Source organism: Lolium perenne, chromosome 1, assembly GCF_019359855.2.
Source record: "Lolium perenne isolate Kyuss_39 chromosome 1, Kyuss_2.0, whole genome shotgun sequence".
NCBI classification, from domain to species: domain Eukaryota; kingdom Viridiplantae; phylum Streptophyta; class Magnoliopsida; order Poales; family Poaceae; genus Lolium; species Lolium perenne.
In genome coordinates this window covers 145458237-145530325 of record NC_067244.2, presented here as the reverse complement: position 1 = coordinate 145530325, position 72089 = coordinate 145458237, and the positions used below count along the sequence as shown (strand labels likewise).

The 72089-nt window shown below is 44.8% G+C and overlaps 1 protein-coding gene and 1 pseudogene across 1 annotated transcript; both read right to left on the bottom strand.

Moving 5' to 3' along the window:
- Window positions 1-19507: 19507 nt before the first annotated feature.
- Window positions 19508-20089, bottom strand: LOC127334180 (ethylene-responsive transcription factor ERF026-like). The gene has a single exon (XM_051360603.2). It carries the CDS (start codon window positions 20087-20089, stop codon window positions 19508-19510), a length of 582 nt encoding a protein of 193 aa, XP_051216563.1.
- Window positions 20090-55072: 34983 nt separating this feature from the next.
- Window positions 55073-57540, bottom strand: LOC139833106 (ethylene-responsive transcription factor ERF024-like; annotated as a pseudogene).
- Window positions 57541-72089: the final 14549 nt, after the last annotated feature.

Here is a 72089-nt window from a genome sequence, read left to right as displayed (position 1 = left end):
AAAGTGGTATCTCGCTTGCCTGTATTTGGTTGGCAAAACATAAATGCCCGGGCACCTCTGGAGTTCATAGAAAGACTAGAAGTAGTGATTGTCAAAAGATAAATGCATCAAAGTTATACCACAATCAATCATATTTTGAGACAAGCATATTGTACTAAGAATGACAGTTGTGCTCTCAAGATAGTGCTCAAAGAAATAATGGAGACACAACATAAAAGTAAAAGATTGACCCTTCGCAGAGGGAAGCAGGGATTAACATGCGCTAGAGCTTTTCATTTTTATAAAGACAGGAGTAAAATTATTTTGAGAGGTGTTTGTTGTTGTCAACGAATGGTAATGGGTACACTAACTACCTCGCCAACCGGACTTTCAAGAGCGGCTCCCATGAATTATTGCATATTTATTTGGCACTCCTTCCAACCTTTCTTTCACAAACCATGGCTAACCGAATCCTCGGGTGCCTGCCAACAATCTCATACCATGAAGGAGTGCCTTTTTATTTTGGTTTTATTATGATGATGACACTCCCCCCAACCTTTGCTTACACAAGCCATTTCTAACCGAGTCCTTCGGGTGCCGTCCAACAATCACAAACCATGGAGGAGTGTCTATTTAAGTTAATTAATTCGGGACTGGGAATCCCATTGCCAGCTCTTTTTGCAAAATTATTGGATAAGCGGATGTGCCACTAGTCCATATGAGAGTCCATCAAAAGTAAATGACAAGGTTGAAAGCTAAACACCACATACTTCCTCATGAGCTATGAAACATAAACACAAATTGAGAAGCATTTTGAAGGTTTTAAAGGTAGCGCATGAGAATTTACTTGGAATGGTTTGAAATGCCATGCATAGGTATTTATGGTGGACACTCTGGAATAACTTGGTTTTCATGTGTTTGGAAGTACGAGCAGCGTTCCCGCTCAGTACAGGTGAAGGCTAGCAATAGACTAGGGAGCGACAAATCAAGAGAGCAGTAACTGTCATAATCATGCTTGCGGCAAAATAAATTAACGGAGGCATAAAAGTGATACAAGAACTCTGAAGCAATATAGATCATCGAGGCTTAATTGACTTTTTGTTCAGTCATATGCATGCGTGAGCATGTGCCAAGTCGATATAAATGAATTATTCAGAGGAGGATACCACAATGCCATACTTACTTATGAATAAAACAATGCAAACAAACATACATGACATGCTACTCATATTAATAAATTGGAGCTAAACATGAGAGATCATGAACTACTAGACTTTCTCAAATAACATATACCTCACATGAACCAACTAAGCATGCTCACATGGATGAGTATATGTACAAAAATGAAAACAAATAAAGTTCATACCAGCCTCTCACCACAATCAGATTGTCGTAGATCGTCATTATTGCCTTTTCACTTGTGCAGCTTGGATAATATGAAATGAAAACCACGCTCCAGCCACCGAAGACCATTGAACTCATAAAGAACTTTACAAACCAGAGAAGAACAGCAAATATTTTTGGTGTTTTCAAATTAGAAACAAGAACAAGAGGAAACAAACAAACAAAGCAAAATCTTTTTGGGTTTTCTCATAGCAAACTAGCAATAGCAAATAAAGTGAAACAAATGCAAGAAACCAAAGCAAACAAATGGTGAAGAGAAACAACAGAAATATTTTTGGTCTTTTTGTGTTTTGGGAAAGAAACAAAGCGAGAACAAGAAATAGCAAACTAAAAGAAACACAGAAAAGCGAGATGGCAGAAATCTGCCAAAATCTGACAGCAGTACAGAAATCGATTTTAACAAAAATCTTACGTTGCTCAGATCGAAAAGTGTTCAACTAATGAAAGTTAGATAACAACCTGGGGAACCTGCAAAAAAATTGGCAGCTCAAAATGACGTTCTGGCTATTTTTGAGAATTTTTACGGTAACGTTCCAGAATCTGTTTTCAGGCAGCACTTCCCCAAATATTATCTTTCTCTCATTAGAAAACCACTCAAACGAACAAAGCAAGTATGTGCAAGTATCCAGCAACCATAATATGCAAAGAATGAGTGATGCCGGTATACCTCCCCCCAAACTTAGGCTTTTGGCCTAAGTGGAGTTCAATCCCATCGATCCCATGAGGTAGTGTCTCCGTAATATGAAGATGGGTCGTATTCCGGGTATGTGCTAGAAGAAGCACCCGGATATGTGACGGTGTGGTCGTAGGAGGTCCCGACGTCCTCGGAGTCATGTTGCTGGTGGAAGTCTCTTATCTTCAAATGTTCATCCACCTCCTCCTTAGTGCACGACCATGACTGCCTGTCAATACTCAACAAACTAGGTTGGGGAAGAGGGATTTCCTTCTCCTCCCCGTCAGAAAACAACATTCTATACACCATACTATCTAAAGTAGAGTCAGTAGTAACAAAATGATGACTCTTCATAGCAGTAATATCAAGTCTCCTAGGGGCCAATGGCACATCATTAGGATCAATAGGAAGATTAAGATATGTTAAAACGCGCAGTGCAATGGTTCCTCCAAAAATAGGCCCCCTGGTAGTCAGGCGGCGAGCAATAAGAGCACCAAGGTGATAGGAGGTTTGACCAGTAAGTGCAATATTCAGGAAAGCAAGATGGTAGCTAGAGATATTACTAGTGTTCTCCCTACCAAGAATGCTAGTAGCAATGTAGTATGCAAAATATTTAATGGCGGGGAGTTGAATGTTCCTTATCTTGCCCCGCTGAATGGTGCGACAATCATCGTCGGTGATCCCACGGTAGAGCTCCAGCAAGTCCCGGGGGTTGTCATCAATCCTACTTGCTGTACCTACAGGGGCAATATCCAAGGCACAACAAAAATCCTTCAATGGCATAGTCACAGTATTACCATAAATCCTGAACGCAACTGTTGGCTCATAGTGTTTGTTGTTGAACTGGAAACTCTCGACGAAGATTTTGGTGAGCAAGTAGTATTGCTCCCTTTCATCGCCCATATAAGTGGTTAACCCTGCCCTGTTGACAAGGGTTAAGAAATCCTCCAGTATCCCTGCATTCCTTAGAAAATCATAACATGGAAAAGTAGAAGCATTAGGAGGACCGTTGTCCTCTTCAGGCGCGAAGCTAGGCGCGAGGATGTCTTCATTATATGATTGCCTAATCCGGGTGGCGGCCCTAGAAGGCCTCCCGGTGCTGGTTGTCCCCTTCTTGAACAACTCTCCAAAGCTAAACTTCTTCATAGCTTCTCTGAAATTTTCAACAAATGACATAAGAATTTTGATTTGGTGACATATAATTGAGGGAAACTACCATAGGAACTTGCTAGAGTACTAATCATGCATCAAAACTAGTTTCTACCACTTAGAACAAGCATGCAAGCTCACTAAACATGTTACCTACAGCAGCAAAATATTCAAGATATACTCAACCAAACGAAATTCTACTTGGATGGGTGGAGGAGTCACATACCGAAGAGCAAATGTGCCAAATTTCAGACAGAAATCTGGGCTGAGCAAAGAGATCGAAAAATCCGGAGCTCTGGAGCAAAAACGCGAGTGAGAGGAACTTGGTACGAGTTTTTCGGGAGAGAGACTGTTCAGGCGAAAGAGATGACAAAGTGGGGCAGAGGGGGACCCACACCACATGGTGGCGCGGCCACCTCCTTGGCCGCGCCGGCCTGTGGTCTGGCGCCCTCTGGTGCCCCACAGGTCATCCTCTGGTGTTCCCAGGTGCCTCGTCGAAAAATAGGACCAACGGTATAATTTTTGTGAATTTTTGAAAACTTTGAAAAACGCACATTTCTGGGTATTTAGTTTATTATTACTGGCTAGGAAAAATTTCGAAATCTTCAAATAACTAAAGAACTTTGCAAATTAAAAGTGCTACAGCAACTAGAGCAAGTGGAGGAAGAAAGATATGTTGTTTACCTCCTCTATGCATATAAAAAGTATTCGTTAACAAGGTTGATCAAGTCTTGCCACCAAATAAATTTTACATAGCATAAGAAGAAATAAACCTCAAATCAATCATGTTACCTTGAATTGTATTGATATGGATCCAATCACGAGAGTTTGATATTCTTCCTTAGGCTCATATATAGGACAATCAATGGTTCCCACTTTGATAGTTCTCACATTAGAAATAGTATTGACTCCACATACTTTATCAATCTTCTTGGGGAAATAAACGGTATGCTCCCTATCATCAACATTGAAAGTAACCTTTCCTTTATTGCAATCAATAACAGCCCCTGCGGTGTTAAGAAAAGGTCTCCCAAGAATAATAGACATATTATCATCTTCAGGCATTTCCAATACAACAAAATCAGTTAATATTAAGCAGCTAGTAGTAACTTGAACAGGAACATTCTCACATATACCAACAGGAATAGCAGTAGATTTATCAGCCATTTGCAAAGATATATCAGTAGGTATCAACTTATCTAAGTAAAGTCTCTTATAAAGAGAAAAAGGCATAACACTAACACCGGCTCCCAAGTCACATAGAGCAGTTTTAACATAATTATTCTTGATAGAACAAGGAATAGTAGGTATACCTGGGTCGCCCAACTTCTTCGGAACTTTGCCATTGAAAGAGTAATTAGCAAGCATAGTGGAAATTTCCTCATTGGGGATTTTCCTTTTGTTAGTAACAATATCTTTTATATACTTTGAATAAGGAGGCAATTTAATAGCATCAGTCAAAGGGATTTGCAAGAATAAAGGTTTCATCCAATCGCAAAATTTATTATAGTGTTCTTCTTCCTTTGATTTTAATTTCTTAGCAGGAAAAGGCATTTGCTTTTGCACCCAAGGTTCTCTTTCATTACCATGTTTCTCAGCAATAAAATCTTCTTTAGTGTACTTTTTATTTTTAGCATGCTTTTCAGGTTCTTCTTCAACCTCTTCTTTATCAGGAGTATCATTCTTATCATTATCATTATCATTATCATGTTCATTACCACTTTCAGTTTCAACATCAGAAATAGAAATACTATTAGGATCATTAACAGGTTCAGAGGATTCTACAACATTTTTATGTTTCTTCTTCTTTTTTTCCTAGAATGAGCACTAGGTTCAATGTGTTGAGAATCTTGTTCAACTCTTTTGGGATGCCCTTCAGGATATAGAGGATCCTGGGTAGAGACACCACCTCTAGTTGTTACTTCATAAGCATGTTTCTCTTTAGAATTATTCCCTAACAAGTCATTTTGCACTTTAGTGAGTTGATCAATTTGAGTTTGGATCATTTGAAAATGTTTAACAAGCATCTTAACATCATTGGAGGTTCTCTCCACAATATCATGCAATTCACTAATAGCTTGAGAATTTTCCATTAAATGATTCTCTACTCTCATATTAAAATTTTCTTGCTTAACAATATAATTATCAAACTCATCTAAGCATTGTGCAGGAGGTTTCGAATACGGAATATCTTCCCTAGTAAAGCGTTGAAGGGAGTTTACCTCAATCATGGATGAAGGGGGAATTATCTCACATATATCTTCAATAGGAGGTAGATTCTTCACATCTTCAGATTTAATACCTTTCTCCTTGAGAGACTTCTTGGCTTCCCTCATATCTTCATCATTCAATTTAATTAAACCCCGCTTCTTCAATATTGGAGTTGGAGTCGGTTCAGGCGTAGTCCAATCATCATTATTACGGCTTATTTTAGCCAATAATTCTTCAAATATTGCCCTGGAGTTCTTTTCTGAAAACACAACCAGCACAACTATCCGGGTATGCCCTAGACTCAATGGTTAGTCCACTATAAAATATATCAAGTAAATCATGCTTTTCCAAATCATGCTCAAGGTCGAGCTCTAATAAGAGAGCAGAATCTCGACCAAGCCTCGTGCAATTTCTCTTCATCTCCTGATTAAAATTATAAATTCTCTGCAAAGCAATATGTTGAGCACTAGCAGGAAAGTATTTGCGGAAGAAAACATCAAGCAATTCTTTCGGACTTTTAATAGAATTAGGTGGCAAATTATTATACCAAGTTTTAGCGTCATCCTTTAATGAGAATGGAAATATTTTAGCAACAAAGTAAGTACGCATCTTAACATCATCGAGAAAACAAGCTACTAAGAGTAGATAGCTCAGTCATGTGTTCAACAAAGACTTTCTTTTTCAGTACCACAAAAGGGTGTTTTCTCAACAATAGCTATATGAGATAGATCAAGAGAAAAATCATAATCTTTATCCCTAATGTTTATAGGAGATGTGGCAAACTTAGGATCAGGAGACAGTTTATATCTAACGCGCATGTTCTGCAAGCAACTTTTTAATTTTTCTTGCATCAGTAGTAGCATTGCATTTTTCAATAAAATCATCATTAAGCTCCACATAATCTTCCTCGGGATCATCACTAAAATAATCAAGTTCAGGTGAACTAACGGGTGTAGTAGCATTAGGAGTTTCAGTATTTTCAATTTGTCTAGACCTAGCAATTGTAGCATCTAGAAAAGATCCCAATGAACCACTATCATCAAGCACAGCAGAAACATTATCAATATTATGAGAGTGTTCAGATTCAGCGAGATGTACCCGCATGCGAAGCATGTGGCGGTGAAACAAGTTTATCAATCACAGATGGTGAATCAAGAGCAGCAGAGGTATTCAGAATTGTACCTTTTCTTGTAGTGGATGGTAATATGGCGATCTTAGTATCGCGAGGTTTACCCATGATGGAGAATTTGCAGCGAACAATATTAATCCAAGTGAACTTCCAAATAAAGCTATGCTCCCCGGCAACGGCGCCGAGAAAATAGTCTTGATGACCCACAAGTATAGGGGATCGCAATGTCTTCGAGGGAAGTAAAACCCAATTTATTGATTCGACACAAGGGGAGACAAAGAACACTTGGAAGCCTTAACAGTGAGTTGTCAATTCAGCTGCACTGAAACAGACTTGCTCGCAAGGGTTTATCGATAATGCAGTTTTATAGCAAGATAGTGAAATAACGACGAGTAACAGAGACAGCGGTAGTGATTTTAGTAAACAGCAGGATTAAAATACTGTAGGCACGGGGACGGATGACGGGCGTTGCATGGATGAGAGAAACTCATGTAACAATCATAGCAGGGCATTTGCAGATAATAATAAAACGGTGTCCAAGTACAAAGCAATCAATAGGCATGTGTTCCATATATAGTCGTGCGTGCTCGCAATGAGAAACTTGCACAACATCTTTTGTCCTACCAGCCGGTGGCAGCCGGGCCTCAAGGGAAACTACTGGATATTAAGGTACTCCTTTTAATAGAGTACCGGAGCAAAGCATTAACACTCCGTGAACACATGTGATCCTCACATCGCTACCATTCCCTCCGGTTGTCCCAATTCTTGTCACTTCGGGGCCATTGGTTCCGGACAGCGACATGTGTATACAACTTATAGGTAAGACCATAAACAATGAATATCATGATGAAACAATAACATGTTCAGATCTGAGATCATGGCACTCGGGCCCTAGTGACAAGCATTAAGCATAACAAGTTGCAACAATATCATCAAAGTACCAATTACGGACACTAGGCACTATGCCCTAACAATCTTATGCTATTACATGACCAATCTCATCCAATCCCTACCATCCCCTTCGGCCTACAGCGGGGAAATTACTCACACATGGATGGGGGAAACATGGCTGGTTGATGTAGAGGCGTTGGCGGTGATGGCGGCGATGATCTCCTCCAATTCCCCGTCCCGGCGGAGTGCCAGAACGGAGACTTCTGGCTCCCGCGACGGAGTTTCGCGATGTGGCGGCGTTCTGGAGGGTTTCTGGCGACTTCGACTTCTCCCCGTGCGTTTTTAGGTCGAGGCCGATAAATAGTCCGAAGGAGGGCGTCGGAGGCCGGCCGAGGGGGCCACACCACAGGGCCGCGCGGGCCCCCCCTGGGCCGCGCCGCCCTATGGTGTGGGGCCCTCGGGCCTCCACTTCAATTGCCCTTCTGGCTCCGTTAGTTTCCTGGGAAAATAGGGCCTTCTGCATAAATTCCGAGGTTTTTCCCGAAAGTTGGATTTCTGCACAAAAACGAGACACCAGAGCAGTTCTGCTGAAAACAGCGTTAGTCCGTGTTAGTTGCATCCAAAACACACAAATTAGAGGCAAAACAACAGCAAAAGTGTTCGGGAAAGTAGATACGTTTTGGACGTATCAAGGCGCTGCAAGGCGAGGCCGCCCCAAGCAGCAGGTCGGCCGGGACGAGCTCCTCGCGCACGGCCGCTGCGAGGCGCTGCAAGGCGAGGCCGCCCCAAGGCGCAGCTTCCTCCCAGGCGGAGCTCCTCATGCCGTGCTCCCGGCCGACGAGGTGTGTATGTAGTGGCGGCCGTCGCGGAGCTCGTTTCAGCGGCGGCGAACTCCGCCATGGATGAAAAAAAAGGTCTAGCAAAGGGCGGCGGAGGCCTCCATGTCGATGGTATACCTATGAAGTATATCCACAACAGTTGGTCCGATTCCGGCAAGCCCGGGTGGCCCACAGATGGTGGTGATGGCTTATGGCCCACCGGGCAGCCCAGTTGCTGTTGATCCTAAAGGATGAAGTCCAGCCCAGGATAGGGAAGCCGGATCCCAACCGACCATCGGAGGAAGTCGGATCCGTGAAGGTCCATGTGGAACCCGGATCCATGGAGGCCCAGGAGTAACCCGGATCCATGGAGGCCCAGGAGTAACCCGGATCCATGGAGGCCCAGGAGTAACCCGGATCCATGGAGGCCCAGGAGTAACCCGGATCCATGGAGGTCCAGGAGTAACCCGGATCCATGGATGCCCATGTGGAACCCGGATCCAGTACGACGTAGGGAGGAAGGCAGATCCTTGACGTACACGGCAAGACCTTGTACCGTAGTTAGGCAACCTGTAATCCGGCTAGGACTCTCCATGTAAACCCTAGATCCGTGCGCCTTTATAAGCCGGATCCTGGGAGCCCTAGAGGCACGTTCACGTTCACGTTCACGTGCACGTTCAGAACAACCACAACTCATTGTAACAACGCGAAAGCGCCCAGATAATTCCAGACAAGCAGCAGTAGGCCCTGTCATCGTGCAGGTGTTCCGAAGCTGGGTAAATCGCGTACCACCGTCCCGTGTGCACTCCGCCCTATGGCCCCTACTTCTTCTCCCCCTCGTGAGGATCCCTCCTCCGAGGTACCGTCGATTAGGCAACGACAGTTGGCGCCCACCGTGGGGCCAGCGGCGTCTGGAGGCCGGAACCGGGCGGGTTCCACATCTTCATCTGCGAGACCGTTGATTTCGACGGAAACGCACTGGTAAGTAATGTAGCTACGACCGCCGCCGAGCAGGACGCAGCTGCAAATATCCGATCCGAGTCGCTGGAGCTTTCCACGGAAGAATCCGCCTTAGACTCGGAAATTTCAAATTCTGGTTTTGGTAGCCGGATCCGCGCCTACGTTTTTGGTAGTCGGATCCGCACCTATGTTTTTGGTTGCCGGATCCGCACCTACGTTTTTTGGTAGTCGGATCCGCACCTATGTTTTTGGTTGCCGGATCCGCGCCTGCGTTTTTGGTACTCGGATCCGCACCTATGTTCTTGGTTGCCGGATCCGCGCCTACGTTTTTGGTAGTCGGATCCGCACCTATGTTTTTGTAGCCGGATCCATACCAAAATTTTGGTAGGTGGATCCGCACCTAAATTTTTGGAAGTCGGATCCACACCTAAATTTTGGTAGGTGGATCCGCACCGACAGGACCACTGCGACAATCAATCTCGCACCGGCTCGACGGAACGCCGAAGAAAAACCGCCACGACCGACATTGACTCCGCTCAAACAGCTAAGTCCCTATTTATATTTCATATTTTAATATTTTATGATCATGAGATTAAGATTGGTTCATTCATATCCTGAGTCTTTTACCGCTTTCGCTGTTGGTCATATCTTTCCCACGATTTGCCTTGCGCTCGTGAAAAACTTTGTACTGTTTTTGCCGCTTAAGGCTCCAGTACGCTGCAAAATTTCCGCCTTCGGGCGTTAGCTTGAGTTTTCTGGCCTACACGTTTTCTGTTGTTTTATGTGTGGATTCCTTAGTAGTGACATCTCGGTACTTAAAGCCGGCCTCTGTTTCTGAGGTTCTTGATTGTTTCGCTATTAAGCGCTATCGCCTCAGCAGATGTTCTGTGTTTAAAGTTTGCCGTCTCGCGAAAAGTCAAGCATATAAACCAGAAGAACGGATAAACCAGCACTTGCTTAAAACATATAAATTACATTAACTGTTCAAGATAGTCGAGTTGTTTCCGCCTTGACAGTTTTATGTTGTTCAACTGCTGCATAGTTTCAGCTTTAAAACATTTGTTCAAAGGCCGTTTTTGTTCCGCCTTACATTTGTTCGTTGAACATGATCAAAGAAACAATTTAATACAAATATGTTTTTATGTTTATGTATCAGGTACATGACACTTGGACGTACAACAATCTCCCGAGGTTAGGCGGATCCATGGCGTGCACAGCTGGAAAAGCAACTTGAGTCTTGATTCCGCTATGCTTAGCCGGAACCAACCCTCGGGGGCTGCGGTTTGATCTTAGGTGAAAAGTGTGTTTCCTTTCGGGTATCGGTCTTGGAAATTTCCGCCTAGATGCTTGGGATTTACGCTATTCCTAAGTCACATATAAAGATAAAGCTACTCTAAGAGCACCAAGCCGGATTTTCAAGTAAATTCACCTTGGCGCTCGGGGGCTACACCGATGAAGTTCTCTTTGGAGCAACAGGCTGGAAAATTTCCACCTTGACGCTTGGGGGCTAAGTTTCTGAGCATCGAGTCTCCTTGGAGCAAGCCGACTCAACGCTCGGGGGCTACATACATATGGTTATGTCAAGAAAAATTTCAAAGATGGCGAAAATCTGGCTAACTAGTCGGATCCGCACCTAATTTTTTGGTAGTCGGATCCGCACCTAATTTTTGGTAGTCGGATCCGCACCTCAATTTTTTGGTAGCCGGATCCGCACCTAATTTTTGGTAGTCGGATCCGCACCTCAATTTTCGGTAGCCGGATCCGCACCTAATCTTTTGTTAGTCGGATCCGCACCTATATTTTGGGTAGTCGGATCCACACCTATATTTTGGCTAGTCAGATCCGAACCTACATTTGGCTAGTCGGATCCATACCGAAGATTACGTTGGATGGTGTCTCCGAAGAATCTGACCATTGGATCATGAAGTTTCCGACCAATACTTGGTTGGAGATACGAAGTTTGGAGTCCTTCAAGATTCTCTATTATTCGTTCCAGCCAAAGGATGAAGATACATGCGCAAGCTGAGCTGGATGGAAGAACGGTGAATCTTGGAGAACTCCGGGGGCTACTGTTGTGGATATACTTCATAGGTATACCATCGACATGGTCCGATTCCGGCAAGCCCGGGTGGCCCACAGATGGTGGTGATGGCTTATGGCCCACCGGGCAGCCCGATTCTTGATGATCCTAAAGGATGAAGTCCAGCCCAGGATAGGGAAGCCGGATCCCAACCGACCATCGGAGGAAGTCGGATCCGTGAAGGTCCATGTGGAACCCGGATCCATGGAGGCCCAGGAGTAACCCGGATCCATGGAGGCCCAGGAGTAACCCGGATCCATGGAGGCCCAGGAGTAACCCGGATCCATGGAGGCCCAGGAGTAACCCGGATCCATGGAGGTCCAGGAGTAACCCGGATCCATGGAGGCCCATGTGGAACCCGGATCCAGTACGACGTAGGGAGGAAGGCAGATCCTTGACGTACACGGCAAGACCTTGTACCGTAGTTAGGCAACCTGTAATCCGGCTAGGACTCTCCATGTAAACCCTAGATCCGTGCGCCTTTATAAGCCGGATCCTGGGAGCCCTAGAGGCACGTTCACGTTCACGTTCACGTGCACGTTCAGAACAACCACAACTCATTGTAACAACGCGAAAGCGCCCAGATAATTCCAGACAAGCAGCAGTAGGCCCTGTCATCGTGCAGGTGTTCCGAAGCTGGGTAAATCGCGTACCACCGTCCCGTGTGCACTCCGCCCTATGGCCCCTACTTCTTCTCCCCCTCGTGAGGATCCCTCCTCCGAGGTACCGTCGATTAGGCAACGACACTCCATGCGTGGGCGACGGCGGCAGTGCGCCCGGCGAGCCTTCCCGTCGGCAGCCATGGGAGCATCCATGGGAGAAAAGAAGTCAGAAAGAGGGACAGAGGAGAGAGAGTGGTGGGTTGGTTTTGTCTCTCTGGCAACTGGGCCATACGTGGAAAGAAACGACCATCCGCGCATGTCCTCGCATGTCCGTGACGACGCAAAGTGTCCGCAAATTTAGTCGAGGTTTGGATCATCCCAGACCACGCGGACTGTCCATTTTGCATTTGGGTCCGCGCGTTGGGAGCAGGTTGTACCCAAACGGACCTATCTCACGTCCGTTTTTGGGTTTGGGTGCTCCCGTTGGAGATGCCCTCATCGAACGGAATTTGCACATCTACGAGGATGCGGTGCTGGTGTGGCTTGACCTTGCACTGCCGCGTCGCATTCGAGGGACCCAACCTCGGCCGCAGGATTTTGGCTTGCAACTACGAACACGAGCAATGCTTGTTTGGTCCTCTAGTACTTGCCGGACCCACCATTACTGCAACGCTGGTGGCAGCATGAGCTCCACAATGTGCTCCATGACCATGAATACTTCGGCAACCCAGAGGGAGCCAAGTATGAGCTCAAAATAAGAAAAGCATGAGCTCCACCGGATATACGCGGAGAAGCTAGATGCAATGTGGCAATAACTACATTCTTATATATGCTCGACAAACAGGAGTTTTTGGCTCTTGGTTGCATATGATCTCTTTATTTTGAAATACATCATTGATACATTTTCAAATATTAAAAAATTCAAATGAAAAATTCACATGTACATTTTCACATGCTAGTGTGCACAAAGTCTTTCTACGAAAAATCGACTTGTTGTTTCGGGCTGTGTAAAAAGGAAAAAAAAACTTGGTGATAAAAATAGGCCTTTTCATGAGACATGTTTTATCTTTTTTTACATCAACCATAAAAAATATCAAATTTTCGTGAAACTGTACAAGCGCACATTGATTATCTAGATGTACGTGTGAAATTTTTTGTTGGAACATTTTACAAATTAAAAATACGCTTTTTGGTGGAGGGACATATGCACCCAAGAACCGAATTAAATTTCTCAAGATGGCCTCCTTTTGAAGTTCGGGGTACCTCAAAACCTCGTAGAAAACATCAATAGTCTATAGATAGCATTTAGATCTTTCAAGTTTTTAAAAGGAGTTTACGCCGAACTATGTAAATATCTATGTTTTAGTATGATACCACAATTTTAAAAAGAAGCAACTGAAAATACTTTATGTGTCTTATTCATATTTTTTGAAAAACAAGAAAACATGTCAGACAATAAAAATTATAATAACCAATAGAGAACGAAGAAAATGAAAACAAAGATCAACGAAAGATAAAGATAGAAATGCAAAGGAGCAAGTGAAAGAATGAAAAAAAAATACAAAGGCTAAAACTCCAAAGAATAATGAAATACATTTGCATTTTTCATTTTCATTGAAAAAACATGTAAATAAAGTCCGTATAAATAAAAGTTAGTATAAGCCCGTAATAAAAAAAAGAATGGGAATAGAATGAGAGAAATAAGAACGTAACATGCAAAAGAAGCAAAAGAAGAACGAATAAAGAAGATTTTTTTATGTTTAACCTTTATTTAAAAATAAAAACATACTCCCTCCATTCACTAATGTAAGACCTTTTAACTTTTTTCGTTAATGCATGTATCTAAATGCGTTTAGGTGTTTTTATTACCTCATTCTAATATGTATCTAGTCAACTTTAAAATACCTAAGAAGTCTTACATAATGAATAGAGAAAGTACGAGATATAGCTAATAATTTTCACAAAGGAAAATAAAAAAATGCCACGATATTTCCGCCATTAAAGGAAAGGTGACATAGTCCTATTATTGGAGTGCAGACATTTAGGTCTCCGGCTATGGGTAGCCTGTTTTTCAAACAATTCAAAAATTGCGCTTTGAAGTTCAAGAAAATTCAGAGAAAAACTTCTAAGACCATCTCCACTCGTGACCTCCATACGGCATCTAGTGCCTGACCGTATGGGGGGTGCCGGCGGATAATGTCTAAATAGGGGGGCACCGGCTCCCTGCCGCATCCTCCAAACACCCACCTCAAATTTCAAACTTAAAACATAGGAATGAATCGTCGATCAAATAGTTTTGGCGCCCACAAAAGGATCAATGTCTCGATGAACACATCGTCGCAAATGGCAAGTCTCGACAAACACATCGTCGCGAATCGCAGCATAGCAATGTCTAACGAACCAAAAGGGGGGGGGGGGGGCACACTGGCTAGTAGGCATTACATACCGTGGTAATCAAGCGATTTCATCCACTGGTGATCACGGACAATGCACGGTGGGAGCAGCGACAGTACCCGATCATCAAAGTTGGTGCCACTAAAGTGGACGCGGCGAACCTCCTCCACAACGCCGTGCCACTTGTTGCAGGCGTGCTGGATCGTGTGCCAACGGAGAGACATGGCAGAGACGTTGTGATCGGTGGTCAGCGCCTTGAAATAGGGATCGAAGAGCCGACGCTCGTCGAACGCCGTCTTCACCCTTTTCCAGTAGAACTCCGCATTTTGGTTGGCGCCGGTGAAGGGATCGATACTCACCGTCTTCCATGCCTTTGCGAGCCACTCGTCCTCCCTTGAGATCCACTTTGGACCGCGCCCGCCGGCCTTCTTCGGGTGCGCCCGCCGCGATGACGCCCGACGCGGTGGCGGCCTTCTTTTTCTTGCCTTTGGGGTCGAGGACGGCTGACGCGATCTCGTCAGGGCCCCGACGAAGAAGCACACCTCTGTCTCCTGATACATCTCAAACGTTTCTATAATTTGTGAAGTTCCATGCTTGTTTTACACCAATTTCTATATGTTTTGTTTACACTTCATGACACTTTTATACATTTTCTGGAACTAACCTACTGACAAGATGTCACAGTGCCAGTTCCCTGTTTTCTGCTGTATTGTATTTCAGAAAAATTGTACATGAAATATTCTAGAAATTGGACGAAACGAAAGCCAAAGTTCCTATTTTTTCGGAGCGAAGATGGAGTCCAGAGCAGAGACGGAGGAGGGCCAGAGAGGGGCCACACCATGCCTTGGCGCGGCCCACCCCTGGTCGCGCCATGGAGTGGTGTGGGCCCCCTGACCTCCAGCGACCTTACTCTTCCGCCGATAAGAAGCCTCCCGACGCGAAAATCCTAAATCATCCACCCTCCATCCACGAAAAGTTCCGTAGCTCCGCCGCCATCGCAGACAAGTTTCGGGGGATAGAAGTCTCTGTTCTAGCACCCTGCCGGGACGGGAAATTGCCCCCGGAGCCATCTCCATCGACTCCACCGCCATCTTCATCGCCGTCGCTGACTTCCATGATGAGGAGTGAGTAGTTCTCCCCCGGGGCTGAGGGCTTTACCGGTAGCTATGTGGTCTATCTATCTCTGCATGTATGATCTTTATGTGATCATGAGCTTTGTAATCTAGTTGAATAATTAGATTTTATTCTTCAACTATTGTGCTACTCAAGTGGTTTTATTATGTGATCTCCGGGGAGACCTTGTCCCGCGGTGTGAAGGTGATAGTGTGCACACCGTGTTTGTCTCTTAAGCTTAATTTACAGAAATACTTATGAATTATGGTGTCTAGTTAGTACCATCTTTGTATGCTCAAAGTTATAGCGTGGGGCGTCCATAGATTGGGAGTGCGAACTTTAAGGAGTGTTTATGCATCCCTATGCAGTGAATTTGTGTTTGTTATCAAACCGGAGAGTGGTTCAGAGTAGCGTAGTGAAGATATAATATCTATGTTATCATTATTGAGAGTGTCCACTAGTGATAGTATGATCCCTAGTCTACATATTTGCTTGCTGCCATTTTTATTTCAGATTACAATTACCACTTACAGTTATCCATATTACTTGTATTTCACTATCTCTATACCGAACTAGTGCACCTATACACCTGACAAGTGTACTGGTGTGTTGGGGACACAAGTGTATCGTAATTGCAGGGTTGCTTGAGAGGGATAGTTTTGACCTCTACCTTCCTGAGTTCGATAAATCTTGGGTGATCCGCGTACGCCTCGGCTTCCTACTGCTTGGAGGATGGCTGCCTGTAGGTGCCGTCAATGATCATGTCCTCCAAGATGGTGTCGCCCGGCATCGCGCCGACTGGCGCTTGCGCGCTGCTGCTCGCGGCGAACTGCTGGTAGCCGGGTGAGGAGGAGGCCCACCTCCACTGTAGAGGGTGTGTCGGAGCTCAGGCGATCCGACCAGCATGTGTAGGTTGCCTGCGGTGAAGGTGTTTTGGGCGGCGAAGGTGTTGGGGTTGAACCCACCAAGTGGGTCAAAATCGTGGCAGCTCGCCGAGAAGTGGGACAGGTGCGGTGGGTTACCTTGGGCATCATGGAACAACGGCGATGCGATGGATGGTGACGAGGAGGAGGCGCTGCCTTGAGTGCCACTCCACGCGGCGGGGACGAACGGATGCGCAGGTGTATGGGGCGCCGCCATAGCAGCGCCCGCTCCATCAATGCCTCTTGCTTGGCCGCCGCAGCCGCAGCCCTCTTCGCCTTCAGCTTTGCCTCCCTCGAGCGGCGGTTGACGTTCTCCACCGAGCGCCGCTAGATGTCGAACGCCCACTCGGCATTGGTCATTCCCGCCAGCCGCTCCTTGGAGCTGGATGTCCGCACCACCCTCTTCATCGCTAGAGCAGGCATGGCGGCGAGGGCGTCCGATGCCGACGTGCGTGGAACGACGTACTTCCTCGTCTTCACTGCTTGACGGTTGAGCAAGGCGAAGGCTTGTGTAGGGGGAATGGCAGGAATTGGCGTCGAGGGAGAAGGGGGAATAGGGTGATATGGCGCCAATAATGGTGGGAAAGATAATTTTTTGGGGGAAACTAGCCCTGTCTCGCTGGCAGAGCTGGCCCGCGCTTGATTTTAGCACTATCCGGCGACCCCCAATAGCCTCTTGCCGGATTGGGTTCGGTCTGGGGAGCTGGATGAACCTACGCGACGCGCCGTCGCGAAAACAAATTTGGAGAATTTGGGACTCACGGCTGAGGAGGTATTTTGGCGCTTGCATCCACATTTTCGTTTTGGGGACTATAGAAAGGGCGACTGGATATGCGCTAAGATGTAAAAAATAATGTACTCTACAAACTTGAAAAAAAAAACTGCACTCGAAATCCCCAGTATTTTCGGCTGCACAAGAAGACAAATTCTGACATCTAAATGACAAAGTATGACATTTAAATTAGTAAATAGTGCAAACTTTCAAACCTCCAAATTTCAGATAGTTTCATTTTTGTTAATCCTAAAATATAAGGTACTTCGGGAACCAGATTTTGTATGTCCGTAGACTAAATCATTATCTACATCTATGATTTTTTTAGGACTTTATAAAACATTTAAATAATGCTTTCAAGGTTTGAAAAGAGGGCTACCTATTGCTCAGAGCTCTAAAGTGGGTTTTGCCTATCATTGATCTTTCCATCGTTGATGAATGAGCTATCTTTCCTGCAAGATATGCTGAGCCTGCAGGCGCGTGCATGGGATAAGCATCACATCCCTTGGTTTCTTATTCGCACCGTCTAAAACTTTGTATGATTACTTTCTTTAACAAAAATGAACAAATTTTATATTGCTAAAACGTTTCCGCCGTAGCCCCTTTTCACGTGACTGAAAAAATAAGTTATCAGGGTAGTTATGCTGTGGGCTCGATCTGGCAACTTTCACCTTTTTACCGAAAAACATCGCCGTTGCTGCCTTGGATGTGTGGTGGAGATTTCATCGCGTCAAGGATACAAATTTCGAACATTCATGCTCAAATCGGGTTTAAAATAAATACTCTCTTTGGCTGCGAGAGTCATCCGCCTCTTTGCTCAGCCATCATCCTGCAGCGGGTTGACCGCTGGGGCTGGTGGGTGCCATGGCTTCGCAGATGGCGGCCATGGTGGTGACGCGCTCCCCACCTGGGGAGCCGTCGTGACCGAGTGTTGAGCCTCTCTGTTTTGCCATCAGTGCCAGCGGACGCTGCTTCCGTCTGTTCTGATGTGCCCCGTGGTGATGCAGATGGCGGCCATGGGTGCGGTCTCTTCTCCGATGTGAGGTGAGCCGTGGCAGTGGTGGTGGTGGCTTCTTTTGCCGGTTGCTAGGCTCCGGTTTCGGGTTCTTGTCAGAGCTCTATGGCATGTTCGGCGCAGGTGGTCTATGTGTGTGCTCTCGGCTGGCCTACCCTTCGGGTATATCGGACCCAGTGGGGTTGGGGTTGCCCTCGGTGGTGCTATGTCTTTCGACTACGGCGGTGACCCCTGCGTGCGGTGTGGGTGCTCCATGCCCTTCGGCTCCATCCGGCGGCACACAGGTATCGTGGCGTCGTCTCGGCTGCGCGCGACCTTTTGGCCACACCCACGACACAGACATAGGCGGGCCCAGAACTTTGTAAATAGGTATTCAAACTAAATAAAAAATACAAAAAAAATTGGAAAAAATGGTGAGGAGGCCAGGATTCGAGCACAGGACGTGCATACGCAAGCCAACTACCTCTAGCAAGGAAAACAACATACTACTCCTGTCAATTCGTAGACTGGATTCTATACAGTGTCATGATAATTGATAGTTGTATCATATAATTTGAAACTTTTGACAAATATTTTGGGTATTCACCTGCATACCCATGAATACAAATAGGCCCGCACATGGACACAGATGGTGTCGGTGCGTAGTGTGGTCTCGGATGCGTGCTGCCCTTCGATTAAGTCGATGGTGCAGTGTCGTCGTTGGGTCCCTTCGCCGTGTCCGTCAGGCTCTTCCTTGCGACCGCCGAGCTTGGGTCGCGATGAGTCTTCTCTTCGATCAACCGTCCCCCAAGGTTTTGCGGGGTGGCCTTTCCTTCTCCCCGTTCTTGTGTTTTGTTGGGGTGTGTGTGTTTTCCTTTTTTCTTCTCCTCTCTGTAACCCCCGTGTATTCTGTTCATTTGAACCTATCTTGTAGAGGCTGAAAAGCCTCATAGGCAACTTTGAAATATATTCAGGTGGGGATTTATTCCCCCGGGTGAAAATTCAAAAAATAAAAATAAATACTCTCTCTCAAAATAATTTGATCATACGGAATTATTCTAGACATGGAAGTATAAGGTACATTTTAATTTATATATTTCCGAATCTAATTTTTTTTAGCAAGTTACTTTATAACGAGGGAGTAGTAAGTAGTAACCATGCAGGCATGCACTTACACTAATAACGTGATTTCAAGAAGAAAACGGCACTGAATTTGTACGTCCGTATATATGCGCGTTGTGTCTCTGACTCTCTGTCGTCCATTTCACACCCATGGTACGTACGAGGATCATTGGAGAACGTACATATACGTTTTGGCCAACACATATTTCTCCGTCCACATCACGGGCGATCCCACACAACTGCGCCATCCAGTCACACCCACCTCTACTACCTCCAGCTACGTGATCGATCAATCAAGAGTGATCCCACAAGCTCACGCCGTTCTCATCCTCAACCTCCGCGTAGTACGACGTCGCCGTGCCACCGTCCGCCGCCGCTGGACCCAGCGCCGGCGGGTTGATCATGAGCCCCTCCGCCATGCTCACCATCAGCCGCGGCATCTCGAACACGTCGTCCTCGTCCACGACGCCCAATTCGTCACGGCGCTGGTCCTCCTCGCCGCCGCGCAGCTGAACGTCGTGATGGCAGTAGTATCGGTCGCTCTGGTGAGTCGTCGTCCAGGACGAGGCGGCCGCTGCCGCGGCTGGCCGGACGTCGGCGGCGGATACGGAAGCCGGTGCCGGGAACGACCTGGCGGCGTAAAGGAAGTTGAGCGCCGTGCCCGCGCCGCGCAGCGCCAATGCGGCCGCGTCGTAGGCGGCGGCGGGCATCTCGGGCGTCGGGTAGGTGCCAAGCCAGATCCTGGTGGGCTTGCGCAGCTCCCGGATCTCTGACACCCACTTTCCCGCCCGGAACCGCACGCCGTGGTACACCGGGTGGCGCGTCTCCGCCCGCGGCCGCCTCCCGCACAAGCTCCCCATCATCCCGTGCTCCATTCACGTACTACCATCCAAATCACACCCGTGCAGGCGCAGCAGGTACAACACACACGCCCTACCAACACATGCAATGCTCTACTACGTACAACATTGCACTAACCAAGAAGTGCACACGATCGGGGTGCAAAGAAATGTGGCGAAGCAAACAATCAAGCTGGAGTAGACCATTAGACTAGCTAGCTTAGCTTGACTACCTTAATCGAGATGTGCCGGTTTCAGGAGGGTTTAAAAGGTCTGGGAACCGGCCAAAGTTGGTGAAAACATACGCGTCTGTTTTGCTTTTCCATGCTGCTGGCTCGATCGATGCCGAGCTAGGGATTAGCTGGGAGGCACAGGGAGTAAAAAGGAGTGGCTCTTTCAGGCTTTAACCAATGGAGACTCGCCACATAGGGGCAATCTAAGGTTCAGAAAGCCGCTTTTGTGTTAGTGCGCGGAGATGTTAGTACGACATCATTAGTTGGTTCATTACCGGGTTGCTACGAATAAAAAGTCCAGGTGGCGGTACGCCGGACTGCCGCAGTGGCCATCGGAGTTGACTGCTGGATACATCTTCCATCGCTTCACATCGCTTGTCCAACACCTGTGTTGACCCGTTCAAGTTCAAGGACAGTATTATGGGATATTTATGGAAAGGCGAAAGGGAGAGATGAGGAGACGATGATTATGATGCATCGTTCTTTTGTTCTTTCGCCACCTACCATATCCTGTGCTAGATTACGGAGTATGGACGGTCAGATATTTGTTTTGGCGTGTGACTTGTTCAGTGGCTGACGATGCTTGATCTTCCCGGTATGTTGCAGGGATTATACGGTCACTTTCAGAGGCTGTGGCATTATTTAAATAGATGTCATTTCGATACAAAATTCAACACAAACACAGTTGTCCAGCAGATTACTGAACAAGACACAACATGTACGTCCAACACATTTGCCCACTATTAAGACGACTTGCTAACCATTAGATGATTTACTACTCATAAAATTATTTTATACTAGTCTTTTTTGTTTACACCTATTCATGGACTAGAAGCAACTATTTAGATATTTCTTGAACCTTATGGTTCATAGTTATGCTCTGAGATATCAAATAATGTTAAATATACATAAATGCATACATATATACAATAGAATTAAAACAAACATCATAAATTAACTCGTGGTTGTGTGAGGTTCGAGTTTTTCTCGATTTAAAGGGATCATGCTTAATTGTTCTTAGTCACAATGCCTCACAAAAGGAAATAACTTACGGTACAAAAATAAATATAAATTTAGTGTGGGCAATTGTACTTTCAATTGTAGACGCTAGAAGTTTATAACAAAGAACCATGTAATTAATATCATTCAGTACTATTAAAAATATACTTTTTTACAAAATCAATTATGAAAGGTACAAAATTTTGGTATAAATATTAATTATCTAAACTTCCACTAGATCAAAAACAATATTCAGTAATTCTTCATTCAATGAACAACTAAAGTTTGTACAGTGTATGCCTGCCAATTAAGGATCAACTGTATATATTCTCGGAACAAACATAGATATGATGCATCCTAATCTTTAGAGGACTTTTACGGTACCCCTAAATTAACAACAACCGTCTATTTTCATTGATCTAATGGCTTGTGCGGTCTGGTACTCCACGACTGGGACATGGAGTACTCACTCAAAAGCTCAGCAAAAACACATGTAGTACCTTCAAACGGAGGGGTATTTTGGCATTTCCTCGTCATAGATTTCTGGGTCAAAGTGTTTCCAAATCGAAGCATCACATGTCATATCGATAGCAGAACTTAACGACATGTGAGAGGATCTGGCCGGATCACCAGACCTAGACGCCGCGCGACCTTGGCGGACAGTAGAGGCAATGGCTGCCGCCGCCGGCAGGGAATAGGAGGTGGAGCCCTGCACACTGTCCGTGAAGTCCAGCGAATCCCGTATTAATGATGTCTAATTTCTTGCTAAATCAATCGATGAATGCACAAGTGCCAAGAATTTATAGTCTACTACCTCCACGGTAGAAGTAAATCATTAGACAAAAAGAAGCATCTTAATATCTCACAATAACTCATGGATTGTAGTACTGAACACGTGATAAGTCCGCGGCCATAGGATGAGATTGATAAGTTCGTTGGTTGTGGCGAGCTGACCCAGCTCTTCCAAAGGGATTACGCGCGTTTATTTATCAGCGCCACCGACGCTGAGCATGTCGTTGCTCTTGTCCACATTGCCGGAGACAAGCAACGCCGGGCAACTCATGCACAGCTCGAGCTCGCAGTCTTGTGGGACGGCGGCGAAATCGGAGGCGCTAGTTGCGGTGGCCTGAAAAAAACAATACAGATCGTGAGATCTCCCGGCGTAGCGGGATGACAGGATAAAATGTCTAAATTACCCTCTACCATTGTACGGCGAGATTTAACTGGTACTCTAGCACATGGTTGTGGAGTATAGGGGTACTGTAAAAAATCCTCAATCTTTAATATCCTACATTCTGGAGTTGTGGACATTCAAATTTGCAAATTGATAAACCGATCAACTTGTACCTTCTTGAGTGTTGGAAGGAAATCTAAAAGCAGAAAAGTACATGTCGAGAGTCTTAAGACTGGTGATTTATGAAGATCTTTATAAAAATATATGATTGCTACTAGTTTTGATAAAAAAATTGCCATTTTCACCCTTTCTATTACCTGAATAAAAATCTCTAAGTACTGCAATATTTATGTCCGCTTCCCAATGTATGCTAGGATCAGGGACGAACACCCTACACGGGAATGATTGTTGGATTGGTAGTCTCAGCGCCTCAAAAATTCCCCAGACCTAATTCGATCAGTTCATAAGACGCAAAACGGCCCTTCAAAAATCTTTGAAAGACCCTCATCCTAACGATGCTTTGGTCCGAGGTATAACTAGAATTCTATATCTCCCGGCAATCGCCCAGTTCATTGGCTTGAAGGAACAAGAAAAAGTGATGCCCTTCTCTCTGACGAATCAGATAAGTGCTTGTGACAGGAATGCACACGTCCGTTGGAAACCCCAAGAGGAAGGTATGATGCGTACAACAGCGAGTTTTCCCTCAGTAAGAAACCAAGGTTATCGAACCCGTAGGAGATGAATGCCACGTGAAGGTTGTTGGTGAAAAAGTGTAGTGCGGCACAACACCAGGGATTTTGACGCCAACGTGGAACCTGCACAACACAATCAAAATACTTTGCCCCAACTTAACAGTGAGGTTGTCAATCTCACCGGCTTGCTGAAAACAAACGATTAAACGTATGGTGTGGAGAATGATGTTTGCTTGCAGAAAACAAAAGAGAACAATGATTGCAGTAGATTGTATTTCAGATGTAAAAGAATGGACCGGGGTCCACAGTTCACTATTGGTGTCTCTCCAATAAGATAAATAACATGTTGGGTGAATAAATTACAGTTGGGCAATTGACAAATAGAGAGAGCATAATAATGCACATACATATCATGATGACTACTATGAGATTTACTTAGGGCATTACGACAAAGAACATAGACCGCCATCCAGCATGCATCTATGCCTAAAAAGTCCACCTTCGGGTTAGCATCCGCACCCCTCCTAGTATTAAGTTGCAAACAACAGACAATTGCATTAAGTACTGTGCGTAATGTAAACAATACAAATATCCTTAGACAAAACATTGATGTTTTATCCCTAGTGGCAACAGCACATCCACAATCTTAGAACTTTCTGTCACTGTCCCAGATTCAATGGAGGCATGAACCCACTATCTAGCATAAATACCCCCTCTTGGAGTTACAAGTATCAACTTGGACAGAGCATCTACTAGCAACGGAGAGCATGCAAGATCATAAACAACATATATGATAGATCAATAATCAACTTGACATAGTATTCCATATTCATCGGATCCCAACAAACACAACATGTAGTATTACAAATAGATGATCTTGATCATGATAGGCAGCTCACAAGATCTAAACATGATGGCATAAGAGGAGAAGACAACCATCTAGCTACTGCTATGGAACCATAGTCCAAGGATGAACTACTCACGCATCAGTCCGGAGGCGGGCATGGTGATGTAGAGCCCTCCGGTGATGATTCCCCTCTCCGGCAGGGTGCCGGAGGTGATCTTCAGAACCCCCCGAGATGGGGTTGACGGCGGCGGCGTCTCTGGAACTTTTCTCGTATTTTGGCTCTCGGTACTAGAGTTTTCCGATACGAAGGAATATATAGGCAAAGAGGCATCGTCGGGGGAGTCCCGAGGTGTGCTCTCCACACCTCGGCGCGCCTGGAGGTGGGGCCGTGCCGCCCTATGGGGTGGCCCCCCTGCTGGCCGTCTCCGACTCTTCTTCGATGTTATGGAACACTCCGTGGAAAATAGGGCCGTGGGCTTTTGTTTCGTTCAATTCCGAGAATATTTCCTGTGTAGAATTTATGAAACCAAAAACAGCAGAAAACAGGAACCGGCGCTTCGGCATCTTGTTAATAGGTTAGTCCCGGAAAATGCATAAAAATGATATAAAGTATGAATAAAACATGTAGGTATTGGCATAAAACTAGCATGGAACATAAGAAATTATAGATACGTTGGAGACGTATCAAGCATCCCCAAGCTTAGTTCCTACTCGCCCTCGAGTAGGTAAACGATAAAAAGAATAATTTCTGAAGTGACATGCTACCAACATAATCTCGATCAATACTATTGTAAAGCATATGAGATGAATGAAGTGACTCAAAGCAATGGTCTATAGTTTGCTAACAAATAGATAATGACTAAACAACTGAATCATATAGCAAAGACTTTTCATGAATAGTACTTTCAAGACAAGCATCAAAAAGTCTTGCATAAGAGTTAACTCATAAAGCAATAGATTCTTAATAGAAGGTTTCGAAGCAACACAAAGGAAGATTTAAGTTTCAACAATTGCTTTCAACTTTCAACATGTATATCTCATGGATAATTGTCAACACAAAGTAATATGATGAGTGCAATAAGCAAGCATGTAAGAATCAATGCACACAGTTGACACAAGTGTTTGCTTCTAAGATAGAAAGAAGTAGGTAAACCGACTCAATATAAAGTAAAAGAAAGGCCCTTCGCAGAGGGAAACAGGGATTAAATCATGTGCTAGAGATTTTCAAGTTTTGAAATCACATAGAGAGCATAAAAGTAAAGTTTTGAGAGGTGTTTGTTGTTGTCAATGAATGGTAGTGGGTACTCTAACCCCCTTGTCAAACAGACTTTCAAAGAGCGGCTCCCATGAAGGACGTTGTTTCTACCAGCAAGGTAGATCATCATTGTTCTCTTTTGTTTACACATGTACTTTAGTTTTATTTAGAGATGACACTCCTTCCAACCTTTTTCTTTCACAAGCCATGGCTAACCGAATCCTCGGGTGCCTTCCAACATTTCACATACCATGGAGGAGTGTCTATTTGCAAAATTAAGTTGCTTACTGATGAATCAGGGCAAAACATGTGAACAGAATTAATGAAGTTAATTAATTGGGGCTGGGAACCCCGTTGTCAGCTCTTTTTGCAAAATTATTGGATAAGCGGATGTGCCACTAGTCCATTCGTGAAAATCCGCTCAACAAGATTGAAAGATAAAACACCACATACTTCCTCATGAGTTATAAAACATTGACACAAATAAGAGATAATAACTTTTGAATTGTTTAAAGGTAGCACATGAAGTATTTACTTGGAATGGCGGAAAAATACCACATAGTAGGTCGTTATGGTGGACACAAATGGCATAAGTTTTGGCTCAAGGTTGTGGATGCACGAGAAGTATTCCCTCTCAGTACAAGGCTTTGGCTAGCAAGGTTGTTTGAAGCAAACACAAGTATGAACCGGTACAACAAAACTTACATAAGAACATATTGCAAGCATTATAAGGCTCTACACTGTCTTCCTTGTTGCTCAAACACTTTTACCAGAAAATATCTAGACCTTAGAGAGACCAATCATGCAAACCAAATTTCAACAAGCTCTACGGTAGTTCTCCACTAATAGGTTTAAACTACATGATGCAAGAGCTTAAACATGATCTACTTGAGAGCTCAAAACAATTGCCAAGTATCAAATTATTCAAGATAGTATACCAACTACCACATGAAGCATTTTCTGTTTTCAGCCAAATAGCAATAAGTGCAGCGGCTTTCAGCTTTTGCCATGAACATTAAAAGTAAAACGAAGAACACCAGTGTTCAAATGAAAAAGCGGAACGCGTCTCTCTCCCACACAAGTCTGTTAGGATCCGATTTATTCAGAGAATGAAAATAACAAAACAAAAATAAAAACACAGAGACGCTCCAAGTAAAGTACATAAGATGTGACGGAATAAAAATATAGTTTCACTAGAGGTGACCTGATAAGTTGTTGATGAAGAAGGGGATGCCTTGGGCCTCCCCAAGCTTAAACGCTTGAGTCTTCTTGAAATATGCAGGGATGAACCACGGGGGCATCCCCAAGCTTAGACTTTTCACTCTTCTTGATCATATTATATCATCCTCCTCTCATGATCCTTGAAAACTTCCTTCACACTAGACTGAAAGCAATCTCATTAGAGGGTTAGTGCATAATCAAAAATTCACATGTTCAGCAAGGACACAGTCATTCCCAACACTTCTGGACATTCCCCAAGGTTACTGAAATTTAATGGACAAAAGAAACCCACTCAAACACAGTAAAAGAGGCAATGCGAAATAAAAGGCAGAATCTGTCAAAACAGAACAGTCCGTAAAGACGAATTTTTTCGAGGCACTTAACATGCTCAGATGAAAAAGCTCAAATTGAATGGAAGTTGCGTACATATCTGAGGATTACTCACGAATGTTTTTCAAGATTTTACGATTTTCCTACAGAGAGAACAGCTCAAATTCGTGACAGCTAAAAATCTTTTTCTGCGCAGAAATCCAAATCTAGTACCAACTTTCTATCAAAGACTTTACTTGGCACAACAATGCAATAAAGTAAAGATACAAAGGTATTGCTACAGTAGTAACAAGCACCTTGACTCAAATATAAAACAAAAATTGAAGAAATAAAATAATGGGTTGTCTCCCATAAGCGCTTTTCTTTAACGCCTTTCAGGTAGGCGCAGAAAGTGAAAATGAAGTAACATCAAGAGAAGAAGCATCAACAGAGGAGTTGGGAGTTTTCTCAACGATGCATTGTATATTATCTATGTAAGTTTCAGAAGCTCCTCTTTCATTACTTTTAGGCTCACTATCCTCCTCAAATAAATTTTCAGGAACAATCCAATCAAAATTCTTTTCTAGTGCCTCATGCATTTCTATGAGCTTATACGGTATTGGTACTTTAGTCTCCCCCTCACAATTGGCTTCATTAGTGTACTTTAGACTATCTTTTTCCATCCTTTCAAGGGTATTTGCAACATTGATATAAAAACCAAGCATCTTATGTTGAATAAAGACTTTTCTAGCTTCTCTAGCTACATCACCAAATTATTTAAGAAGGGTTTCTAAAACAAAAAATTTCTTCTCTCCTTCTTCCCTATCACGGAGTGTAAGAAATATATTTTGCATTATAGGATTAAGATTAACAAATCTAGCTTCCAACATGTGCACTAAAGAGGCAGTAGCAATTTCATAATCAGGAGCAAGTTCTACCAAGGATCTATCTTCAAAATCTTCAACCTTACTAACACGATTGAAAAATTCTTCTATATTATCTCTTCCAATGATAGACCCACTCCCTACCGATATATCTTTCAAAGTGAACTTAGGGAGAAGCATAATGAAATAAAAAGGGTAAACCGATAAAGTAAAAATGCGAGTAACTAATTTTTTTGTGTTTTTGATATAAAGAAAGCAAACAAGACAGAAAATAAAATAAAGCAGGATAATAAACAAAGTAAAGAGATTGGGTGTGAGAGACTCCCCTTGCAGCGTGTCTTGATCTCCCCAACAACGGCGCCAGAAAAGTAGCTGCTTGTGACGGTAAAGCACACGTCCGTTGGGAACCCCAAGAGGAAGGTATGATGTGTACAGCAGCGAGTTTTCCCTCAGTAAGAAACCAAGGTTATCGAACCAGTAGGAGATGAAGGCCACGTGAAGGTTGTTGGTGAAGGAGTGTAGTGCGGCGCAACACCAGGGATTCCGGCGCCAACGTGGAACCTGCACAACACAATCAAAATACTTTGCCCCAACTTAACAGTGAGGTTGTCAATCTCACCGGCTTGCTGAAAACAAAGGATTAAACGTATGGTGTGGAGAATGATGTTTGCTTGCAGAAAACAAAAGAGAACAATGATTGCAGTAGATTGTATTTCAGATGTAAAGAATGGACCGGGGTCCACAGTTCACTAGTGGTGTCTCTCCAATAAGATAAATAACATGTTGGGTGAACAAATTACAGTTGGGCAATTGACAAATAGAGAGAGCATAACAATGCACATACATATCATGATGACTACTATGAGATTTACTTAGGGCATTACGACAAAGAACATATACCGCCATCCAGCATGCATCTATGCCTTAAAAGTCCACCTTCGGGTTAGCATCTACACCCCTTCCAGTATTAAGTTGCAAACAACAGACAATTGCATTAAGTACTGTGCGTAATGTAAACAATACAAATATCCTTAGACAAAGCATTGATGTTTTATCCCTAGTGGCAACAACACATCCACAACCTTAGAACTTTCTGTCACTGTCCCAGATTCAATGGAGGCATGAACCCACTATCTAGCATAAATACCCCCTCTTGGAGTTACAAGTATCAACTTGGACAGAGCCTCTACTAGCAACGGAGAGCATGCAAGATCATAAACAACATATATGATAGATCAATAATCAACTTGACATAGTATTCCATATTCATCGGATCCCAACAAACACAACATGTAGCATTACATATAGATGATCTTGATCATGATAGGCAGCTCACAAGATCTTAACATGATGACATAAGATGAGAAGACAACCATCCAGCTACTGCTATGGACCCATAGTCCAAGGATGAACTACTCACGCATCAGTCCGGAGGCGGGCATGGTGATGTAGAGCCCTCCGGTGATGATTCCCCTCTCCGGCAGGGTGCCGGAGGTGATCTTCAGAACCCCCCGAGATGGGGTTGACGGCGGCGGCGTCTCTGGAACTTTTCTCGTATTTTGGCTCTCGGTACTAGGGTTTTCCGATACGAAGGAATATATAGGCGAAGAGGCAGCATCGGGGGAGTCCCGAGGTGGGCTCCCCACACCTCGGCGCTCCTGGAGGTTACTCCTATGCAGCTAGTGGTGTGGTTTGCAACGATACCACCCCAACAAAGACCATGCTCCATCTTGCTATCTCAATGGTGCAAGTTGTCGTAAGCTATGGCTCGAAAGAAACAACAGGGTCTTTGACCCGAAGAACGAACCTGAACTAGCAGTGATCAACTTAGTGTGGGTGCAGTTTTCCAGATGGCTGCATGCTAGGAGCACGACGGAACATAGGGATGACTGGAGGAGTAGTCATAAGCGAGTGTAGAGGCGGGTGTTGCTGCATTTTCGCATTTGTAATAATTACCCCTACTAATGCTTATGTGTTTTCATTATATCCGACCTTCAGTTACAATTATGTTCAAAATACTGTCAGGTACTACACCTAACCACACCTTACAACTCTTATTATCGCAGCCTTCCTTTGCCAAATATGTGTCGCTTCGTTTGCATTCCACCGCCCCGAGCGCACTCTGAAGAAGAGACTTCATTCCGCAGACTAACGGGCCGTAAACAGATTGGTCTAGCCCTTCTTTGTTCAGTTTCACCGCCACCTCAATATTGTCCATCTCCAAAACTACCTGACTCAAATGAGAATCCTTCGCAACTTGAAGGCCATCTTGATACGTCTCCGACGTATCGATAATTTCTTATGTTCCATGCCACATTATTGATGATATCTACATGTTTTATGCATACTTTATGTCATATTTATGCATTTTCCGGCACTAACCTATTAACGAGATGCCGAAGAGCCTGTTGCTGTTTTCTGCTGTTTTTGGTTTCAGAAATCCTAGTAAGGAAATATTCTCGGAATTGGACGAAATCAACGCCCAGGGGACTATTTTGCCACGAAGCTTCCAGAAGACCGAAGAGGAGACGAAGTGGGGCCACGGGGCGCCGCCACAGTAGGGCGGCGCGGCCCAAGGGGGGCCCGCGCGGCCCTGTTGTGTGGGGCCCCCGTGACGCCTCCTGACCTGCCCTTCCGCCTACATATAGTCTTCGTCGCGAAACCCCCAGTACCGAGAGCCACGATACGGAAAACCTTCCAGAGACGCCGCCGCCAATCCCATCTCGGGGGATTCAGGAGATCGCCTCCGGCACCCTGCCGGAGAGGGGAATCATCTCCCGGAGGACTCTTCACCGCCATGGTCGCCTCCGGAGTGATGAGTGAGTAGTTCACCCCTGGACTATGGGTCCATAGCAGTAGCTAGATGGTCGTCTTCTCCTTATGTGCTTCATTGTCGGGTCTTGTGAGCTGCCTAACATGATCAAGATCATCTATCTGTAATGCTATATGTTGTGTTTGTTGGGATCCGATGGATAGAGAATACTATGTTATGTTGATTATCAATTTATATCTATGTGTTGTTTATGATCTTGCATGCTCTCCGTTATTAGTAGAGGCTCTGGCCAAGTTTTTACTCTTAACTCCAAGAGGGAGTATTTATGCTCGATAGTGGGTTCATACCTCCATTAAATCTGGGACAGTGACAGAAAGTTCTAAGTTTGTGGATGTGTTGTTGCCAAGGGATAAAACATTGATGCTATGTCCGAGGATGTAGTTATTGATTACATTACGCACCATACTTAATGCAATTGTCTGTTGTTTGCAACTTAATACTGGAAGGGGTTCGGATGATAACCTGAAGGTGGACTTTTTAGGTATAGATGCATGCTGGATAGCGGTCTATGTACTTTGTCGTAATGCCCAATTAAATCTCACTATACTCATCATATCATGTATGTGCATGGTCATGCCCTCTCTATTTGTCAATTGCCCAACTGTAATTTGTTCACCCAACATGCTATTTATCTTATGGGAGAGACACCACTAGTGAACTGTGGACCCCGGTCCATTCTTTTACATCGAATTCAATCTACTGCAATACTTGTTCTACTGTTTTCTGCAAACAATCATCATCCACACTATACATCTAATCCTTTGTTACAGCAAGCCGGTGAGATTGACAACCTCACTGTTACGTTGGGACAAAGTATTTTGGTTGTGTTGTGCAGGTTCCACGTTGGCGCCGGAATCCCTGGTGTTGCGCCGCACTACATCTCGCCGCCATCAACCTTCAACGTGCTTCTTGGCTCCTACTGGTTCGATAAACCTTGGTTTCTTACTGAGGGAAAACTTGCCGCTGTACGCATCACACCTTCCTCTTGGGGTTCCCAATGTCGTGTCTTTGTACGCGTATCAAGACTGTTTTCTGGCGCCGTTGCCGGGGAGATCAAGACACGCTGCAAGGGGAGTCTCCACAATCCAATCTCTTTACTTTGTTTTTGTCTTGCTTTATTTTATTTACTACTTTGTTTGATGCATTAAACAAAAACACAAAAAAATTAGTTGCTAGTTTTACTTTATTTACTGTCTTGTTTGCACTCTATATCAAAAACACAAAAAAAAAATAGTTACTTGCATTTGATTTACTTATTTCATCATGTTTTATTTTAATTTTACTGTAAAAGATATACCGGTAGGACAAGGGTCTATAATTGGAAGAGATAATATAGAAGAATTTTTCACCCATGTTAGTATGCACGAAGATCTTAAAGATATACCCCTTGCAAAAGCTGTCCCTACCTATGAAGATGCATCCGTTTGTTTGGTACGCATGATGGAAGCTAGATTTATTAGTCTCAACCCCATGATACAACACATGTTCCTTACACTTTCTGATATGAAGAGGGGAGAGAAGAGAGATTTTGTTCTAAAAGTCCTAGTGCGAGAATTTGAGGATATAGCCAAAGAAGCTAGAAAAGTTTTTAGTAAGCATGAGAGGCTTGGTATGATCACCGATTTTAAAAGAACACTTGAAAAGATGGATATGGATATAATTAAGTACACTAATAATATTAATGATGGTGGGGAGATTAAAGCACCAATACCATGTAAGCTCCTAGCGATGCATGAAGCTCTAGATGATAATTATGCTTGGCTTGTCCCCCAAAATTTGTTTGATGAGAGTAGCAAGCCCAAGACTAATGAAAAGGTAGCCGCTGAAACCTATGTATCCAAAATACAATGCATGGTTGAGAAAACTCCAAACCTCGCTGTAGATGCATCGTCTCTTGATAACACTTGATATACACTTTCTGCGCCTAGCTGAAAGGCGTTAAAGAAAAGCGCTTATGGGAGACAACCCATGTTTTTACTACAGTAATTTTATTTTATATTTGAGTCTTGGAAGTTGTTACTACTGTAGAAACCTCTCCTTATCTTAGTTTTGTGCCTTGTTGTGCCAAGTAAAGTCGTTGATAGTAAGGTTCATACTAGATTTGGATTACTGCGGAGGAACATATTTCTTTGCTGTCACGAATCTGGGCCTAATTCTCTGTAGGTAACTCAGAAAATTATGCCAATTTACGTGAGTGATCCTCAGATATGTACGCAACTTTCATTCAATTTGAGAATTTTCATTTGAGCAAGTCTGGTGCCTCAATAAAATTCGTCTTTACGAACTGTTCTGTTTTGACAGATTCTGCCTTTTATTTCGCATTGCCTGTTTTGCTATGCTTGATGGATTTTTCGATTCCATTAACTTTCAGTAGCTTTTTGCAATGTCCAGAAGTGTTAAGAATGATTATGTCACCTCTGAACATGTAAATTTTAATTGTGCACTAACCCTCTAATGAGTTGTTTTGAGTTTGGTGTGGAGGAAGTTTTCAAGGATCAAGAGAGGAGGATGATACAATATGATCAAGGAGAGTGAAAGCTCTAAGCTTGGGGATGCCCCGGTGGTTCACCCCTGCATATTTCAAGAAGACTCAAGCGTCTAAGCTTGGGTATGCCCAAGGCATCCCCTTCTTCATCGACAACATTATCAGGTTCCTCTAGTGAAACTATATTTTTATTCCATCACATCTTATGCACTTTGCTTGGAGCGTCGGTTTGTTTTTATTTTTGTTTTGTCTGAATAAAATGGATCCTAGCATTCTTTGTGTGGGAGAGAGACACGCTCCGCTGTTGCATATGGAAAAATATGTCCTTAGGCTTTACTCATAGTATTCATGGCGAAGGTTGAATCTTCTTCGTTAAATTGTTATATGGTTGGAATCGGGAAATGCTACATGTTGTAATTCTAAAATGTCTTGGATAGATACTTGGTAATTGTTGTGCTCATGTTTAAGCTCTTGCATCATATACTTTGCACCTATTAATGAAGAAATACATAGAGCTTGCTAAAATTTGGTTTGCATAATTGGTCTCTCTAAGGTCTAGATAATTTCTAGTATTGGGTTGAACAACAAGGAAGACGGTGTAGAGTCTTATAATGTTTACAATATGTCTTTTATGTGAGTTTTGCTGCACTGGTTCATCCTTGTGTTTGTTTCAAATAACCTTGCTAGCCTAAACCTTGTATCGAGAGGGAATACTTCTCATGCATCCAAAATCCTTGAGCCAACCACTATGCCATTTGTGTCCACCATACCTACATACTACATGGTATTTCTCCGCCATTCCAAAGTAAATTGCTTGAGTGCTACCTTTAAATTTCTATCCTCTACCTTTGCAATATATAGCTCATGGGACAAATAGCCTAAAAACTATTGTGGTATTGAATATGTACTTATGCACTTTATCTCTTATTAAGTTGCTTGTTGTGCGCTAACCATGTTCCTGGGGACGCCATCAACTACTCTTTGTTGAATATCATGTGAGTTGCTATGCATGTCCGTCTTGTCTGAAGTAAGGGAGATTTACCACTAAAATGGTTAGAGCATGCATAATGTTAGAGAAGAACACTGGGCCGCTAACTAAAGCCATGATCCATGGTGGAAGTTTCAGTTTTGGACAAATATCCTCAATCTCATATGAGAAAATTAATAATTGTTGAATGCTTATGCATAAAAGAGGAGTCCATTATCTGTTGTCTATGTTGTCCCGGTATGGATGTCTAAGTTGAGAATAATCAATAGCGAGAAATCCAATGCGAGCTTTCTCCTTAGACCTTTGTACAGGCGGCATAGAGGTACCCCTTTGTGACACTTGGTTAAAACATATGTATTGCAATGATAATCCAGGTAATCCGAGCTAATTAGGACAAGGTGCGGGCACTATTAGTATACTATGCATGAGGCTTGCAACTTGTAGGATATAATTTACATAACACATATGCTTTATTACTACCGTTGACAAAATTGTTTCTTGTTTTCAAAACCAAAGCTCTAGCACAAATATAGCAATCAATGCTTCCCTCTGCGAAGGGCCATTCTTTTACTTTTATGTTGAGTCAGTTCACCTATTTCTCTCCATCTCAAGAAGCAAACACTTGTGTGAACTGTGCATTGATTCCTACATACTTGCATATTGCACTTGTTATATTACTTTACATTGACAATATCCATGAGATATACATGTTACAAGTTGAAAGCAACCGCTGAAACTTAATCTTCCTTTGTGTTGCTTCAATACCTTTACTTTGAATTATTGCTTTATGAGTTAACTCTTATGCAAGACTTATTGATGCTTGTCTTGAAGTACTATTCATGAAAAGTCTTTGCTTTATGATTCATTTGTTTACTCATGTCATTACCGTTGTTTTTATCGCTGCATTCATTACATATGCTTACAATAGTATGATCAAGGTTATGATGGCATGTCACTCCAGAAATTATCTTTGTTATCGTTTACCTGCTCGGGACAAGCAGAAACTAAGCTTGGGGATGCTGATACGTCTCCGACGTATCGATAATTTCTTATGTTCCATGCCACATTATTGATGATATCTACATGTTTTATGCATACTTTATGTCATATTTATGCATTTTCCGGCACTAACCTATTAACGAGATGCCGAAGAGCCAGTTGTTGTTTTCTGTTGTTTTTGGTTTCAAATCCTAGTATGGAAATATTCTCGGAATTGGACGAAATCAACGCCCAGGGGACTATTTTGCCACGAAGCTTCCAGAAGACCGAAGAGGAGACGAAGTGGGGCCACGGGGCGCCGCCACAGTAGGGCGGCGCGGCCCAAGGGGGGCCCGCGCGGCCCTGTTGTGTGGGGCCCCCGTGACGCCTCCTGACCTGCCCTTCCGCCTACATATAGTCTTCGTCGCGAAACCCCCAGTACCGAGAGCCACGATACGGAAAACCATCCAGAGACGCCGCCGCCGCCAATCCCATCTCGGGGGATTCAGGAGATCGCCTCCGGCACCCTGCCGGAGAGGGGAATCATCTCCCGGAGGACTCTTCACCGCCATGGTCGCCTCCAGAGTGATGAGTGAGTAGTTCACCCCTGGACTATGGGTCCATAGCAGTAGCTAGATGGTCGTCTTCTCCTTATGTGTTTCATTGTCGGGTCTTGTGAGCTGCCTAACATGATCAAGATCATCTATCTGTAATGCTATATGTTGTGTTTGTTGGGATCCGATGGATAGAGAATACTATGTTATGTTGATTATGAATTTATATCTATGTGTTGTTTATGATCTTGCATGCTCTCCGTTATTAGTAGAGGCTCTGGCCAAGTTTTTACTCTTAACTCCAAGAGGGAGTGTTTATGCTCGATAGTGGGTTCATGCCTCCATTAAATCTGGGACAGTGACAGAAAGTTCTAAGGTTGTGGATGTGCTGTTGCCACTAGGGATAAAACATTGATGCTATGTCCGAGGATGTAGTTATTGATTACATTACGCACCATACTTAATGCAATTGTCTGTTGTTTGCAACTTAATACTGGAAGGGGTTTGGATGATAACCTGAAGGTGGACTTTTTAGGCATAGATGCATGCTGGATAGCGGTCTATGTACTTTGTCGTAATGCCCAATTAAATCTCACTATACTCATCATATCATGTATGTGCATGGTCATGCCCTCTCTATTTGTCAATTGCCCAACTGTAATTTGTTCACCCAACATGCTATTTATCTTATGGGAGAGACACCACTAGTGAACTGTGGACCCCGGTCCATTCTTTTACATCGAATTCAATCTACTGCAATACTTGTTCTACTGTTTTCTGCAAACAATCATCATCCACACTATACATCTAATCCTTTGTTATAGCAAGCCGGTGAGATTGACAACCTCACTGTTACGTTGGGACAAAGTACTTTGGTTGTGTTGTCCAGGTTCCACGTTGGCGCCGGAATCCCTCGTGTTGCGCCGCACTACATCTCGCCGCCATCAACCTTCAACGTGCTTCTTGGCTCCTACTGGTTCGATAAACCTTGGTTTCTTACTGAGGGAAAACTTGCCGATGTACGCATCACACCTTCCTCTTGGGGTTCCCAACGGTCGCGTGCTGTACGCGTATCACATCTCTGGACACCAAAAGTTCAACACCTTCAGGAGCCACGTTGGGGAAAAATGTCAAGCTCCCAGCACGAAGTTTCCATTGTGATCGCAGATTACCATGCCAATTCCACCCTTCGCTTTTGCTTACCTGATGGCACCGTCTACATTAATCTTGAACCATCCAGGACTTGGCGAGAGCCAACGCTTCGGCACCATGGTTTTCGACAAGGAGTAGTTATGAAGACAGATCCATTCATCGATGCCTGCAACAGTCCTCATTGTGATCTCCATAGGAACCTCAATACACTTCGATTCTCGGGCATCATTTCTTGCTAATTGGAGCAGATACACCATCATCATGGATAGAGACACCAGTTTGCTATCTGATTTCCCAATCCAATCCAAGAGCCATCCTTTTTTTAGAGAAACAGGGGCACATCTCCCGGTTCCAAATATATTGAAACCAAACCAAACTACATCATCCAACGAGTTTTAGCATTACAGCACATCAGTCCTCACTACATGCAACATCGGCACACATGCCCAAAGTATTAACAAGAGCCATCCTTTGAGTTCCGAATGGTTATCTTAGCGTGTTGGGGGTTTCTCCAGTGAGACACCCGCCTCCTCCATAAGACACTTCCATACCAGCGCTGAATGGGAGCAGTCCAAAACATGGTGCATTAAGCTCTCCTCTTTACCACACACTAGATAGGTAATATTGTGTTTGATTCGTCGGTGTTTGAGCTCAAAATCCACCGCAAGATCAGTCTCCACCAGCCTCTAGAAGTGGACTTTAAATTTGCCTTGCACATTTGTATCCCCAAGAGCTAACCAACCCTTATGTTGCTCACAGGACCCACAGGATTCAGTTATGACTCCGGCCAATCTTTTCGCTGAACAACAAGGTGATAAGCCAACTTTACCGAGAACAAACTATTCTTTGTGTAATTCCAGCCATAAGATCTTCCGAGCCAGGGCACCCAACCTACATCCTCAGAATATCCACCACATTCTGGTGATGGAAGTAATCGTGCAGCTTTTGTTCGTCCCCAGCACCCCCACCCAGGAGAAGAAAGTTACAGACATATTCAGGGAATTTAGTTTTCTTGCACCCTACTGGATCATGTGCACTGGCCCTAGAAGATCCCTATAATATGTGATGCTCTTCCAGGTAAAGGATGCCCGCTTAGGAATTGCTCTTCCAGGTAAAGGATGCCCGCTTAGGACAGCTTGCTAACAGGAAATCCCCATTTTTGAAGTAGCTAGCTTACACAAAGACTGAGTCTGTCAATAGCCACCACCCCTGCTTGGCCAAAAAAGCCTGATTGAAACTCTCAAGGTCTCTAATCCGAGCATACCACGGTCCTTGCTTTGACACATACAATCCCATGCTATCCAGTGTACATTCCGCTTCCCCTCAGCCTCTCCCCACCAAAAGTTTGAGGAGACTGAACTGAGCTTCCTGCATTGTCGCTTGGTAAATTGTCAACAACTCATCGTATATGCATGCACCGCTTGCAGGTCAGGTTTAACCAGTACACAAGTACTATGAAGAAATATGGACAAGTTCAAACTCTATGTCTAAATTGGCAAGCAACAAGTATTACAAAGCAAAATGGTCAAGTTCAAGCTCTATGTCTAAATTTTCACAAATAGTATGAAGCAATATGGACAAGTTCAAACTCTAAATTGGCAAGCAACAAGAACAAGTAAAGGAACATATCAGTTGTGATATTGACAAGTTATATGGCACGCAATTGTACAAGTGACACCCATGAGAGCAAATTCGAATTACAAGTTCCCGTCTTATGTCTAAGTTACAAGTTTTAGTCTTATTGTAGGAGAACTAACCTGGAGTCACAGCTTTCTAGGCACATTCTGATTGCTCAAGGTATGTGAACCCTCCATAGGAGGTATCGGCGGTGTTCCCTCCTGATTTCCCAACTCACCAAGCGGCATATTGTTGGAGCCACATGAAGGTTGCGCCTACAAGATGGAATATGTGAGCATTACACAACAAGCACTACAGAGAGATTGGAAATTATTTTGCAAAGACAACTTACCCATGGGATAGTGAGCGGAGGAGCAAGAGGAGGAAGAGCCCCGCCACCCGGCTGCAAATTAAGCATGCGCATGTGATCTCGCTGCTGATTCATTTATTCTGCCATCCACTCCAAGGTCTTCTGTTGGTGTGCCAACTGTTTTGCTGCTGCTGCATCTGCTCCTCCATTTGCTGAGCTCTAGCCTCAGCCTCCTCTCGCATTATGTTCTGCTCCTCCACCTGAGCCTACATTTGTGCTCGCAATGTCATGAATGTTGCAATGGAAAACTGAAACGAAATGTAGATGACCAAGGATGAAGGACATACCTTAATTCTTTCCATAGCTACACTCGAAGGCGTGGGGCGGGTCTCTATTTGAGGCTGGGAGATCGTCCTGCCACGACGGAGCTGGCGGATAGATGGAATGGTCGCATTATGGATGGAGCGGCTGTTGGAGATATGCCCAAGAGGCAATAATAAAAGTGGTTATTATATATCTTTATGTTTATGATAAATGTTTATATACCATGCTATAATTGTATTAACCGAAACATTGATACATGTGTGATATGTAAACAACAAAGAGTCCCTAGTATGCCTCTTAACTAGCTTGTTGATTAATGGATGATTAGTTTCATAATCATGAACATTGGATATTATTAATAACAAGGTTATATCATTATATGAATGATGTAATGGACACACCCAATTAAGCGTAGCTTAAGATCACGTCATTAAGTTATTTGCTATAAGCTTTCGATACATAGTTACCTAGTCCTTATGACCATGAGATCATGTAAATCACTTATACCGCAAAGGTACTTTGATTACATCAAACGCCACTGCGTAAATGGGTGGTTATAGAGGTGGGATTAAGTATCCGGAAAGTATGAGTTGAGGCATATGGATCAACAGTGGGATTTGTCCATCCCGATGACGGATAGATATACTCTGGGCCCTCTCAGTGGAATGTCGTCTAATGTCTTGCAAGCATATGAATAAGTTCATAAGAGACCACATACCACGGTACGAGTAAAGAGTACTTGTCAGGAGACGAGGTTGAACAAGGTATAGAGTGATACCGATGATCAAACCTCGGACAAGTAAAATATCACGTGACAAAGGGAATTGGTATCGTACGTGAATGGTTCATTCGATCACTGAAGTCATCGTTGAATATGTGGGAGCCATTATGGATCTCCAGATCCCGCTATTGGTTATTGGTCGGAGAGAGTACTCAACCATGTCCACATAGTTCGCGAACCGTAGGGTGACACACTTAAGGTTTGATGTTGAAATGGTAGAACTTGAATATGGAATGGAGTTCGAAGTTTTGTTCGAAGTCCCGGATGGGATCCCGGACATCACGAGGAGTTCCGGAATGGTCCGGAGAATAAGATTCATATATAGGAAGTCATTTTATAAGTTTTAAAATGATCCGGTGATTTTGCGGAAGGTTCTAGAAGGTTCTAGAAAAGTCCGGAAGGAATCACTAAGGAAGGAGGAGTCCCGGAGGGACTCCACCTCCCCATGGCCGGCCAACCCTAGAGGGGGGAGTCCAAGGTGGACTCCACCAAGGGGGCCGGCCACCCCCCCACATGGAAGGGGGGAATCGCACCTCAAGTGGGAGTCCCACCTTGGGTAGGTTTCCCTACTACATGGAAGGTTTTTGTGTTGGGGTCTTATTCGAAGACTTGTAGTCCAACACTTGGGGATCCACCTATATAATGAGGGGCATAGGGGAGGGGGCCGGCCACCCCAAGACCACAAGGTGGCCGCACCCCTTAGTGGCCGGCGCCCCCCTCTCCCAAACCCTAGCCGCCCCCTCTCTCCTCCACCACTCCCGCACGCTTAGCGAAGCTCCGCCGGAGTTCTCCACCACCACCGCCACCACGCCATCGTGCTGCCGGATTCAAGGAGGAGCTACTACTTCCGCTGCCCGCTGGAACGGGGAGGTGGACGTCGTCTTCATCAACACCGAACGTGTGACCGAGTACGGAGGTGCTGCCCGATCGTGGCACCGTGATCAAGATCTTCTACGCGCTTTTGCAAGCGGCAAGTGATCGTCTACCGCAGCAACAAGAGCCTCATCTTGTAGGCTTTGGAAATCTTCAAGGGTGAGTCTCGATCATCCCCTCGTTGCTACCGTCTTCTAGATTGCATCTTGGCTTGGATTGCGTTCTCGCGGTAGGAATTTTTTGTTTTCTATGCAACGAATCCCTACAGCGGCCATTCCTCTTGCCTTGTCCCGCTAGCACGACAACCTCAGGGTCAAAGGGAGCGGTGAGAGGATCCACGTCGGGGTCATGCACCTCCTTCAACTTCTCGCGGTACTTCTTATGCCGGAGCTCAGATCCATCAGTCACCCACATCGACCCACGACTCTTAGGGTCAGGGTCTGGCGCGTTCAGGGTACGTACGCTTCTTGCCCCACACACTGAAAACGGTGGGCCTTGTGCCTGTCTCTCTTTCCTACAAAAGAGAGCATGAAGATACGAGAAGAGTGATGAGTTCAAGGAGTAAACAACAACATGATGAGAAAGAATGAACAATGTGTTTGCTAACCTCTTTTTCAATATGACCGGAGAGGGAGAGGCTGCCTTGGCGTTGGCATCCACGATTGCCCATCTCGGCCTTCCGTTTCAACCCATCATCGTGTTTCTTCTTGGACACTTTGCCTGTCCAATACCGTACCATCGACGTGAAGACTTCCTTGTTAGCCAATTGTGGCACCCCAGACCAACTGTCCGAAATACCCGTTATGCAGTCACTCATGATCCCATGATCAGTGTAACATGAGCACATAACCGAACTGATAAACAAAGTTACAACATCCATTACATAGTACCGAAATAATAAATAGTCTTACAAACGGTCTCATGACCAAGTCTTACACAAATGGCCACTTCGGGCTGAATTTCAAACATCCAAAAGCAGCGGATACAATCAACTTCGTCGGGCCCAAGTCATGCCTTAAACCCTACAGGCAGCTGACCGGGAAATGTCCTAAGTCGCATAGTCGTCCTGATAACCTCCATCATCTTCAAAATCCTCCTCATAGTCTGGCCAAGTAAATAGCCAGGGATAAAGCCGTGAGTACATTTTGAATTGTACTCGCAAACCATTTAGAAAATAATATAAATCAAGGAAACAAGGTACCGAGGACTAACTAGGAGACCAAGAGGGAATGCCCACTTTTATTTCAGAATATGACATGTAGAAGAGAAGAACTGTTTTTGGTGGAGTTAGCATCTCAACTTCATGGGCGAAGGAGATAAGAGAATTTATCTAAGACATCCCTACATGATTTAATTTAGGAAGATCCTTCACAACATAAACACTTAGGAAGGGTAGACCCAATTTTCATTTCCTTTCCGACCACCTCATCGTGGTCACCAACCCTTTTTCCAGTACTCTAAGTACTCCAACACAAATTTTGTTTCTTTCTTTTGTCAAACACTTTTATAAACAAAACACATCAGGCTAAGCAACAGCCATTACAACCGTCCATGACCGCGGACACGGCTATTCGTATAGATTTGACTCTGCAGAGTTTGCGCACTTTCCCCACAAGATTTGATAAATCCGCCGGGATCATCCCCGGGCCATCATACGAAAGTATGTGGGTATCGGATAACCAGTCGAAGCCTTTCACCCATTCTAATTAGCAAGGGGTCCTACCCTATGGAGTATATACCTCCCCGGCACCGTGGCAGCTCACCTCCTTTTGAGCGTGGCTCCACCGCCAAGCCAGGAGACCCATAGTGTCTTCCGGACGGGTCAGCCCCGAAGGCCTCCCGTTATACTATTGTCCCAAACTCGACAATCCGGACTCGGGGGTAACCGTACCCTTGTATAGTTATGCGGTGCCTCATGCTAAAGAGAACAAACGTCGAGCTAAGCCCCGTGCCCATGTTGGAGTAATGTGGTTGCGCTAGTTAATTGTCATGGGTGAGTACTTAGGCGCCAAAGTTTTCATAAAACCCAACCACTTTCTCATCCTCATCATTTTTACCAAATCCTTTCCTTTCATAAATTCTCACTTGGGCATAACATTATACCCAAGGTTTTAACAAAAGCTTTTACAACAAGGTAAAACCTTGAGGGTTTTCCCAACCTAAAATTTATGTGTGAACTAAGATGTATAATAGCATAATGATTGCCATTATATCAAGAAGGATGTCAAAGACATCCATACTCTCATTGAGCATGAATGGAGATAATCAAAAGGTGGAGCAATTTTAATGATGTTAACCCATGTTTTTACTAAAGTTAGGGGTGTCAAATGGCGGTGAATGTGATTCACATACTTAGAGTAAGTACGCAAAATACCAAGAGGGGACATTACACACTTGGTGGCAAGTATGTAAAAGAAACAATTTATCCAAACCCAAAGAACACAAAGAATCAAGAGGCCAAGGATGATAAGATCTCAATCAAGAGCATAGAAAACAAGGGATCAAAGTAAATGGCTTGCCTTGGCTGGCTAGTCCCTGGTCTTCTTCAACACCTTCTCCAAAATCTTCCCCTTCGGCTTCTCCCACGTTCGTATCTAACGTTCGCAAAAATAAAAGAGCAGCATACAATCAAACACATGGCTCAAGAGTCAAGTTTTAAAAGAAAGTGGTAAAGCATGCAGGGGTACATGTTGTATCAAAGTGTAAACATGAGTTGGCCAAATGTCTAAGAAAAGGGTTGGGTGGAAATCAAATAGAAACAAGTGTTAAATGGACATCATTTCATGTGACATACCAATTTCATAAACGAACCAGAATTAGTACTAACAGGGACCAATATTATTTTTCTTAGATGGACAATATTAAAACAAGATTAACACAATTGGAATCAGTCGAAAATATTAAATCTACGATTTTATATCTAAAATGAAGTGTGCAGAATACAAGTGACAAGTTTATTCTACCATAATTCGCAGAAAAATCCTAAAAATATGGGTCCAGTGGCATGTGAAAGGTATCAAAATTATCTTTCTAACGTCACTGGTTTCATCTCATTTGGGCTTATAGATCTCGAGTTATTGACGATTTAGTGCACAGGTTTTAAATCTCAAAACTGAAAAGTTTAAACAATTTTTAAACGGGAAAAAGGGCGGGAAGATCTTGGGCCGTGCTGTGGAAGAAATGGGCCGGCCCAGAGAGGAATTCCAGGCGGGCAGTGAGGAAGAAAAAGGGAAAATAAAAAGAAAAGGGGAGGGGGCCCGGTGGACCAGGCCGTGCATGGCCACGCTGGCCTGCATGGCCCATGCAGCCGTGGGATGGCGATCCGCTGGCCCAGGGCCATCGTTCCCACCTCGCCGTGCTGGGGCACAATCTGGCGGCCGGTTTTGGCAGAGGAAGGGCAGGGGTGGCCGGGGAACTCACCGGCGGGGTCAGAGACACGGCGGCGAGGTCGAGGTGGGTTGGCGTCGTTGCAAAACGGGCGGGCGGCGTCTCCTCCTTCTTCCCGGCTTCCGGCAGCACCTCCCCCGTCACGGCGTCCGGCAGCAGGGCTTGGAGCGGCGATGTCCGGCGAGCCTAGCGAGGAGAGGGGGAGCAGGGTGAGCGCCAAGGTCGTCCAGGGAGAGAACAGAACGGAGGGAGAGGGTTGGCGTCGTCGAGGCAGGGCTCGGCGTCCTCCTTGCCTCCGGCGGTGACCACGGGCGGCGGCGGGCTTCGGCGAGGAGCAGCCCCGAGCAGCGCCCTGGGCGCGCTCAGGAGGAGTGCTGTGGGGTGGAGGAAGAGAGTGGAGTGGTGTGAGGGTGGAGGAGTGGTGCGGCGTCCCCTTTTATTGGCGGAGGAGGGCAGGCGACGGGGGTGGGCGGTGGTCTCTGGCCAACGGGAGGGCGAGGGCTGGCGTCATCGCGTGGGGCCGTGATGACGTCGGGCCGCTGGCGTCAGCAGGGAGGGAACCCGAGGGGGCGTGCGTGTTCACGAGGCGAGGAAGGGAAATCGAGGCGCCTGGCCGCCTCGGCACAGCGCGCGTGCGCGGGAAGGAGTCCAGGGCGTGCACGCTGAGGGCTAGGGTTTTGTGGGCTGCTGTTCGTGGCCTTGGGCCGATTTGGAGAGGGAGGGGGAGTCCAGGGAGGGTATGGTGCGGCCAGATGGGTTAGGGCAGAGGGGAGAAGTGGTGTGTGGCCTTATGTGCCGGCCACATATGAGAGGGGGCATGGGCTCCCAAACCCTCGGCCATGCACAAGAAAGAAGAAGGGAGAGAGGGAGGAGAGGGGGTAGTGTCCCTCTAGGGTTTACAAAGAGAGAAGGAAAAAGAGGGGTACAAGTTGGAGGGGTCTTGGCCGCGGCCATAAGAGAGAAAACAAAAGTGAGAAGAAAAGAGAGGGGTATGGTGAGTGAAGAGGAAAGAGTGGCATGCTCATGCATGTGAATTTTTGTGCTCCAATTATGAGGTGAAGAAGGAAAGTCCTATGAGTTGCTTCACTAGTGATGCCAAGAAAGAAAATTTCCTTCTTGAAAATTTGGTACAAAAACTTGATACTAAGGGTTTTAGTGTGAGTAGTGATCCAAGTACACATATTTCCAACAAATTTTGAGCAAACATATAAGCTATGCAACACAAGGTGGCAATGTATGAAAAGTTTTTGTTGGCCCAAAATTTTAAAACTAGAAAATATGCAGGGTATAAAAAGTGGGTTGTGACAGACCTTCCCCCCTTAAAAGAATCTCGTCCCGAGATTCCGGATCTAAGAGCCGAAGAGATATGGGAACTCGCTCCTAAGATAATCCTCCCGTTCCCAGGTGGCTTCCTCCTTCGAATGGTTACTCCATTGGACCTTGTAAAACTTGATCTTTCTTCTGCGAGTGACCCTCACGGCTTCTTCCAGGATTCGGAGTGGTTTCTCACGGTAGGTTAAATCCTGGTTTAGATTGATAGAGCGGTGGTCGATGTTCTTGAATACTTCGGGCTTGTCAGGTACTTGGAGGCATTTCCGGAGTTGGGAGACATGGAAGACATCATGAAACTCTGACAGTTCTGTGGGTAGCTCCAGTTGATATGAGACTTCTCCGCGGCGACCAAGGACCTTGAAGGGACCAATATACCTTGGTGCTAACTTGCCCTTGACATGGAAACGTTGCATTCCTTTGAGAGGGGTGACATGAAGGTACGCAAAGTCTCCGCTGCTGAAAGTTACTCCTCGGCGCTTGGGGTCAGCGTAGCTCTTCTGACGAGATTGGGCAGCCTTCAAGCGATCTCGGATAAGTTGAACTTGTTCTTCCGCTTCTCGAAGTATATCAGGTCCGAACACTTGACTCTCTCCAGTCTCGGACCAATTGAGAGGGGTGCGACATTTGCGCCCATAGAGTGCTTCAAACGGTGCCATCTGGAGGCTGGCCTGGTAGCTGTTATTGTAAGAGAATTCCGCAAAGGGAAGACAGTCTTCCCATTTTGCCCCATAGGCTAGAGCACACGCGCGGAGCATGTCTTCCAAAATCTGGTTTACTCGCTCAGTTTGTCCTCCGGTTTGTGGGTGGTAAGCGGTGCTGAAAGAGAGTTTGGTCCCCAAGGCTTCATGTAATTTTTTCCAGAATCTAGAGGTGAATTGTGTGCCGCGATCAGATACAATTCTCTTGGGAACTCCATGGAGACCGACGATCCGTGAGATATAAAGATCTGCCAAGCGATGTCCATTGAATGTAGTCTTGACGGGAAGGAAATGAGCGACCTTGGTCAGTCGATCCACTATGACCCAAATAGAATCATGCCCGCGGCTGGATCGTGGGAGCCCAGTGATGAAGTCCATTCCTACTTCTTCCCACTTCCATACAGGGACCTTTAATGGTTGAAGCAAACCTGCCGGGCGTTGGTGTTCTGCCTTGACTCGCTGACATACATCACACCTAGCGATGAAGAAGGCAATGTCGCGCTTCATCCCATGCCACCAGAAAATCTCCTTGAGATCCTGGTACATCTTTGATCCGCCAGGGTGAATGGAGTAAGGAGTGTTATGAGCTTCCTCCATAATCAAGTGCTTCAATTCAGGGATAGTTGGTACACAAAGACGTCCATTGTACCACAAGATTCCTTCTCCATCCACGGAAAATCCAACCACTTCCTCTTTGTCCATACGGCGCTTGATACCTTCAATACTCTCATGACCCTTCTGAGCTTCCTTGATTTGATCCCAGAGGGTAGGCTTAACTTCCATTGCGGCTAGAAAACCATGGCTAACGAGTTCCAGGCCAAACTCTTCAAATTCTTGGTATAGCATGGGTTGTTCAACTTTGAGACGGGCATTCAGCGAACATGGTTCGCGACTAAGGGCGTCGGCGACTACATTCGCCTTCCCGGGGTGATAGTGAATACTAAGATCATAGTCTTTTATCAGCTCTATCCATCTCCTCTGTCGCATGTTCAGTTCTCTCTGAGTGAATATATACTTGAGACTCTTGTGGTCGGTGTAAATGTCGCACCGATTTCCTATGAGATAATGACGCCAAGTCTTGAGTGCATGAACTACGGAAGCTAACTCCAGGTCATGGGTTGGGTAGTTCATTTCATGTGGCCGCAGCTGTCGGGAGAGGTAGGCAACAACCTTCCCTTCTTGCATCAGAACACTACCAAGTCCAAGCTTGGAAGCGTCGCAGTAAATTACAAAGTCCTTGGTGACGTCAGGCATGGTGAGGATAGGGCCAGACACAAGACGTTTCTTGAGTTCTTGAAAACTGGCTTCACATTTTTCTGTCCACAAAAATTTCTTGCCTTTCTTGAGCAGCATGGTCATGGGCTTGGCGATACTTGAGAACCCTTCGACAAACTTACGGTAATAGCCTGCCAATCCGAGGAAGGATCTCACCTCGGTTGGGTTAGTTGGCGGCTTCCGATCCATGATAGACTTAATGAGAGAGGGGTCGACGGAGACTCCTCCAGCGGACAGAACATGGCCAAGAAATCCAACTTCCTTGAGCCAAAACTGACATTTGCTAAATTTAGCATAGAGTTGATGTTTTCTCAAGGTGCCCAGAACGAGTCGTAGATGCTCTTCATGTTCTTCTTCACTCTTGGAGTAGACTAGGATGTCATCGATAAACACTACGACAAACTTGTCGAGGTATTCCATGAAGACTTTATTCATGAGGTTCATGAAGTAGGCTGGAGCATTGGTTAAGCCAAATGACATCACGGTGTACTCAAATAATCCGTAACGGGTGGTGAAGGCTGTTTTGGGGATATCTGACTCTCGTACTTTGAGCTGATGGTAACCCGTGCGGAGGTCAATCTTGGAGAAGACTCGGGCTCCACTCATTTGATCAAACAAATCTTCGATCTTGGGAAGAGGATATTTATTTTTGATGGTCACCTCATTGAGTTTTCGGTAATCCACGCACAGGCGAATGGTACCGTCTCGCTTGTCCACAAATATCACGGGAGATCCCCAGGGCGAGGCACTAGGTCGGATTAGACCTTTACTCAACATATCGTCCAGTTGTTTCTTTAGTTCAATCAGCTCTTGGGGGTTCATGCGATAGGGCCTCTGTGCTATGGGTGCTGTTCCGGGGATTAGTTCGATGATGAACTCGATATCCCTATCTGGGGGCATACCGGGCAACTCTTCTGGGAAAACATCCGGATACTCACAAACGATTGGGACAAGGTCGATGGGGGTTCCAGAGACACTCTGTTTACAAAAGGCTTTAGATGAAGGCATGGTGGCGGTGTACTCTATTTGGATCCCTTCACTATTGGTTAAGGTGATAGACTTTCGGGCACAATCAATGTGGCCTTGGTATTTAGTCATCCAATCCATCCCCAGAATTACCTCCAACCCTTGGGCCCCTAGGACAATGAGGTCAGCTTGGAAGGGGACATCTAAGATCTCTACCAGAACTTGTTTACAAGATAAGCGAGTTTTAGCGGTGGATCCAGGTATTTGAACTAGCATGAGCCTATCCATAAGAGTGGGTGTCATTTTACTTTTCTTGACAAAGGGTTCGGTAACAAAGGAATGTGATGCACCGAAATCAAAAAGAACTCTTGCGGCGGTGGAGTGGACTAGGAACGTACCCAGCACAATATCAGGAGATTCTTCAGCTTCTTCGGCATTGGCATGGTTCAGGTGTCCTCTAGCAGTATTAGCCTGCTTCTTAGGTGGGGGCTTCCTCCCGGTTGCAGCACGGGCTTGGCCTTGATTCGGTCTTGGTGCATTGGGGCGTTGAGCAGGGTTCATTTTGGTGGGGCATTCACGAGAGAAATGTCCAGGCTGTCCACAAGCGAAACATCCTTCTCCTTGAGTGCGAGTATTTGGGTTGTTGCGGGGGTTGTTGTTGAAGTTTCCTCCTCCAGTACGAGGCTGCACAGTCTGGCGATTGGTGTTGTTGTTGGAGGGGCGATAAGCGGGGGCTGGCGCTCGTTGAGGTTGAGGCGCCGGCGTTGGTGGAGGCTGGCCGCGGAACCTAGCATTGCTGGGTCCACTTTGCTGCTGCTGCATCTTGCGCTTGCGGGTCTCATAGGCTGCCTTACGCTTCGATTCCACCATAATGGTGGCATCCACCAGAGCTTCAAGATCAGGGTAAGGAACGGCCACGAGAATACTCTGGATCTCTTCGTGAAGACCATTAAGGAAACGATCCCTCTTCTTCTCATCAGTATCAGTGTCCGGAGGTGCATATATAGCCAAGGTGTTGAACTTGTCCAGGTAATCGATCACACTACCATTGTTCTGCTTAAGATTGAAGAACTCATCTCTCTTGATCTTGATCAAACCTGAAGGAATGTGGGCTTTGCGGAACTTAGTGGTAAACTCCTCCCAGGTGATCACATGGTCAGTAGCTTGCATTTCCTTAATATTCTCCCACCAAGCTCTTGCGGGTCCGGCGAGAAAGTGAGTTGCAAGAACCACCTTCTCATTCTCGCCCATAGCCGCGACTTCCAAATTGTTCTCGATAGTACGGAGCCAATCGTCCGCATCAAGAGGGGCGGTGCACTTGGTGAACACTGGCGGGTTAGTGTTCTGGAAGTCCCTTAGTTTGGATCTTGGGGCTTCTTCACCATCACCTCCATTGTTGTTGTTTCCTGCGGCAAGCTGCGCAATATTCTGCAGAGCCGCGATGTTTGCTTGACTTTCAGCGCGAGCGGCTTGACGGTCTTCCATAAGGATGCGAAGGATTTGAGCCATATTGGGTTCAGGTGGGGGTGGAGGGTCGTTCTGGTGCGCTCCGCGGCGAGTGTCAACCATCTGATGAGATGAAGACATGAGAAACAAAGGAACAACTTTGATAGGCGAGTTTCTTTCTAAGGGGGAGGGGTGACATGATGCATAAAAACTTGTTGAAAAACTCGAAAGATAAAGAAAACATAAAGGCAAAAGCAACCATCATCATAACATAGATATCACCAAAAGATCAAAGTTCACCACATCAAGGTCACCATAGGACCAACATCGTTCTACGCGATTACATAAGGGACATCATAACATAACTAGCGATGGTGTGGGTGCTCAAACTAGTCGTCGTCAAGGATGATGGTGTCATCCTTGATCGGCGGCTCCTCGGACGGTGGCTCCTCAGGGTCCTCCTCCTCCTCGGACGACTCGCGAGGGGTAGGGGGTGCTGGCTCTTCCGGCTCATCATTGATGAAGTCCAGATCATCCTCATCTTCCTCGCTCGGGTTGTTCCAATCATACCCTTCCTCGTCCATGTAGTCATCATCGTCACTAAGGAGGGCAGCATTCTCCTTACGGAGATCCTCGCCATCATCCTCCAGCTCCTCTATCTTAGTCTCAGCCTCGCGGAGTGCCGTCTTAAGGTGCGCCACCTTCACCTTAAGCATGTACTTGGCCTCTCTTGCCCGGAGCTTGAGCCTCCGCTGGCGGTGAGCCCTCTGCCTCATCTCCTCAAGGTCCTTCTTGGTCTCGTCCAGCTCATTCTTCAGCATCTCTTGTTCCATCCTGCTGATATCGAGGCTGTTCTGAGTCTTGCCGAGGATGAACTCCATCTGGGCAGCGTGGCGACCGAGGGGGCAAACATAAGGCACGATGGTGGGAAGGCCCTCCTCGTCACGCCACCCAAAGTGAGCATAAGGGAGGTTCTTCGCCTCGAGCTCCGCACGGTGGTGGTACGTGAGGCGAGCAAGGGCTGCCTGGAGCGCACGGACCAAACCGTCCTCCCAAGTGCGCTCGTACAGCTGGATCTCAAACTCTGGAAGCTGCTTGACGTGGGAGCCCCGGATGGTGCAGACTATCATCCAGGACAAGTCCCCGTCCAGGGAATCCTTCATCTGTCCGCCCTTCACCTCAGGGCGGAGGCGACCGACGGCGTGACAAACGTCGATCAGGGCGGTCTCAAAGAGGAACAAAGGCTGTGACTCTCCCACCTGACGGCTCCGGGTGTACATAACTTCCTCCATCTACACAAAATTTTAGGGTTAATACAAGTAGTAATATGACAAGTGTGCAAAATTTTAAGGTACATAAGATAAAACAGTTTAAGATTAATGCAAGTAATTTATCTTTAAGGAGAAAAATTTAGAGGAGAGACAAGGCATTCTTTCAGCTTAGAGTCATCTCGTTTTTTATATTGAAAATAGTTTTGCCCTAACATTAGCGTCCATGCTAACTAAGGTTTTCCCTAGAGTCAGGATGGCTCTGATACCAGCTCTGTGGCACCCCGGACCAACTGTCCGAAATACCCGTTATGCAGTCACTCATGATCCCATGATCAGTGTAACATGAGCACATAACCGAACTGATAAACAGAGTTACAACATCCATTACATAGTACCGAAATAATAAATAGTCTTACAAACGGTCTCATGACCAAGTCTTACACAAATGGCCACTTCGGGCTGAATTTCAAACATCCAAAAGCAGCGGATACAATCAACTTCGTCGGGCCCAAGTCATGCCTTAAACCCTACAGGCAGCTGACCGGGAAACGTCCTAAGTCGCATAGTCGTCCTGATAACCTCCATCATCTTCAAAATCCTCCTCATAGTCTGGCCAAGTAAATAGCTAGGGACAAAGCCGCGAGTACATTTTGAATTGTACTCGCAAACCATTTAGAAAATAATATAAATCAAGGAAACAAGGTACCGAGGACTAACTAGGAGATCAAGAGGAAATGCCCACTTTTATTTAAGAATATGACATGTAGAAGAGAAGAAGTGTTTTTGGTGGAGTTAGCATCTCAACTTCATGGGCGAAGGAGATAAGAGAATTTATCTAAAACATCCCTACATGATTTAATTTAGGAAGATCCTTCACAACATAAACACTTAGGAAGGGTAGACCCAATTTTCATTTCCTTTCCGACCACCTCATCGTGGTCACCAACCCTTTTTCCAGTACTCTAAGTACTCCAACACAAATTTCCTTTCTTTCTTTTGTCAAACACTTTTATAAACAAAACACATCAGGCTAAGCAACAGCCATTACAATCGTCCATGACCGCGGACACGGCTATTCGAATAGATTTGACTCTGCAGAGTTTGCGCACTTTCCCCACAAGATCTGATAAATCCACCGGGATCATCCCCGGGCCATCATACGAAAGTATGTGGGTATCGGATAACCAGTCGAAGCCTTTCGCCCATTCTAATTAGCAAGAGGTCCTACCCTATGGAGTATATACCTCCCCGGCACCTTGGCAGCTCACCTCGTTTTTAGCGTGGCTCCACCGCCAAGCCAGGAGACCCATAGTGTCTTCCGGACGGGTCAGCCCCGAAGGCCTCCCGTTATACTATTGTCCCAAACTCGACAATCCGGACTCGGGGGTAACCGTACCCTTGTATAGTTATGCGGTGCCTCATGCTAAAGAGAACAAACGTCGAGCTAAGCCCCATGCCCATGTTGGAGTAATGTGGTTGCGCTAGTTAATTGTCATGGGTGAGTACTTAGGCGGCAAAGTTTTCATAAAACCCAACCACTTTCTCATCCTCATCATTTTTACCAAATCCTTTCCTTTCATAAATTCTCACTTGGGCATAACATTATACCCAAGGTTTTAACAAAAGCTTTTACAACAAGGTAAAACCTTGAGGGTTTTCCCAACCTAAAATTTATGTGTGAACTAAGATGTATAATAGCATAATGATTGCCATTATATCAAGAAGGGTGTCAAAGACATCCATACTCTCATTGAGCATGAATGGAGATAATCAAAAGGTGGAGCAATTTTAATGATGTTAACCCATGTTTTTACTAAAGTTAGGGGTGTCAAATGGCGGTGAATGTGATTCACATACTTAGAGTAAGTACGCAAAATACCAAGAGGGGACATTACACACTTGGTGGCAAGTATGTAAAAGAAACAATTTATCCAAACCCAAAGAACACAAAGAATCAAGAGGCCAAGGATGATAAGATCTCAATCAAGTAAATGGCTTGCCTTGGCTGGCTAGTCCCTGGTCTTCTTCAACACCTTCTCCAAAATCTTCCCCTTCGGCTTCTCCCACGTTCGTATCTAACGTTCGCAAAAATAAAAGAGCAGCATACAATCAAACACATGGCTCAAGAGTCAAGTTTTAAAAGAAAGTGGTAAAGCATGCAGGGGTACATGTTGTATCAAAGTGTAAACATGAGTTGGCCAAATGTCTAAGAAAAGGGTTGGGTGGAAATCAAATAGAAACAAGTGTTAAATGGACATCATTTCATGTGACATACCAATTTCATAAACGAACCAGAATTAGTACTAACAGGGACCAATATTATTTTTCTTAGATGGACAATATTAAAACAAGATTAACACAATTGGAATCAGTCGAAAATATTAAATCTACGATTTTATATCTAAAATGAAGTGTGCAGAATACAAGTGACAAGTTTATTCTACCATAATTCGCAGAAAAATCCTAAAAATATGGGTCCGGCGGCATGTGAAAGGTATCAAAATTATCTTTCTAACGTCACTGGTTTCATCTCATTTGGGCTTATAGATCTCGAGTTATTGACGATTTAGTGCACAGGTTTTAAATCTCAAAACTGAAAAGTTTAAACAATTTTTAAACGGGAAAAAGGGCGGGAAGATCTTGGGCCGTGCTGTGGAAGAAATGGGCCGGCCCAGAGAGGAATTCCAGGCGGGCAGTGAGGAAGAAAAAGGGAAAATAAAAAGAAAAGGGGAGGGGGCCCGGTGGACCAGGCCGTGCATGGCCACGCTGGCCTGCATGGCCCATGCAGCCGTGGGATGGCGATCCGATGGCCCAGGGCCATCGTTCCCACCTCACCGTGCTGGGGCACGATCTGGCGGCCGGTTTTGGCAGAGGAAGGGCAGGGGTGGCCGGGGAACTCACCGGCGGGGTCAGAGACACGGCGGCGAGGTCGAGGTGGGTCGGCGTCATTGCAAAACGGGCGGGCGGCGTCTCCTCCTTCTTCCCGGCTTCCGGCAGCACCTCCCCCGTCACGGCGTCCGGCAGCAGGGCTTGGAGCGGCGACGTCCGGCGAGCCAAGCGAGGAGAGGGGGAGCAGGATGAGCGCCAAGGTCGTCCAGGGAGAGAACAGAACGGAGGGAGAGGGTTGGCGTCGTCGAGGCAGGGCTCGGCGTCCTCCTTGCCTCCGGCGGTGACCACGGGCGGCGGCGGGCTTCGGCGAGGAGCAGCCCCGAGCAGCGCCCTGGGCGCGGTCAGGAGGAGTGCTGTGGGGTGGAGGAAGAGAGTGGAGTGGTGTGAGGGTGGAGGAGTGGTGCGGCGCCCCCTTTTATAGGCGGAGGAGGGCAGGCGACGGGGGTGGGCGGTGGTCTCTGGCCAACGGGAGGGCGAGGGCTGGCGTCATCGAGTGGGGCCGTGATGACGTCGGGCCGCTGGCGTCAGCAGGGAGGGAACCCGAGGGGGCGTGCGTGTTCACGAGGCGAGGGAGGGAAATCGAGGCGCCTGGCCGCTCGCCTGGTGACTGCGCGCGTGCGCGGGAAGGAGTCCAGGGCGTGCACGCTGAGGGCTAGGGTTTTGTGGGCTGCTGTTCGTGGCCTTGGGCCGATTTGGAGAGGGAGGGGGAGTCCAGGGAGGGTATGGTGCGGCCAGATGGGTTAGGGCAGAGGGGAGAAGTGGTGTGTGGCCTTATGTGCCGGCCACATATGAGAGGGGGCATGGGCTCCCAAACCCTCGGCCATGCACAAGAAAGAAGAAGGGGGAGAGGGAGGAGAGGGGGTAGTGTCCCTCTAGGGTTTACAAAGAGAGAAGGAAAAAGAGGGGTACAAGTTGGAGGGGTCTTGGCCGCGGCCATAAGAGAGAAAACAAAAGTGAGAAGAAAAGAGAGGGGTATGGTGAGTGAAGAGGAAAGAGTGGCATGCTCATGCATGTGAATTTTTGTGCTCCAATTATGAGGTGAAGAAGGAAAGTCCTATGAGTTGCTTCACTAGTGATGCCAAGAAAGAAAATTTCCTTCTTGAAAATTTGGTACAAAAACTTGATACTAAGGGTTTTAGTGTGAGTAGTGATCCAAGTACACATATTTCCAACAAATTTTGAGCAAACATATAAGCTATGCAACACTAGGTGGCAATGTATGAAAAGTTTTTGTTGGCCCAAAATTTTAAAACTAGAAAATATGCAGGGTATAAAAAGTGGGTTGTGACACCAATCCTACGTACTGAGGAGGCAGCTGCCTACACAACATAAACATATTAATGAAACTAGAAATTGGTCACCAAGTCGACAATACAGAAATAAAACTACCTGCAGGTACTGCCACGGCTCCATGGTAATGTCGCGGGCTTGCTTCTTAGATATGCAGATCTTGCGCTTCTTGGCGTACCAGTTGCGGACGCACCAGACACGGCCCTCGTAGTGCATGTCTCGGACTTGCTTCGTCGCAATGGCGCGAGCCACGTTCATGCTAAGAGGAGTGTGCTTTGGATCGGGATCGAAGTACTCCTACAAGGATGCACAAAGCCATTAGTGCAAGTATTGTCAACCTCAAATTTATTGAATGATGAGAAGTATTGTCAACCTCAAATTTAACCCTAAAATTTAGTGCAAGTATTATCAACCTCAAATTTAACCCTAAACCTAACCCTAACCCTAAATCCTAAACCTAACCCTAAACTCTAACCCTAACCCTAACCCTAACCCCAAGGCACACACATGCCCAATATGAGCTCGTTCTGACAAACTATACATGTCCGGAGGGCAATACCTAGATCTTCTACCCTGAAGCCATATAACTACGCCGGTGGTAGCTCATTTCATGAATACTTTTTCATAGGAACACTCGTAGTCCAAGTCTGAATTTTTTTCCTCGCTTCTAGTTCACATTTAGCAACGCCTAGCCCTAACCCTAACCCTAAACCCTAACCCTAACCCCAATGCACACGCACATGCCCAATATGAGCTTGTTCCGACAAACTACATGTCCGGAGGGCAATACCTAGATCTTCTGCCCTAGAAGCCATATAACTCCACCGGTGGTAGCTCAAAACAAGGCCCACATGAAATGACGTTTCGAAACACACGAACTTGGAGACACTTAAGAAACTGGACACACACTAACTAAAAAATGAAAATAACAAGACACACTCGAACTCGGCCCTAGTTCAGGTTGGCATGATGACCAGGAGACATCTCGGCGGTGGGACATGTATGACCCTACGGAGTTGACGGTGGTGTTGAGAGGAGTTATTGGCGGCGGAAAACTGGTGGAGGGAAGAACTAAGTGATGAACTATGCGTCCGATACATGGCTATAAGTAGTGGTGTGAGGGAGAAACTGTGGCGAGAAACAACGGCGGGAAGGAATTAGCAACGGAGAAAATGGAAGGAAAAAAATTATTTGTCGTGCGCCAGCAGAAAACACACGGCAAAGAAGGTCCTTTGCCCCTTTGTCGTGTGTTTTCTGCTGGCACACGACAAAGGAAACGCGGGAAATTCTTCACATCCACGGAACTTTAGGCGGGAACAAATGGCGCCCGCGGAAAAGATGGGGGCGATGTGGCCCTAATTTCCTTGTGGTGTGTCTGTTAGAGGACACACGGCAAAGGCGTGCCGACGTAACAGCTACGCGTGGCGTGGTTCTTTGCCGTGCGTTTTTCTAGGATTTTGCCGTGCCTGAATTCTTTGCCGTGTGTTTTATTGTATTTTGCCGTGTCTGAATTCTTTGTCGTGAGCTTCACTGTGCGGAGCACGGCAAAGGATGTGTTTGCTGTGTTCTGCGCTTCTTGGCGCACGGCAAAGGTCCGGCCACATGGGAATGGAAGATTTTTCCGTAGTGTAAGTTGACTGAGATTTAGACATATCGTATTTTATTCTACGTGCTTGTTTAAACATTATATCGTTTGAACATTTTAAGTCTGTATGGGTGCGTTGTGTCTTCATTGTCCATTTCACATCGCGGGCGATCCCACATCTCCACCACCAGGAGGGTCATGTACTCATGTCATCCCCATCGATCGGTCTTACTCATACCCTCCTCCACTATCTCCAGTTACGTGATCAATCAATCAGGAGTAACCCCACAAACTCACGCCGTCCTCGTCCTCAGCTTCCGCGTAGGACGACGTCGCCGTGCCACCGTCCGCTGCCGTCGGACCCAGCGCTGGCGGGCTGATCATGGGCCCCTCCGCCATGCTCACCATGAGCCGCGGCATATCGAACACTTCGTCCTCATCCACGAGACCCATCACGTCGTCACGGCGCCGGTCCTGCTCGCGGCCGCGCAGCTGATCACCGTGATGGCAGTATTGGTCGCTCCGATGAGTCGTTGCGGCGGCCGCTGCGGCCGCTGCCGCCACGGCCCGGACATCGTCGGCGGACATGGACGCCGGTGCCGGGCGCGACCTGGCCGCGTCCGGGAAGTTGAGCGCCGTGCCCGCGCCAATGCGGCGGCGTCGTAGGCGGCTGCGGCCATCTCGGGTGTCGGGTAGGTGCCGAGCCAGATCCTGGTGTACTTGCGCAGCTCTCGGATCTCTGACACCCATTTCCCCGCGCCCGGAACTGCATGGCGCGTCTCTGCCCGCGGCCGCCTCCCGCACAAGCTCCCCATCGTCCTCTCCCTCCCTTGCTCCATCAACGACCTATAATCACCAGCCAAATCACGCCGGCACATGCAATGGGCTACGTACATTGCACTAACCAAGACGTACGTACGTGCACACGATCGATCGAGATGCAGGAGATCGAAATAATGTAGCTGGAGTAGCTACTTGCTAGCTTAATTAGCTCGAGTACGTTAATCAGAATGTACCGGTTTCAGGAGGGGTTTAAAAGCTCTGGAACCAAGGGGTCACCAAAATACGAACCCCCCGCGTCGCCCTCCTCTGGCGACACGGGGGAACCCTAGCTGCCGCCGCACCTAGCGGCTTCCCACCGCCATCCCCCGCATCGCCGCCGCCGGAGGGGCCGTCGGCAAAGCCGTGCGCGCCCCAGGGAAGGTGGCGGCGGGGCACCTTCTTCCTCCTGGCGCACGGGAGCTCTCCAGGCGGCTCGTTTTGGAGTTTGGGCAGCGGGCGGGCGCGGCCGTTGCAGGCGGCGAGCGGCGGGCGGCGTGTAGCAGCGGAGCTGGTCCGGCTGGGCCCGGCGGCGAGATCAGCGACTGGAGGTGCGAGGCGGCGTCGGCTGGAGGTGCGAGCCGCCGCGGATGGGCCGGATCTGGGTCGCGAGGGACTTCTCTGGGCTCGGTTTGGCCGGCGTGAGGAGGTGTTCTTCGGGCTGCCTTGCTGCGGGGCGTCGCCGTCTTCGTGGCGCCCAGCAGGGAGCGTGGTGCTGCAGGTGCAGCGGTAGCGGTGCTGCATCGGGCGGCGGCGGCGACGGCGCTGCTTCGGGTGCTACGGCGGCGGCGCTGCTTCGGGCGGCCGCGGCGGCGGGTCTGCTTCGGGAGGCCACAACGGCGGGTCAGCTTCGGGTGGCCGCGGCGGTGACGCCGCATCGGGAGCAGCGTGGGCGGAGGAGCTGCCGGTGGCCTTGGCGGCGGTGCTGCTTCTGGTGGCTGCGGTGATGGGCGGGCCCCGTTCTGGGCCTGTCGGGCCAGTTGGATGTGCGGTGGCGGTTTCGGTTGGTGCGGGGTGTTCACGTCTGCGGACTTCGGCGATCGTCCTCGAGCCCCGTGTCGGTGTTGTCGGCGTCCCCTCTATGTGGCGTTCCGGCTGCGCCCACGGTGATCTTCGGCGTTTCTCCGTTGGCTTCGGGATGTGTTGCCCTCTGCGCGTCGGCGGCTTCGGGTTAGCGGTTGCAGTTGCTGGTTTGTGCCGGTCCTTGTTGGCAGGCGCGAGGTCTTGGAACTCTTCGCTGGGCGAAAGCTCTGTCTTGGCGGCCAGCCGGGACCGACGACGGTGACGCCTGTGGGCGCCGCATACTTCTTGAAGGCGTCGTTGAAGCGGGTGTTCCTTGTTCTCCGCTCGGGTTCTCCGGGGGAAACCCTAGATCCCTCGCGGGATCGGGCGTGGGCGGCGTTCTTGCGTCGCTTTGCCTCTATGGGCCTCGCTTTGGATGTCCACCGGACAAGGAGACTTGTCGAGTGTTTTGGTGGTTTTTCGGCGGAGGCGGGTTCATCTTCGGCCAGGCGGGACGCGGCCTCGGGGCCAGTGTGGTAGTTTCGAGCGGTGGCTCCGGTTTTTCGCCTCCGCCTGTTGCGTTGAGGTGTGGTGTCGACCTGGCTGGTCGTCGACCCGTGTGGAGCGCAGCCTCGGGGCTGGCGTGTGGTGTCGTGTTGTAACGGTTTTCGGCCTGTTTTCCTCATAAACGGGCCATCTCTTTTCTCCTATATCAATGAAAGGCAAAGCTTTTACCTCGTTTCAAAAAAAAGCTCTGGAACCGGCCAAAGTCGGTGAAAACATACGCGTTTTTCTGCTTTGCTCGCTCTATCGGTGCCGAGCTAGCTAGGGATTAGCTGGGAGGCACAGGGCGCAAAAAAGAGTGGTTCTTTCAGGCCGCATGGAGAATCGCCACATAGGGAGGTCCAATCTATCTAAGGTTTATGTCGAAAGCTGCTTTTGTTTTACTGCGCGGCGATGTTAGTACGACATCATTACTTCATTACCGGGTTGTTACGACTGAAAAATTCCAGGTGGCGGCACGCCGGGCTACCGCGGTGGCCATAGGAGTTGACTGCCCAGTTCATATCGGATGTCTAACACTGTGTTGAGTGTTGACCCGTTCAAGTTCAATGACAGTATTATATAGGGTTTTTATGGAAAGGCGAAAGGGAGAGATGAGGAAAGATGATGATGATGGTGCATGATTCTTTGGTTCCCTTTTGTCACCTACCATATCCAGTGCAAGATTACGGAGTATGGACGACGGTGGACGGTCAGATATTTGTTTTTGCGCGTGACGTGTTCTTAAGTGGCTGCTAATGCTTGAGCTCCACACAGTACTGTGCCGTAGGATATAACGTAGTAATTCAGACGCGGTGGCGTAAGCTGTACTGCGTGTGTGCATGCATGTTCATAGATAGCCGTCACTGAGAAATGAAATTGGGGGCTCGATGAGCTCCTTAATTAAAGAAAATGTTCAACATGAGCATGGTGTTGAAGCCACAAAGAGTGAAGATTGCCAACTGCAGCGGGTGTAGCACACACAGGTAGTGACCTTGTCCCCTGCACGATACCTCCCGTGCACAAAATCATCCGGTTTTGTTGGATACGAATACATTTGAGATGCCTAAAACTTGATGAAACTGAATGAAACTTTCTGGCAGGAATCGGAGAGCACGAAACATGATGGGACGAAATATGCACGGCAGGTCCGCGTTCTAGCACACACATCTAGCTGTTACTATCCGTGCCGCCTCATGTCTTCCTGCTTCGTCATGCAACAGGCACTTACGGTTCTACCTAGAGCATTACTTAAGCACGTAGTATTTCCAAATTCAAAGTGGATACGTAGTAAGATATCCAGAATATACTTAAGCACTAGTAGTACAACACTAGCAATAATATGACCCACATGAGATTATATAGGACATGGACCTGTAGAATGTGCAACCCCACAAAGATCCATCTTCTCTAACTTGGAGTAAACCACAATCCAGGCATGTATAGGTGTCTGCTTGCAATATTGGGAATAGGGACCTCTCGGTGTCATCCTCCAAATAGTATTGCCAACAATTCAACATCAAGGCAACTTCGACCATCTTCTGCAAGCTTCCTTCTAAAGGTAGATCAACACTCCCACTAATGGTTTGTACAACATGCAAACTGAAAGCTGCGTCCATCTGCTAAATACGGTGCAAGGTTCACCTAAGGCTGACCATCGGGTACACAGTAACGGCGACTGGGGAATGTGTCTATTTTAGCCGGAGAGTGGATGTTAAAATAATTACTAGCATTTTTTGAACTAATAATTAGCTAAATATCAGTGATATGGATAGGAGCACAGCTGAACTTGTTCAAAAAACACGACGCATCGCAAACGGGCGGAGGAGAGGGGAAGCCCATATATATTCCGCTCCTCTTTTCTAGCTTCTATTGAGTGTTAAAAGAACATTCTTTATAAGGAGGTCCAACTCGAGTGCGTTGTTTTGCCTCGCGAGCTACATGCAGCCCTTTATTTTAAACATTTGAAAATAGTATTCCAAAGTTCAAAAAATTATAAAACAATATGTACACATATGAAATGATATCTACTTTAAGTATGCAAATTCGCATTCCAAAATACGAGTATTCTATCCTACACAAAAAAAGGCAAAAATAAATATATCAAAGCATGTGAACAATGCACCTCCAAACCTTGTTACATCTTGTCATTTTTTATGTAACGGATAATGCATGTGAAGGATTCCACATTATTATGAAAACTTGTATGATTCAATTTTTTGGATTTTTAAAACTCTAAATTAGAATTTTGACAATAAAGGGCCACAGGTAGCCCTGGTTCCAAATGCCTTTTCTAGTCCCAAATCCCTGTTCACTAATATGCGAGATAAAATGTAGTACCACCTCTTTGGCATGCATGAATGAGCCTTCAAAATTTAATGAAGATCTTTTTAATATAGGTTCATGAAGCCTATTAAATACCAACAATAGGTGTGTTGTTTTATATTTTCTGATAAACTTTGGCCATATATTTACAATCTTCCTCCATATTGAGCCTCCTGCTTTGTTTAAACAAACCTAGAGTATAGTGAGCGATATTTCAAATCACAGTCTCCTGAAGCCCGGCTCCCGGTTACTTGGTATGCACTGAGGAAAATTTTGTTTCATGGATGTATCGTCCGCCGGAAACCATGGTAGTCGCGTCGATCGTAGAGCGTCACCCGGTATTATCATCTTTAAATGGAGCGGCAAAAATGTATATACCAACTTTTTTTATTAGAAGATTGAGTAATATATATTTTGAACTACGGTTACACTTTGACGCAAAAATGTTTGATGGCATAAACCAACTAGTAATATCTTTTTGCGCCATAGGGACCAGACACATTATGTGCTCTTAGCGGAGAATATGGGAGCTATGCCCATGCAAATTCCATTTGGATCAATGAATTTGTATCTAAATATTTTGATATTTTTCTTGTTGTCTCTCTAGCAGTTTTATTGGTTTTCGTGTTGTCTTTTATTTTTCTATTTTTTTCATTTTACAATTTGGTTTTATTTTCCTATTTTATTTATTTATTAATCATTTAGCTTGTGTTCATATATTGTATGAGATTTATTCATGCTTGTCAATTAAAAATGTTCATAAAATGTATTTTTAGACACATAAATCTAGTTTTATAGCTGTAATACATATAAAATGTTTGTGTTTTAAACAAGAAATATTACTGACTTTGAGTATAAATTTTTCACATGTTTTGAAAATTATTTTCTATAGCTTCCATAAATATCTTCATGTATCTAAGACCAAATGGCCATGACTATAAAAATAAAAGTTTCTCACTTCAAGTAAAATTTATATATTAGACTAATATAAAATGCATTAAAATATTAATCAACTAAAATAAAAACTAAATTATGTAACATTAATATTTACCCAGGTCCAAATTCTTTCCAATCAAGTACGAGTTGAAAAACTTGAATTAAAATTCTTGTAAGCCCAAAAACTTAATGTTCTTATCACAAAAAAGGTAGTTAACTATTTAAAGGATATAGTACATAAGGAAAAAAAGAGAGGTGCTTTGGCTCCCGAGCTCGAGTGAGCAAAAATTCAAAATGGCATTTTGAAATTTTTAAAGAAAATCAGTTTTGAATGTGGATAAATAAACATGTTATTTACATATATGCAACGTTTTGCAAAATAATACGTTATATCCTAGGCTACACAATAAGTCACAAACTTGTGGCTCTAGATAGGAAAAGTGAAGTCATTTTTCCTTCCAATGTTGTCTTCTTTTTGCAGTTATTTATATGCAAAGTTCATCGTACGTACTAGATATTTGATGTATTATGTACTTGTATGATTTTTGTCAAAAAAATGGAGACCTAAAAGTGAACTTTTCAAATATTTTTAAAACAACATCACTGGAGCCCACGAGATACATATGAGATCTTTTTTATTTATACTATTATATTTAGTAAACCTCTTTATTTTCCCTTTGTTTTTTTATTTTGACTTTAGATATATGGACATTACTTCTGAAGGGCATGAACATTTGCTTCCAACTATATGCAAAAATTCTAACGATTTTTTCTATCCCATAAAAAGAGGAGCAACGCAAAATATAGCGTAGAAGGATGAAGAAACATAAATAATAAAAAAGGAAAATGAATGGAAAAAGTAAAAAACAATTTATGCTTAGTTTGCTTGGCCCATGAACCTCAGGCCGTTATTCCCGGAACAAGCTAGGGCACCCTATTCACCGCTCCGCTGCGGAAAGGGAATAGCTCCCGCACGCAGCGCCTCGCTTTTGCATCCCTTTTGGACCAGCCTAGGAACGGGTACTGCTGCACTCTTTTCCTTTTTTTCATTATGTTTTCTTTGAAAAGTATCGATATTTTAAATCTTTCAGATTTCAAAAAACTCATATCTGAAAAAAGTTTAGATGTAAAAAATGTTCCGAGTTTGAAAAATGTTCATATTTAAAAATTGCTCAAATTTGAAAAATGTTCAAAGTTGGAAAATGTTCATTTTTAAAAAAATGTTCAAAACTAAAAATTGTTCAAATTAAAAAATGTTCCGCAATAGAATGTGATCGACTTTGAAATGTAATCAAATATGAAATTTTCTTGAATTTAAAAATTAGCTCGACTTTAAAATTTGCTCGAATTTAAAATATGCTCGAATTTTAAAATTTGCTCGAATTTGAAATCAAAAAGTAAACCGAAAAGAAAAGAAATCTCTACTACTTAAAAAAGGGGAATGTGTTCCGTCGTCAATCCTCCTCCGTGGTACGTCCGTTCCGTCGTCACGCATCGCCCACGCTATCAGCAGATCCAAATTGGGCCAAGCCCAACATATCAACACATTATCCTCTCTCTCCCCCGCATACCACGCTGCCTCGCCGCCGATGGCTCCGAACGACACTGCTGACTCCTCCAGCGCTACCCCCTCCAACCTCCGTCCTACTTCAGCGCTGCCCCCTCCGACCTCCATCCTGCTCCATCGTGGCCTCCTCGCCACCCTCCAGCCTGCCTACCGCGGTGCGCTCTCTTCTCACACGGACTTGCTCCGACACCTCCTCTTGCATGGCCTCGGCCCGCCTCCTCCTGCCCCACTCATGTCGCCCACAGATCGACACCGCCACTGCCGGCCGCCCCCATCTTGAAGCCGCCTCTGCCGGTCGCGCCCAGATCAACGCCGCCGCCATCCACATGTCACATCGCAGATCAAGACGCCTGCCTCCAGACTGACTCGTTGTCAACCAGCTGGCGGCCCCGGCGTACCACACCCATTGGAGCTTCGGTTGCGGCGGCGCTACGGCACGGGAGCAGCAATCAGCCCTGGGTGAGGCGAGTATTCTCCCATGTAAACTTCATTCCGTCCTCTGTAATATCCCAGGTTTAGAGGCAAGAAAAAGAGAGAACACGAGAGTGTGCATTGCATTCATGCATAGAAAATCCGGGGGATTTTCGCGCGTTCATCTAAAACACAAAGTGATCGAGGTTTCTCTTGTGTCGATGGAATTGAGGTATGTCATCGACACAAGTGCGATAAGTTTCGACATGACCTTTGTTGATATTACGTTTTCGAGGGAAATAGATTGAATTCAAATTCAAATATGAATGACAGAATTCAAATAAGATTTGGAATTAGTAATAATCTCTACCAATTATCATGTTAATAATGAAATCAAAATTTAGAAACCCTAATTCTAATATAAACAAGAATCTTGGTCCCATCATTTTATGTGATCATCCTAAAATAGTTCCAATCCTAAAACCCTAGGGGTTTAGCCCATGTGTTTATATCCACTTCACCTTTACATGTAGAACCTTAATAAACAACCAATGAGTGCATACTCATGATCCACTAAAATAAAACTAGGTACAATCCACATGAGATCATCATTTCCTGTTCTTATTTTTGATAAACCTTATATAACCAATTAGTGCCACCTAGATATAAACCCTAGCTTGAGACCACATGTTAGCATCATTGATCACTATTTCTATATACCATACCATTAGAATCAACCTCAACCATCAAACTCTAGTAGAACCATAAGATAAACCCTAGTACCAACCTTGTGTAACAATTCACATCACATGCTCATATCCAACTAAACCCTATTAAAGAAATAATAAACCATCAAGTTTAGAAGCAATTAGAGATTACTTAGTGAAACAATTGTGAAACCATAGTAAACCCTAATAGCTAATTTATAGAACCATCTTAATAACCATCCTTTGATATGATGTATATGGGAAACCATGGTTATAACCATATCAATACCTGCTACATATAAACCCATTCTACTTAAAGAACCCAAGTAGTTCCTATTGGTGAACTAAATGAATCCCATAGTAAACCCTAGAAAGCCATAGCTCCTATGTATAGTAGTTCATATTCTTATTTAACCTGTTCTTCAAAAGTTATTCTTTTGAAGTACAAATGTCAATCAAACCATGGAAGCCATAGTTCTTATTTGAAATACTTTTTATTTCTTAAACAACATGTTCTTCAAAAGTTATTCTTTTGAAGTATAGTATAAGTAATCATCAACCATGATCGGTAACACTTAAAATTGACAACTGTTCTTTACATACTATTCCATCACTATTCTTATGTGTATGATTGTTATGATGCCTTATATCACTCGGTTATGATGCTAATATAACCAAACCCTAATAAGAACCTTGTTTGAGAACCATTCTACAATGCAACCAACTCTAAAGAAATCTTTACAACTCATACATCCGAAATCATCGAGGTTAGATTACGCTCGGGACGATTGCATCTCATACTATGCATTATAGCATCTTTGCCAGTTCTTTAAACATTGTCCTTATCGGACGATGATGGTATTTCAGCATTTGGAGTTCTCACGTATCGAAGCTTTTGCCTGCATAATCTTGCAGTCAAGAAAGGCAAGTTCATCGCTTTCTCATGTCATTTGATTATTTGTATCAAACTATATGCAAAGTACTATACTTATCACTCATGCATTGAAAAGCAAAGTATTATTTTACAATTATGAATATGACTATGTGGTGGGCAATGGAACCATGGTATGTGTGGATATGGTGGAGGTTCCATTGCATGGGTACTACTCATCTAGGACTAAATACCAATGCCGTCTAGTGATTCTAGCGCCGTATATATCGCGTTGACCATAAGATCTATAATGGCTCTGGGGAAGTCAACTGTATCTTTTCCCTTCTGCACGCCAACGGACTGGTAGAGCTGCGGGGTGTTGGAGGCACTGCCGTAGGTTGGGATAGCCTTTTAAATCCCCATCCGTGTGTGATGTTGAGCTCTACGGTCTATGATGGATTGTCCAAAGTACACCGTGAGTAAAGCCGTATTATCGGGAGAAGTCTACTGGGGGTGTACGGGTGGACAAAAGGGTGGGTTTGCAGGGTCGCGGAGAAGGCAGTGATTGGCTTGGATCTTACACCTGGCCCCACACCAAGGAAGTGTGGACGAGAAACGCGTCTCGGTAAGGCATCAAGGATAAGTTCTCTTATGGGAAAAGTAACGCACCTCTGCAGAGGATACTGAATTGTGACTGTCACTCCCTGTTCCGGGAAGGGAACTGCGAACGCGGCAGGAAAGGAACTCCACGAAGTTCTGTTCAACCTGTGAAGACTGACGGGCATAGTTTTCAGAATAAAATAAACCTTTTGAAGAAATGTTTATGAAAACTTGCATTGGCCTATGACTTTCTGGTCTATGGCTGTAGCTAGTGCATGATACACCTATTTCCTAATATGAACTTGCTGAGTACGCTCGTACTCATTCCCTCCCATTTGAACCCCCTTCTTAGATCAAGGCACCGAAGGAGAAACTACCGTGGAACTCGAAGACAAAGGAGTCAACTGCAACAAAATGAAGAATCCAATCAAAGAAGTCAATGGAGTCAACTTCTGCATCAGCTATAATGGAAACCTAGACTAGTAATAGAAGGGAACCTTTCCCTAATCCTAGCACCTAAGTAGCTAGAATTCTATAGCAATCCAAGTAGCTCATAATCTTGAGTTAGCAATAAGATAGACTACGAGTCGTTCTTCTGGAGCTTTATTTGAAGTTTTACCTCACTGTAAAGTAGGAGGCTGTGTTGATCTTATGTAAACAGTTCGTGTGTACTTCTATAGACATACCTTGGACTCGCATATGTTTCTGTTGTACCACTCTGAGAGATGTAATATGAGTGGAACGGTGTTTCACTTGTGTTATGTCAACGACTTGTGTACTACACCATGCAGTGGTACGCTGGGTCATCACAGCTGATATCAGAGCAAATGCTTTGACCCTAGGATTAAAACCCTTTAAAGGAGACCTATAGGTTTGGTAGTGTCTATAGGAAGTTGTCTTAGCCAAACCAACTATTCTTTTGACTTGAGATGGGTATTCACTTGAGAATAATCCTAACACACTTGAGTCAATCTTTCTTATCTATCTTTCTTAAGTAAAGTTAGTTAGTTATCTTGCTTCATTCCAAATAATTAGAACACCATTGGAGCTTAAGATAATGGGTGGTAGTAGACCACAGTTGGTATACAACACATGGTAGTCCAAAGAGAGGATACAACCATAAGGAAGATATCCTATTGGAATATGTATACCAAGTTATGTTATAGTTAAGTAGGAGTCATTTAAAATGTAATGAGTGATGTTAAGTAAGGGAGATAAGTTATATAAGGTAGTATATGCCTATGATGAGTCAATCATAGGAGGTAAGGAAGAGAGATAGGAGTATATAAGTCTACTTTTCATGGTAGAGTTGGTAATCATATATGATTCACTTGAGAGTCATGATGTGATGGAGTAGACCATCATAAGTATGATAACAAAAGGAGGATAAGGAGTAGGATTTAAGGAATAGTTCGAAAGCTTAGGCCTTAAAATCCTAATAACTGTACCAAGTATGTTAGAACCATAGTCCACAATTTAAAGAAGGCTTATTTAGAGCATATCACATAGAGAAATCCTAGAGTTATAGGTGGTATATTCTAAATAACCATGTGTTTAGAGTAGACATGTTAGAACTAATTGTATTATAGGAAGTAGTCCTCAATAGCACATATATATGGAATACTATTTTGTTAGTACTTCCAAAGAAAACTAGGTTAACTTCAACTATCCCAAGCCATTTTGTTTCAAGTTTGTCTCATTGCAAATGTGCAATTAAGATAAATGCTGAGACAAATAGTAGAAATTCACGTATTTGTGCTAAGTATCACAACCTAAACCTATCTTATGTGGTGTTATATGCTACACATCTGATCCTGATGTTTAGGGATGTCTTACCCAATTACTATATTCAGGCATATAAGGATGTGTATTATAAGCACAAAGCTGAATCTTCTTGGATTTTATTTGATTTTCATTGTTTGACTAGATCCATACATGAAGTTTGACTTTGATATGCAAATGCATGTTGCAATATCAAGCTCTTACTTGATGTTATAGATCTAGAGGGTGAAGGTATTCGTGTGAGGAAGTGATGAATTCTGAAGATTTTGAAGACAAGATGAAGGTTCATTAGAAGAAGGAAGTAAAATTGTGGGAAGCAACCACAACAATCTGAAGGAAGGACCAATCAAAACTCACTTCTATCTTTAATCAAGGAGTACTTCAACATGGAAGTATCATGAAAATGAGAAAAATAGTGAATATGTAGTAGAAGTGGAGCCGTATTCATGATGGAAGAAGGGAATGCAAGTGAAGTCACTTACAATACTATTTTCATAGTGTCAACAAGTGGTTTTCTTGCAAAACAAACCCTGGAAGAAGGAAAATAGACAAGTGAAGTCGCAGCTGGCATAATAAGACCGCAGCTGATATAGGATAACCATGAAGAGAAAGAATGTAAAGTGAGGTATATCTTAACTAAAATTATGTAAGTAGCCACAGCTGGTAGGTAGATATTGACTAAAACCATAACATAGCCACAGCTGGTATCCAATAAGCCACATCTGGTACTAGGTAGTCTGCAGGTGGTACCAGATAGCCCACCGCCTGAACATTTCTTTACCCTAAAAGAAAGAGGGATTCCGCAGCTGGAATTCCGTAGCTGGTATTCCGTAGCTAGTAACCATTTAGTCGGAGGATTCGCAACGGATATCCACAATTGTGTGGATACACCACAAAGAATTCTTCGTGAGACTCTAGAAAAGTAGAAACCTAAGCCAGACTAAGACCAATCTTCTAACCTTGGAGTTTAATGATTAGAAGAAAAGAAGTTTGAAGATCATTAGTAAACTCCAAGGGGGAGAGGAAGGCTGAAGGAGAAGTATTAAGGTATTATTTGTAGTGTGATAGATGGAGAAAAAGGTCAGAACTGAAAGGAAGTCCGATCTTATTTTTATAAGGTTGTTGGGAAATATCCATACCAAAGTACTCTCAGGATGATGTCAGACCAGAAGCCGAGATTCATATCTCGAGGAAGTAAGGGTTATACCTTAACTTGAGTGGGTAATTGATAATTACTCAGAAGCAGAAGAGCTCAAGTAAGTCTAAGCTAATGAAGTTGGATGAAGAAGATGTCGGAGGACAATCAAAGTCTAAGAAAACAAAAGACCGAAGGGTTTGACCATACCAAAACATAAACCTATTAGAAAGATTCCTCTCAGGGAACCTAAAGAAACCAAAAGGAAGATAACTAGTATGAACTAGAAGCCATGATTGGATGGACTAAATGAGTCTAATCCATTCGTAGGAATAAACCACCAGGACCATGCTTATTGTAAATACCTTACTAAGTACCATTACTTTCGTTATGGTAGTAAGGGAAAACAATACCCTACCTTAAATAAATCTTTTAGAATTAAGGTTTGGGCACCGCAGTTGGTACACCATAGTGTCATATTATACCGTAGCTGGTAGAACCAAGCTTTGGATATCAGATAGGAAACTGTCACCACCACTATTAGTAAAGTCCATTAGTATAAGAAGTTGTCCTACTCCAAGGATCTTTGAAGAATAAGACTAGAAGTTTCGAATGTTAGAAGAAACCCTAGAATTAAAGGAAGTATCAGTGCCCGACATCACAAGGCTACAGGAAGGATCCGGACAAGGGATATATCCAATTATATCTACTGAGATCACCATGGAATTTAAAAGGATTGTGATGTGTTCAAGTCGGTTCCACATTCTGAAACGTGAGAGCGTTCGAACTTCGGGACGAAGTTCAGTTTAAGGGGGAGAGGCTGTAATATCCCAGGTTTAGAGGCAAGAAAAAGAGAGAACACGAGAGTGTGCATTGCATTCATGCATAGAAAATCCGGGGGATTTTCGCGCGTTCATCTAAAACACAAAGTGATCGAGGTTTCTCTTGTGTCGATGGAATTGAGGTATGTCATCGACACAAGTGCGATAAGTTTCGACATGACCTTTGTTGATATTACGTTTTCGAGGGAAATAGATTGAATTCAAATTCAAATATGAATGACAGAATTCAAATAAGATTTGGAATTGGGATTTGAATTCTAAACAATTATATAATACAAGGTAAATATAAATATAAATGAGAATCAAATATTACAAATAACAATTCACATACGTATTATTACAACACTTATTAAAATATTACAAGTTACACAAGAAATATGAGAATACAAAATGGAACTAAAAGAATATAATAAAAAGAAAACCCTAAACTAATCTTGCTCTTCTCCAATTCCCCAACATCTTCTTTTCCTGCAAAAGTAGACAAAAACAAAAGAGGGTTGTTGATTGATTAGAATGTATGCATCTCCTGAGGAGATGCAAATTTAATGTTGGAGCTAGTACTTAGGAAACCTGGGAACTAGTCCAGATTTCCTAATTTCACTGGAATCATCAAGTTGAGTAAGTAGGCAACACTTTAGAAGGCAACAGGATACAATCAGAGAACATTTATTCCCACTCCATCGAAGGCATCAACGAGGCATCATCATTTCAGGCAGCTAATCATCATATCTTTAGGCAACAATGACAAATAATTGATAGGCAGCTAAGCAGACAAAAGGCAACAATTTATCAAGTGACTAATGTCAAATTAGCACTAGCTCCTTATAGAAAATTAAGCCACAACCTTTTCCATTTAAATTTGGATTCTATATTGACATGAAATGGTCAATATGAACCAAGCCAAACTATTTATAAACCATCAGGTGAAGCCCACATGAATTATACACTTGGGTGTAACAAAAACAAATGGCTAGTACAAGATAAGGACAACCTGACATTGCTTGCACAGGGAAGAAGAGAAGATCAACTTTGTAGCATGCACTTGGTGGCAGGAGCACTCACACAAGCAGCTTACACCACACATGCATAGAATGTGCTGTCAACCATTCCATAGCAGTATAAAGGCCAAACACCAGTAGCTGCACTGGTGGTATTTCTCACACACCAGCTGCATATCTCAACGAGTAGCCATCAGATATCATCAAGAAAACAGTTGATCCACAAGAATACCACCAGCCACTATAGCAACATGTAGAAGATCAAGAAGCTAGGAGGAGGAGGCTACAACAAGTAGGTTCAATCAGATTCTGAGGAACAAGCATGCCACAAGAAGAAGATCAATCCACAGTCCAGAAGGTCAAGATCTACACAAACAGCAGGTTGATCCATCAACCTAATAAAAGCATGTGTTCTTAGCCTTTGCATCTCGGGGAAAATAAAAGAGTAATATGCAAAGAAAGCAGATCCATCTACCCTTCCACTAAATTTTCATCTAGGAGGATTAGAAGGATTTTTCTCTCAGATCTGGCATAGAAGTGCTATGCCCAGTTCATCACAGAGAAATTGTAAGCCACACTTTAGTATCTGTTCTTATCAAAAAGTAGGGCCTCAGCCTTTGCATCATTGGCAAGGCTACAAGATCAAGCACAAGCATCTGTTCATATTCACCAACAGTGTATCAACCAGGAAGCAAGCTAGATCTGCTCTTATCAGTTCATAACTATCATATAAGGGACAGCTAGATCCATCAATAAAAATACAACCTTACAAATAAATCATTTCTAATGGCTACCTTGCAATTAGATCATATACCAGAAACTCAAAGCTCAATTGGTGATTTCCCACAGT

What these genes read in the sequence shown, in the direction of transcription:
- LOC127334180 (XM_051360603.2), bottom strand. Translation starts at nt 20,089, where the DNA reads ATGGAGCACGGGATGATGGGGAGCTTGTGCGGGAGGCGGCCGCGGGCG.